Here is a 72,089-nt window from a genome sequence, read left to right as displayed (position 1 = left end):
CAGTCCCTCAAACTGACAGCTTGGCTGCTCCAACTCCCAACATAGCCAGGATTCACAACCTCTCTGCTACAGCTCAGCATATTTTAACATCCTCTCATAAATTGTCTACCAGGAAGTTATATCTGAGTAAATGGAAAAGGTTTTCTATATGGGCATTTCAGAACAATATTGACCTGTCCTTGGCTCCAATTTTATTCATTCTGAAGTTTTTGACTAAACTTTTCAATGAAGGGGCTGCAGCAGCAACCATTAGAGTTCAACTGGCAGCAATTTCTAACTTTCATCTTGGTGACCAGGGGTCTAATATCATGTCACATAGACTCTCCAAAGCCTTTCTCAAAGGTACTATTTATATTTTTAATAGCTATTACTTCTGCTCAGAGAGGGTTTCAGAGTTACAGGCCTTGTCCATTAAGCCTCCTTATTTGATTTTCCATAATGACAGAGTCTCACTCAGAATGAATCCATCATTTTTACCTAAAGTTTGCTCAGAAACAAATCTCAACCAATCTATTGAATTGTCCGTATTTTCCCTAAATACACTAATAAGATGGAACATATGCTGCACAAGCTTGATGTTCACAGACAACTTAGATTCTATTTAGACAGGACCAAACATTTCAGGAAAACAGATCAGCTCTTTGTCTCCTTCTTAGAGTCTAGAGAAGGCACTCCAGTGGCAAAAACCACTTTATCAAGATGGTTATCAGATTGTATTTCCTTCACTTATAGTTAAGTGAATACACCTTTACAACAGAAGATAAAGGCCACTCTACTATAGCTCTATCTACTTCATCAGCCTATATGGCTAATTTACCATTTGATACTATTTGTGCAGCAGCAGCTTGGTCAAGGCCTCATACCTTCATCACTCATTATAAAGTAGACAAGGCCTGCAGGGACAAGGCTTCCTTTGGTTCCACTGTCTTAAAAACATTCTCCCATGAGCCAGCCAAGAAAGATGGTGCTTAGGACGCTACCCATCAGTAAGAATGAACGGCGAGATAGAACAACTTCACATTAAGAAGTTATGTACTCACCATAACGTTCCATGTGAGTTGTTCATCCCGCCTTCATTCTTATGTCCCACCCTCCAACCCCCATCCATGCTTCTTGAGGACCGACAATTCATTTATGTCATGGCTTTTAATGTTGCTTATCCAGTTTCTGATCTTAGCATATTAGTAGTGGTATTTAGCCTGTTGGCAGCAAACAAGATCTGAGGGAAGCACAAGGTGCATCATGGGATAGGAAGTTGGCCTCGAGCTGGTTGAAGACCTCGAGTTTGACAGTTGGCTGAGTCGGAGCTGAGGATCGCTCTGAGCCCATCAATAAGAATGAAGGTGAGATGAACAACTCACATGGAACGTTATGGTGACTACATAACTTATTTTTTCTTTCCAACTCCCAAAATATTTTGAATTCTGAATATTCTCAGTATGAGATGATTATTGGAATATTGCAATACGTTCTGTTGGTAATGTGCAGTATATCAATATGAATACAATACATCATAGGATATACTATTCATTAATAAGTGCAGTAATGATTTAGGCTGTTGTATATTGGTATAATTGTTTTTAGAGTGTAATGTTTTTGGAGTATGTGATATATTTTGCATGATTTATATTTTATCTTTATTTAGTGTTTTATTTGTGTTTTTTATTGCACCTATAAGGTTGTCATAACATAATGACATTGAGTTATACAATGACAATAGTGTTTGAACTTAACAGGTACCAGTTTACTCTGCTCTTATAAAGGAGGAGTACAGTAAGATAATGACCTCTTTGGACATAGATGCCATACCCTTACTTGTAAGTTCTGTAACATAAAAGAATTGTCTTGCCACTGTGGCTATATGGTGGTTAAAGGTAAAGCCACTGTCTGTGTACATACCCAGATTCCTGACCACTGGGTTGACTCTTAGGGGGTATATTATCAAAACAGTAATTAGCAGGGATGGTTGACTTCCCAAAGGGTACAATTATGCATTTGTTAGCATTGAGTTTAAGACTATGGCTTTGGCACCATTTGTTAATCAGAGGTAGACCTTCTTGAAGAATGCTAGGGTCTACAAGGGAGTTGATAACCCCCCCAGCTTGCAATCATCTGTAAACTTAGGCATAAACCTTCAGCATTTGCTTCCATTTCATAGAAATAGATGACAAAAAGAAGCGGAACCAATACGGAGCCCTTGGGGCTCTGCTAGTGACTGGGCTCTTGGAGGTGGCCTCTCCTATTTTGACATCCTGGGTCCTATCAGTGATCCAGTTTGCTGTCCAGCAGGTGATAAAAGGGTTTATACCTAAATTAATGAGGTTGTCTATAATGTCTGAGTGGGGTATTGTGTCAAAAACCTTGGCCAGATCAAGGTAAGCTGTGTGCACAGTCTTATCTTCATCCAGTGCTTTAGTGACCCTCTCAAAAAGTCCACTAGATTTAATCTGCATGACCTTCCTTTAACAAAGTCAAACTGATTGGTACAGCATTTGCAGGTTTCCTATATCCTCATGTATCATGTCCATGATAATTCTTTCCATGGCCTTGTATATGAGGCTGGTAAGACTTGTGGCCTATACCAAGATCAGTGGTTGGACTTCCTTTGTGCAGGGGAATGACTGTAGCCATCTTCCATTCCTTGGGCACAAATCCTGACTGAAGGCTTCAGTTGAAAAGTGATTCAGTTGGCCAGAGAAGGTCATGTTTTACGCTTATTAAAAATCCTGAAATGGTATCAGGGCCCATCGATAGTGATGTTCTTCATCTCACATTGCTGCAGTCCTTACTTATGAGTAGTCCGCTGTCCTCGGTCGGCCCGAATACCAAAGTATTAGGCTGACGTCGGTCATGGGCGCCTAGATCTGACATCAGAGCGTCAGGGTATAAAGGCGCATGACCGGCGTCATATCCTCAGTCTTTTTTGCCGCATGGTCCGATGCAGAAGCAGCGTTGCAAGTGCCGTTCGGCGTTCTGAAATTTTTCGTTTTCGGAGTTTCAGACCGATACCAAGTTGGGCTAAGTACCCCGTTGGGGAATATTTTTGTTTTTTCTTGCCTCAGTTACTTACCGTATGTCAGAAAAAGTGAATAATTGTATTTCTTGTGGGAAACAGATACCGCATAGGGATTACCACTCGCTTTGTATTCCTTGTTTGGGACCGGAGCACGGCGTGAGTGGTGTCGGTTTTGTGCTAGGTTTAATAAGCGCACTATAAAGCGGAGGTTAAATTGCGCTAGGTTAGTCTTTGGCAAGAGGTGTAATTATAATATGCCGTCGGCTGTTCCGGCGCCTGCTTCTACTAAGAAGCGCAAAGACAAATCTTTAAAGCCTAGGCAGGATGATTCGTCCGTTTCGGACGCCGGACTTTTAGAAGCTACAGCTAAACAGGTGGATCCGGCTGAAGTTTCTGTTGAGTCCCAGGGGGAAACTTTGATTTTACAGGATGTGGCCTCTCAGGAGGCAGGTCAGGCTGAAGGGGCCTCTCAGGTTACTATTCTCCCTTCTATGCCTAAGGTGGTTAGGCCTTCTGCTACTGTTTCTAAGGCTCCTTCTAAGGGCAGGTCTGTCTTGCCTTCCTCTGGTGTCAGTTCTGGTTCTTCAGGGTCTGTGCCTAAAAAGCACATGCTTAAAATGGCAGAGGATTTGATTACTTTAATTAGAGGTTCTATGCCCCCTCCTGATAAAAGGCCCAGGATGGAGCCAGAGTTGGAAAGTTTGGAGCAGGCCTCAGATGATTCGGAGTCTCCTGCTGAAGACATTCAAGATTTCCCTCCTTATTCTGATTCTGATGCAGAGGATTCCACTCCTTCTGCTTCTCCTCCAGAGGATTTTTCATTTTCTGAAACTCTGCATTCCATGAGGGAGCATTTTCAGTGGGAGGGACAGGATTACTCTGATTCACGGAAGAGACTTAGGGAGTTCTTGTTTTTACCATAGCATAGACCCTTAGCTATACCTCCGGTTTTGGATGTTGTTTCAGATGTTTTTTCGGAAGCTTCCCTTAATCCAGATTCTGTGCCTCCTGCCCCAGTTAAACCGGACAGGTATTACAGGGTGCCTGAGGCTCATAAATATCTGTATAAGAGTCCTAGGGCGGACCCAGAAACTATTAGTCAGGGGCCTAAGGGTGTTAGAGCCTCTGTTGTTAATAATCCGGTTCCTCTGGATAAGGAAGCTAGAGCTTTGGATAGATGGGGTAAGAAGGTGTATACCTCTTCTACTTTAGCAATGAGAGCTTTGAACTGCCAGTTTCATATGTTGAAGTATCAGAATTTCCTCCTTTCTCAGCTAAGGTCTAAAGTGGATGCTTTGGCAGAGGGCATAGAGTGTAAAGAATTGCAGGATTTAGTGCATGTTTCTGAACAGGTGGGTAAGCACTCTTTGCAATGTGGTTTTGATGCTTTACAGGCTTCTTCTAGGGTGGCTGCCACTGGTTCAGTTATTCGTAGGCACGCCTGGCTTAAGGATCAGAATTTGTCTGAGCATGTTAAGTCTAGAATTCTGGATGCCCCTTTACAGTCTGAAGTTTTGTTTGGTCCTCCTGTGGAGTCAGTCTTAAAGAAAATGGAAGACAAGGCTAAGTCTATGCAGACTGTTAAAGATTTTTTGCAGGTACAACCTCCAAAGTTTAGTAGAAATTGGCCTACGTACCCTTCTTCTGATTCTCAGTCTAGGGGTAGATCTAGGCGTGGTAGGGGCAGAGCTCAGAGTACTTTCAGGCCGAGACAATGGAGTTCGCCTGCTCAATCTGCTGGTGAGGGCAGGGGCCAGTCCTTTCGTAAACAGGCCCAATGACCTACATTTTCAGCTGCCAGATTCTTCTTGCCTGGCAGCTCCTTTGGGAGGAAAGTTGGCTCTTTTCAAGCAAAATTGGCATTTAGTCACCCAGGACAAATGGGTATTGGACATTATAAACCAAGGTTACAAGTTCTATTTCCATACCATGCCTCCTTTCAAAGGCATGCCAGACGTCCCTCCTCGGCAAAGGATAGAGGCTCGCAGACAAATTTCTTTACTTCTTCAAATAGGAGCTATTCAGCCAGTTCCTCTGTCAGAAGTGGGCCTAGGATTTTATTCCCGCCTGTTTCTAGTTCCAAAGAAAGGGAACACGTGGAGACCAATTTTGGATTTATCTATCCTCAACACTTACCTGGACATTCCAAAGTTCAAGATGCTGACTTTACAACAACTTTTACCTCTGTTGGGAAAAGATCACTGGATGGTTACTCTGGATCTCAAAGAGGCTTACCTTCATGTTCCTATCAGGCCCAGTTGCAGGAGGTACCTGCGTTTTCGGGCTGGAAATTTACATTATCAGTTCTCTGCATTGCCCTTTGGCTTATCTACTGCGCCCAGAGTGTTCACAAAGGTTCTGGCTCCAGTGATAGCATTTTTCAGACTAAGAGGAATACAGATTTATCCTTATTTGGACGATTGCCTGATTATTGCACAAGAAAAGGACGAACTTCTTCATCATCTACAATATGTGATGGCAGTATGGGATGCATAGGGTATTCTGTGAACAAAACAAAGTCCAGTCTAGTACCCTCTCAGGACATGTGCTTTCTGGGTGTGAGACTGAATACAGCTTCCCAGATGGCCTTTTTGACCCCGGACAAACAAAGAAGCCTTTCTCTTTATTTCCATCAAATGTCTCTACGGTCCAGGCTGACTGCAAGGACAGTCCTTCAAGCCTTGGGGTTCATGGCATCTTGTATTCTGGTGCTTCCCAATGCCAAATTGCATATGAGGAAGCTTCAATGGTATCTCAAAAATGTATGGACACAGCACTGCCAAGATCTAGACACTGTCATTCAGATAATACCTTGCATTCGGAAGGAGTTTTTGTGGTGGGCTCAGGAATGTCACCTAAACAAGGGACTCTCTGTGACCCGGCCAGAGGCGAGTCAGATTCTAACGACAGATGCCTCGGACAAGGCTTGGGGAGCACACCTCAATGGAAAATGGGTGCAAAACACGTGGCCTGTCAAACTCCAACATTTGCATATCAACTTGAAGGTAATGTTAGCAGTCCAGATGTTATGTGATCCTATCTCGCCTACATTCTGACTGATGGGTTCGGAGCCGATCCCTCGGCTCCGACTCGGCACGCTTATGCCAAAGAGCGAAGTCTCTTATTGGCTGAGCTTACTATATCCCAGGATGCACCACTACCAGTCCCCCAGATCTCGTTTGCCGCTATCCTGCGAAGACGTGGTCTCGAGCTGGCTGAGCTGAGTAGTTATTTTAACTAACTTTTTCTGTCAGTTTTTTGCTGTTTTTGTATTAAAAAGCTGTTTTCACGGCTATTCTTCACATTGTGTGTGTTTGGATTTGTTGAAGACTTTTGTTGTGTGATTGGGTTGAGTTTGGTTTAGGCCCCCTTCATCTAGGGCCTTCCCGGTCAGTCAACCCTCCTGAAACCTTACAGGGTTTTCAAAGTTCCCTGTCATTTGCGCTTTAAGCGATAACTGTAAGCCTATATTTAAGTGGGCCTATATTTAAGTGGTGTCATCAGTAAGTCAGTAATTGTATTTTTCCTGTCAGAGATTACTGAAATTGTCTTACATAATGTCTCAGAATCCTAGGCCTTCGGGCTTTAAAAAATGTACAAAATGTAGTTTCAAAATGTCCATCACAGACGATCACTCGCTCTGTGTGTATTGTTTGGGTGCAAAACACTTACAGGAGTCATGCAGCGTATGTCACGCTTTTTCCTCAAGGGTCCTCCAGGAGAGGAAAAATAAATTGATTCTTAAGGGGTTAATTAAACCTTCTTTTGAAGAAGCCTTGGCATTCTCTCCTTCTCCGGCTAAAGAAAGGGCGCCGGTTCCGACCAGTCCGTCGGATCCGACCGCTAAGAGACATAGGCAGGCCTCTCCTTGGCTCCAAGGACTTGGAGCCGAGGTCGAACAGTCTGCCTCGATGCCACCAGTATCGACTCCTCTGGCTTCGGAGCCGATGGCTGGGGCATCGAGGCGGGTCACCTTCGGCTCCACTGGTCTCGAGCCGACAAGGGTCGCCGCTCAGACACTTCCTCCTCGGCGCCGAAGTCCACCTGGCACCGATGGAATCTGGTGTGTGTATTCCTTCGCCGATAGTTATCGAGTCACCTCGGGCGGTCCCCTAGCCCTTTGGGGCCGTTGGAGAGGCCGTCTCGAACCCGTTCTGTTTCCTCTCGGTCTTGAGGATGTCAGATTCTGATATAGACAGGGTGCTCCAAAGACTGTTCCAGTCCCCAGTCTTCCAAAAATTTGTTTGGTTCCGACCCAGTTGGCTTGAGCCGATGACCTGGCCCACCCATTGCCATTCCTCCTCCGACTGCTTGGCTCCGTCGAGCAGGTGCTGTTGGAGCCGGTGGAGATCTTAGGGTCGGCTCCGACCCTTACTCCAACCCGGCCTCGGGTCCGAGTTTGGTACGCTGGACTTCTTCGGCTGGACCGGGGTGATGTTTGGGACCTATGCTTTCGGTTCCGAGCCTCCCCTCGGTGCTTGACTGCGGGACTTCCGTCGGCTATCATGGCTCGAGGGACGGACACTCCCAGGATTCTGGGGTCCGGCTTTCAGGGCCATGAGGAGTGCCTTGGCCAAGTCCTCTTGCCATCTCTCTGGCTTTACCGGCACCTTCCTGGGCGTGGAGACTGGGTCTTTGGCAGTTCCCTGTCCGTAGTCAGCGGAGCCCTGGGCCTGAGGTTACCCCATTGGGGTTCCCCTCCTCCTGAGGGTTCTTGAGTTGTCTTCGGAGGAACCCCCAAGGAAGAGATCGTGCAAGAGGAAGCACGTGGACTCCCCGAGTCTATTACATCGGACACTGATCTTGATGATGCAGAGGGGTCCCAGTCGTCCTCGGATGATGTCTCATTTGCAGACATCTTAGAGATCCTCAAACAACGAGGCGGCTGGATATCCAAACCCCCCTCTGCTGATGAGTCAGTGCTCCTCAAGGCCTTTGGGGCTCAGCCCTCCGCCTCCTGGGTGTCTCCGCCCTTCGACGAGCTTCTGGATTTAGTTTGTCGAAGGGCATGGGAACATCCAGATACCGTGGAACCAGTCCCTTCTCGTCCAAATAAATTTTTGTCTGCTCCCCACGAGAAGGAGTACCTCACTAAAGGCGTGGCTGTAGATGCCATGGTGGTGGCATCTGCTACACAACAGGGCGTGGCAGAGGCTTCAACGTCCGTCCATCCTCCTAATAAGGAGTCTAGGAGTATGGACAGGTGCAGGAAGTGCACCCTGACTTCAGCGGCCTTTACTTTAAGGTCTCTGAATTATTTGGCACATTTTACCAGGCTTCAGAGGGATCTGGTCAAGGAGTTGTCAGATTCCCTCTCGGGTAACCTACCTGAGCAGCTAGCCCAGTCGGTTAGCTCTCAGTTGGCTATCCTTACGTCAATTTCTAACTTCGTCCATGAGGCTCATTTCCTATGCGGCGAAGGCGGGTAAGCGGCAGGCACAGGCGTGGCTCTCACGGAGACAAGCCTGGCTCGCTTGTGTCAGTTCTTGGAGGCCTTCAAGTCTTCCTTCGCCGACGCCTCCCTTTGATGGGTCCTCCTTGTTTGGACCGAAGGTTAAAGACACCCTTACCGCTGTGAGCAAGAGGGAAAAACTTTATCTGCCGTAGGTGCCCGTTATTCCACTCCCTTCGGCCTTACCCCAAGGCTAAAGGAGGGAAAATGTGGTTCCAAAATCTCGTAAGTTTTTCCCCAACAGCAGGAAGATTCCCTTCCAGAGGCAGAGGACGGGAAATTTTTCAGGAGATGCCGTCCCAGAGGCGGCAGAGGGCCCGCAATTCTGGAGACCGAGTCCTTTCATGGCTCTTCAGCCTCCCACACGTCATGAGGGATTGCCCGGCTGTGCTGCTCGGAGCCAGTCGGGTGTCGTTGCCAAGCACCTAAAAGCCTGGGAGTCAATCACTCAGGACAGATGGGTGCTTCGGATCATTGCCGGAGGTTACACCATCCCATTCACATACTCGCCCCACCGTCCAAAGAATCCCGGACCCACCACCCAGTCAAAGGGAAATGGCAGCCGCAGAAGCTTTAAAGCTGCTAGAAACAGGAGTCATCCAACCGGTCCCCACAGACCAGATCGGATCAGGAAATTACTCCAGGTTCTTTTTAGTGCCAAAAAAGACAGGGGACCTGAGACCAATATTGGATCTCAGCAGACTGAACCAATTCGTCACGAAATCCAAATTCCGAATGGTCACGTTACAATCCATTCTCCCATTGTTGGAGAAGGATGTTTGGATGTGCTCCATAGACCTCAAGGACGCCTATTATCACATACCGATACATCAGGCGTCCAGGAGGTATCTGCGCTTCAGCCTGGGAGTCAGTCATTACCAATTTCGCGCTCTGCCCTTTGGTCTCACCACAGCCCCCAGGGTGTTCACCAAGTGTTTGGCAGTAGTGACGGCTCACCTGAGAAGTCTTGGATTCCAAGTGTTTCCCTATCTGGACGACTGGCTCCTGACTGCCACCACCAGGCATCTACTAATGGACAACCTCAAAGCCACCAACATCCTGGGTGCTACCCTGGGGATTACATTCAATTGGTCAAAGTCTGTCTTGCTGCCCTCTCAGCATAAGGTTCATAGGAGCAGAGATAGACTCAAGATTGATGCGTCTTTCTTCCTGCCGAAAGGATCCAAACTTTACAGGGCCAAGTTCAAGCTCTGATCTCGAGATCCAAAGCCCCAGCCAGGATGGTTCTACAAGTTTTAGGCTCAATGTCTGCCACGGTTCTTTTAGTTCCTCTGGCAAGATTGCACATGAGGATTCTTCAGTGGCTATTGTCAACTCAATGGTCCTTTCAGGATCTTCCCCTCAATCATCACATCATGATTACGGAAATATGCAAACGGGACCTTCGCTGGTGGCTTCAGACATCCAATCTGAATCAAGGAAGCCCCTTTGTTATTCCCTCTCCAGTGGTTACCCTGACGACAGATGCCTCCCAGATAGGGTGGGGGGGGCATTGTCTGGGCAGGCTAGTTCAGGGCTCCTGGCTTCCAGACGAAGCTCTTCTCCACATCAATGTGTTGGAGATGAGGGCTGTACTTCTATCCCTACAGGCCTTACACAAGTTTCTTCCTCAGGGCATCATCGCCATCCACACAGACAACATGTCGGTGGTCTGGTATCTGAACAAACAAGGAGGGACCAGATCCTACCCCCTTTGCAGAGAGGCCATGAGAGTGTGGGAATGGGCTGTAGCTACCAACCGCTTCTTGGTAGCGACCCACATTCCGGAAGATCAAATATATTGGCAGACAAATTGAGCAGGACAATTCTCTCTCCTCACGAGTGGTCTCTAAACCAAACAGTAGCAGCTCAGGTTTTCAGGAGATGGGGGACGCCGTGCTGCGACCTATTTGCAACTCCACTAAACACCAAGTGCCAAAGGTTCTTCTCCTTGATCCCACATCAGGGAGTACCAGCTATGGATGCTCTAGCACAACCTTGGCCAACAGGGCTACTTTATGCCTTTCCTCCGATTCCACTTCTCTCCAAAGTCATTCAAAAGCTTCTCAATTGGGGTCCAATGATACTGATTGCCCCATACTGGCCTCGTCCGGTATGGTTTCCTTACCTGAAGAAGCATGCGTGGACGATCCGTGGACTTTAGACCTAATTCGGACCTGCTAATTCATCAGTCGGGACATCAGCATCAGTCCCTTCGATCTTTGAAATTGACAGCTTGGCTCCTCCACTTCCGACTTTAGTCAGAAGTCACACACTAGACCCGGAAGTTGTTCACATTTTATCTTCGGCCCACAAACCCACCACTAACAAATTGTACCTCAGTAAGTGGAAGAGGTTTGCTATCTGGGCTCAACTCAAGGGCTTAGACCCTATCACTGCTCCTATCCCAGAGGTTTTGAAATTCTTAACATCCCTGATTAATCAAGGATCTTCTGTCTCTACTATTAAAGTCCAACTAGCGGCTATCTCTAAATTCCACGAATCCATGGATCCTCCATTGATGAGCAGCAGACTATGCAAAACTTTCATTAAAGGTGCGGGCCTGTTAAGACCCCAGTTTTCATCCTGCCTCCGTGGGATCTTGATTTGGTGCTTGGCGCATTAACATCTTCCCCTTTCGAACCGGCTGCTACATGTGAGTTAAAATATCTGTCTTGGAAAACTGCCTTCTTAGTTGCAATTACTTCTGCAAGAAGAGTTTCAGAGCTTCAAGCCCTGTCTATTAAGCCACCGTGCTTGATTTTCCACAAGGATAGAGTATCACTTAGGCCTAATCCATCCTTTGTCCCAAAGGTCTGTTCTAGTTTCTGTCTCCAACAATCTCTAGAGCTACCAGTTTTCTTCCCAAAATTCTCCAATGAAGCAGAATACACTCTCCATAAATTGGATGTTCACAGGCAATTACGCTTCTATTTAGACAGGACTCAGCAACCGTAAGTCAGACCAGTTGTTTGTGTCCTTCTCAGATAATAAATTGGGTCAAACCATCACAAAAGCTACTATCTCCAAATGGATCAGAGATTGCATAACTCAGGCTTATTCTTCTTCGAATAAGCAACTTACAACATCTATCAAAGCTCATTCTACCAGAGCTATGGCTACTTCTATAGCTTTTCATTCCAAGCTCGCTATATCGGAGATTTGTGCTGCGGCTACTTGGTCCAATCCGCACACTTTCATTTCCCACTACAAATTGGATGTGGCATCTAAAGGACGAGCATCATTTGGTTCCACGGTACTCAGGAGTGTTTTCCAGTGAGCCACCCAGGATTCAGGTGCTAGGACGCTGTCCCATCAGTCAGAATGTAGGCGAGATAGGATCACATAACATCTTTTAGTTATGTACTCACCATAACTTCAGATGTTTGGGATCCATCTCGCCTACATTCCTAAACCCACCCTCCTTCCCCCTGCCTTGGAGATCAGAAGAGATTGAACGGTTTTGAGTTCTACTGTTTATCTTGTTTCATCTGACGATGTTATATAAGCAGGGCGTGCATGTGTGCATGTATGCGGACAAACTAGATCTGGGGGACTGGTAGTGGTGCATCCTGGGATATAGTAAGCTCAGCCAATAAGAGACTTCGCTCTTTGGCATAAGCGTGCCGAGTCGGAGCCGAGGGATCGGCTCCGAACCCATCAGTCAGAATGTAGGCGAGATGGATCCCAAACATCTGAAGTTATGGTGAGTACATAACTAAAAGTTTGCATTGATGGCTTTCAAAGATTTACTTCACCCAGGGCAGGTGTTGATTCAAACAGACAACACTACTGTCATGTGGTACATCAACAAGCAGGGGGGAACCCATTCTTACCCTCTTTGCAGGCAAGCGATGATTCTGTGGGAAACTGCTCTCAATCTACACCTCAATCTTCAGGCAAGGTTTCTACCAGGAGCACAGAACTCCTTAGCAGATGTATTGAGCAGACAAATAGTGGATCCTCACGAGTGGAAATTGGATCCTCATGTATTTCAACAGTTGACAGTGTTATGGGGAACTCCAGACATAGATCTGCTCGCTTCTCCACTAAATTACCAGTTGCCAAAGTTTTGCACAAAAATGTTTCATCACACAGCTTGGAAGGTGGACGCTCTATCATTCAGTTGGAACAATCTGCATGTATATGCCTTTCCACCTCTGCCTCTTCTTCCCAAGGTACTCTTGAAGGCCAGACAAGACAAGCCAACCATGATTTTGATAGCACCGGATTGGCCTCGACAACACTGGTACCCACTACTGAGGAGCTTAGTACGAGAACCTCCATGGCCTCTGCCTTTGATTCCGCACCTTTTGTCACAAGAGGACAGTCACTTCCTCAATGTCAAGATTCAGTCTCTACATCTAACAGCCTGGCATATTCTGTTTTAGACTCTAGAGGGTCTCAGCTTCCACAACAAGTTTTGAATGTTATTTTGGAGGCCAGGAGGCCTAGTACCAGGAAAGTTTACGCTGATAAATGGAGGAGATTTTTATTTGGCTTAAAGGAAAGGACTTTGATGTCTCCAAACCTGATTTAAGTGTTGCTCTTCAATATCTTACTGAGTTATTGGACAAGGGTTTGTCTTTCTCCTCAATAAAGGTCTATGCTGCAGCCATTTCTGCTCACTATGATTGTGACCCTCCTTTATTCTCTCATCCTTGGTTTAAGCAATTTCTTAGAGGGGCAAAGAATATAAGACCCCCACGTAGAGCTCCTACTCCTGCTTGGGATCTCAATTTTGTGTTGAAAAAACTTACTCTACAACCTTTTGAGCCTGCAGCTACTGCCGAGTTAAAGTATTTGTCATGGAAAACTGCTTTTTTGTTGGCCATTACCTCTGCAAGAAGGGTTTCTGAATTACAGGCCCTCATGGCAGTGGAGCCTTTCCTGATTTTTCATAAGGATAGGGTATCTTTGCGTACTAATCCTTCCTTTATGCCTAAGGTGGTTTCTAGTGTGGCTTTAAATCAAACTATTCATTTGCCTACTTTTTATGCAAACCCCCAAAATAAAGGGGAGAAAATTTTGCATACTTTGGATATTCACAGGCAGTTCGTTATTATTTGAGCAGAACCAAGGAGTTCAGACAGTCTCAGCAATTGTTTGTTTCTTTTGCTTTGGGTTCACAGGGTAAACCTGTTTCAAAACAAACTATTTCTAAATGGATTGGGTTTTGTATTTCTTTCTGTTATTCCCATCATGGTAAGGAGATTCCTGCTGGAATCAGGCCTCATTCCACTAGGGCTACTGCTACTTCTATGGCCTTTCTAAGGGGGGTAGCTACAAAAGACATTTTGGAGGCAGCTACTTGGAGTTCAGTGCATACCTTTTCTAAACATTACCACCTTCCTCTTTATTCTAAGTCTAGGGCTGGATTTGCCACTGCAATTTTACAGGGCATTTTAGCGGCCCCTAATGCTTTATGAGTTTTACCATCCTCCCTTTCCCGTTGCTTTGGGATTCTACCCATAAGTAAGGACTGCAGCAATGTGAGATGAAGAACATAGTACAGTTTTGTACCTACCATAAATGTAGATGTTCGAAGATCCACATTGCTGCAGTCCAATTTACCCTCCCTCCTTCCCCACTGTAGTTAGACTTGGTGCTCTGCTTTAGGTGATGGTTGTTATTGGGCATGTTTTTGGGAGGTATTCTGTTTTTGGCTGTGGCCTTTCTGGTTTGGCCTTCTGACATCTGGGGCAAGAAAAGACTGAGGATATGACGTCGGTCATGCGCCTTTATACCCTGACGCTCTGATGTCAGATCTAGGCGCCCATGACCGACGTCAGCCTAATACTTTGGTATTCGGGCCGACCGAGGACAGTGGACTACCCATAAGTAAGGACTGCAGCAATGTGGATCTTCGAACATCTACATTTATGGTAGGTACAAAACTGTACTTTTTTGTCCTTGGAAAGTGCATTGATGACCTCTTCCCTAATAATGGTTGGGGGGATTGTGGTATGCAGAATTTCCTGTGGACTATCGGGGGAATGGGGGGAGAAATCTGAGCTGAAGCTGTCAGCCAAAAGGTTGACAATGGCTTCTGGTTCAGTGTGGATGATAGCACTTACAAGTTCTGAGCATTTTTGTGTATTTCCCCTGAAGTTATAGCTGTAGAAAACTTTGTGGTTGCTCTTTGCCTGAGAAACTATTTTTCCTTCAAATTTATCCTTTGCAGTATTAATTACCCCCCTTAGCTACCTGTTTAGATTGGTCAGGAGGCTTTTAGTATGTGTGAATTTGTTCCTCCTATGCTTGGCCAAGATTTTTTTTCTTTTGTTGTATAACCAATTGATAGTGATTCCACCAGGGTGGCTTGTCATTTGAGTTTCTTATTCTTAATATGAGTGGGCACAGTTTGCTCTATACAGCCATCAGTATGGCTGTACAGAGATTTTGTAAATAGCTCAGAATATGCTATTGTGTTTACTGGGTTTGGGGGTGCTTGGAATTTAGCCAAGGTGTTGCCTAGAGAGAGGTTAGCCTTGGAGAAGTTCCTAAACGTTTTTGGTTTTGCTGGATACTTGGATTTAATTTTTATTTCAAGTAATACTGCCTTATAGTCAGATCTGAAGAGCAAAGACATTACATTGGGTGAGGAGCATCAGCCCCCATGTTCATGAGTGCGAGGTCAAGGATGTTTGTACCCCTGGTAGGAGAATGGACCAATTGTTTCAGGATGTTGGTATTTTGTGCATTGGAAGTGATGCAGGATTCCCAATCTATAGAGGATAGTTGAGATCCCAAAGGAATATCATATTGGGTTGAACAGTGAGGGGCTCTAGTACATTGAGATAGGTAGTATGGGTTTCTTGGGACTTAAGAGGGGAATCTATAGGTTGCAATGATATGATATGACACCCTGTTTATGATTAGCTGCACATGTATGAGTTCCAGTGGGTCATACACTTTAACGAGTCTGGATGTGAAGTTGTTTTTAATGTAGACTGAGACTCCTCCACCTTTAGTTCCCTCCTGTGCAGTAGCTGGTCTAAAGATGTGAAAGGCATTATAACCTTGCATTGCTGGGATACTTTCATGACTTTGTTACTACACAGATGTCTACACTCTCCAGGGAGAGAGAGTTGTAAGGAGTGAAATTTCTAGTTGAGACTTCTAGCATTGAGTAGTGCCACCTTCAGATATTCCTTCATAGGTTCAGTTAAGTCATTAGGTTTATCAGTTTGACATTATAGGATCATAGGAAGTTACTAGGCTATTGGCCTTGAGACACTTATAAGCCTAGCCAAGAGTTTAGCCCATACATAGACAAATCAGCACCCAATGCCCCTGTCCAGCAGGGACACGGGTAGAATCTTAGGGATGTATTTTCTGTTTCCCATCCAGTTATCCAGATTAGGCTTATAGAAAATGCCTAAAAAAAAAAAACTATGTTGGTGGAAATGTTTTTTGCTGATATCCAAAATCCTAGAGTAGATAAGGGCAGACCATCCCTGGCAAAGCAGCATGATCTGTCAACCATGTCCTCCCAGACCATCAGATATTGTACTCCCCTGGATTGTCATCAGAAGCTAAACCAGTTGTTAAAATCGGTCACATGGCATCATCCTTGGAGAAGGTAGTATGTGCAGTACTATGCTTATACCTGCCCAAGACACACAATTAGAGAGCTTGATTATATCTTGCTTCATCTAGCCAAGGGAGATAAGTCTCAAGTCATTAACATCCACATGGACTATGCCCAAGTCATACTGGTACCTGTGGTTCAATGACCTGAGTGCCTGTGTGACTTGATGGATCCTAGCCTCAGAAAGGCATAACTCTGTTTTTACTAAGTCTGGTAAGGAGGACATCAGAATGCCTCACTATAGAATCACTAATGATTGGGAAATTTGGTTGTGTGCTGGTTTGCCTTAAGGGCTTAGCAGCAGGGGCACTGGTTACACTGTTACTGTGTGTAGCTGTGCATGGTGTTTTAATGGAGTGTTTACATTATGGCTGAGGACCCTTTCTTTGATTGTACTGTGCAGGAGGTCTTATTGTTTTAGGAAGGTTATCTCTAAGTGCCTCAGCATAAGTAGTTTTATGTGTAGGGTGTTTACCCTGTGCAGTAGGCATGGTGCAAATGTCACTGACAACCTCTGTAGGATTAGTTTTAGTTGTATGAGAGAGCTTTGCCTCCAGTGTTGAAGTATGTGAGAGGTGTAAATGCACTTTATCTGTTTTATTAAGAATAAATGTATATGAGGCAATTGCTACAATACCTCAATACCCATCTCAACCAGATTGGCCACAGAGAGAGTTGGGAAGTGTGTATCCATGGCTACTGATCTACTATAGAGGAGAGAGGTAAATTATAATATTGAATAGGTCAGCAAGATAAGGAACATGATGACCAGTGCTCAGCTATGTGGAAACTAGATGCAGTAGTAGTTAAAAAAACCTGTCTCAACAGTAATGCCAAATAACTGGTTTGGAGCCCAAGTGCTTAAATCAGAACAGACACTTTTAGAATAACAGACACAGTAAGTCTTCAACCTACAATTCCCAACTCAGAAGGGTGTAGGCTACCTTTCCTGCCAGAAGAGTATTGACCACAAACTTTCCTTATGTAAGATAACTAGTTTGAAGCCCAAGTGCTTAAATCAAAACAGTTACAATGTAAGCAGGCTACGAACAAGCAGTAATAAATGTAACAGATTAAATGTAATTGAACACTTTAAGAAAGTGGAGCAAAACACTAAATAAAGTAGGAAGACATACAAACATACCTCTCAAGTGTACCTCATTATGAGGAACGTACCTCATTTGGGGTCTTAAAAAGTTCATGTTCCTCAAAGTTCAACAGTGAAAAGGTCTGTAACACATTCAGTGTTTGGAATTTTTTAAGTGAAATCCATGGTAAATAGAAATAAATCATATTAATTCACTTAGAGATCTTTATAAGTAAAACCAGCACATATTAACCATCCTATGACCTTCCTAGCTGAAGTTGTTAGTAAGCCATTAGTACGTTTTCCATATTTTGCCCATTTGTTCCACATTATGAGGGCTAGTGTTCCTCATTTTGGAGATGGAAAGTTGATAGCTATGAGTACAAATACAGTAAAAGCAGCTGAATAAAGTGTTTTTTTTTAAGTGGGAAGGGAGGAAGCAGAAGATAATTCAAGTTTGAGAGACTAAGGGGGAGGGCCTTCCCAACTGATCTCTCAGTGCTCATTATAATAATCTGATGAGATGGAACTGGGAGGAGTTTCCAAAATCAGATTTATACTAGGGATGGATACTCAAAAGCTACCAAATTTAAAAGTACAACAGTGAATGGATGGGTGGAAAAATCAAATACAGACATTTCAGCAATAGTTAGGCAAACAGCAAGTCAAGCAAGCACTACAGCTAAATAAAGATACCACTAAATATTTCTAGTTAAATGAGTAATGCTACTTCTCTACTCCTACCTCTAATTAACTGGCTATTATTCAGTGTCTGCAAAGAAAATTCTTTTCTAAATGACCCTAGCCAACCAAAAATGTAAAACAATGTGCGGTATAAGAAAAAGATAAAGAAGCAGCAGCCAAACATTTAAATGAATAACCAATCCAAAATCAAATGCAGGCAGAGATCAGTAACAGTCAGACAGAGAACAGCAAGTCAAGCAAGCACTACCTTGGAGTCTCGTAGTCTGGCCTTGAAAACTGAAGAGATAATTGGATCTGATCACTGACTCCTAATCTCTTGATGGACACTTTTATTTTGCTGGAGCACCAATCTTATTGACTAGCATTGATAGCTTCTTTCAGGTCCTGCTTTTTATAGAGAAGTCCCTCTAAAGAGGATGTAGATTGGATGATGAGGAAGTTCCTTTGGATGCAATTTCAGCTTGGGGTCATCCTAGTAGCTACCCATTCAGGGGCTCTGGGCTCAGCCCCTTGCTTCCCTTCTGCTGGTTTCTCCTTTTCTGGTCTGAATTTTGGATTCGAGGCCCACTGACTTTGGCATTCCCACAGGAGCACCAATGTCAGAGCTAAATGCCTATTTGACCTCAACTCCCAGCAATTTCCCTTACTTTCCTGACTCCAGCACAGTGTGATAAGGATGAGTCTCGGAACTCAGGTTTTGGGGTCAGGGTCAACTCCAAAGATTTTGGACCCACCATTTCCCCTTCAGCTCTTGAGAGGTCTCCACTATGGTCTGCTTTGGAGCTGGGATGAGTTGAGGCAGAGGGCATACCTCTAGTTCTCTTTTGGATATATGGAGCACTTCCTTAGCCCCGATTGCATCTTCAGCATATGAGGTTTTTGAGAGGGTTCTCTCCAAGTGAAGAGAAGAGGTGTCTTTGCCATGCTGTGTTCTGTCCTGACCCTTTGTAAATGCTGTTCCTAAATCTGCTCATTCAGATTGACAGCAGCAGCTTCCTCCAGCTTTGGAGATTCTTACATTGTGATCTCCCCATTTTTCCACAGAAGTCCCTATGATGGAGGTGCCAAGGAAATAGATATGCAAGAGGAGACATACTTGTCATCTGAGTCTGTCACTGAAGATGCAGATTTTGATGAGGGAAGGGGTTTCCCAAGATCCCCCTTAGAGGATGTTTACTTAGGAGACCTTTTAGAATTGATGTAGCAATGAGGGATTTGGTGGTAAACCTCATGTCATGAGGAGACTGTATTCCTTGAGATCTTTGGGCCTGACTGTTCTATCTCCTGGGCAGTGCCACAAGCTGATGATCTTATAGCCCTTGTTTCTCAGTGAGCATGGAAGGAGCCTGATGTGGTGGAGCCATTACCATGAAAACTGGATAAGATTTTGGTAGCGTCCAGAACCAAGAAACACTGAAGCAAGGGTCCCTTGGTGGGTGTCATGGATGTTTTGGCAGTCTCAAAAAGGAGCTCTCTGAGGAGAACATATCTATCTATCCCCTTAACAAAGAGTCAAGGGCATTGGACAGATTTGGGAAGCTGACACATGCTTCAGTGATCTTAGCACTTAGAGCTCTGAATTATCTCACTTATGACATGTTTTCAGAGAGAAGTGATGAATAGCTTGCAAAGTCCTTCTTGGGTAATTTACCTGTGTAAACCCAGAAGTCACTGGAGTCCAAGTGGTCTTGTGCTGCATTCTAGTGTTTCCACATGTCTGTTCTCAAATCAGCTGATTGTATGGCTAGGACAACAGGCACCAGCATGGCTATACCCTGACAAGCCTGGATGCACATGTGCAACTTTTCAGAAAGCTTTAAGATGCTCTTCATTAAAGCCCCTTTTGATTGTTCAAGACTCTTTGGACCTGTGATGGAGACACTCACCAGGAGCAAACAGAAAGACAAGACTATGTCCAGGGTCAGAATGTTTTTCCACCCCCAGAAGAGACCTTTTCTACAAACCAGACCTCTTTGGGGTGGGGGGTGGTAACTTTAAAAGATATCACCTCAGAGGCAGAGGTGCCCTGGCGAATCAGGGGATTCATGGTACTTTCACCAAGAAGCTCTACCAGCACTCCTGAAGTGTTGCAAGACTGCCACACTCTGGTGGCAGTTGGGGGACACTTATCCCTGTACCCTTTAGTCTATCAGGCCATCCCACAAGATACATGGGCACAGAGGATAACCAACAGAGACTGCATTATTCCCTTTGTTTCCCTTCCAGAAAAAGAGAAAAATTCCTGACATGCCAACCAGTCAGATGCAAATCTCAACAGCAGAAGTAGGAAAACTACATCTAGACCTGAAGATCTTAAAACTAACCCCATGGTTTCTCCACTTTTAACGATGACCAGAGATGCCCATCTTGAAGCTAAACACTAGAAAAGTTTATCTTTGTAAAAGAGGGAGGGTTGCTATTTGGGCTTCTTCCAGAGGCTTGGAACTTTCTCTGCTCCTGTTCCACCATTTCCGGATTTCTTGGAGGAACTTTTTCACAAAGGATTTAGTTTTTCAATCATCATGGTGCAGCTAGCTTCCATTTCCACTTTTCCTATAGGGCAAAAACCAAACATCTATCACTTCTCTGAAGATTTCAGACTCCTTTTTGAGTAGAAATCTTCCTATTACGGCCACTAATCAGGGACCCAGTTCCCCTTTGAGATGTTACCATCATGCTTCAAGGTTTAACAAAACCTGCATTCGGATCTGCTGCTACAGTAGATCTGAATATCTGTCCTAGAAAACTCTTTTTGGGAGCCATCATCTCTGCAAGGCGACTCTCTGAGCTGTAGGCTTCATCTTGTACACCTCCATGTTTGCTTTTTCTTCATCAAGACAGAGTGTCTTTAAGAACAGATTCTAATTTTCTCCCAAAGGTGGAATTTCAAGTAAATCTAAATCAAAGTATCAATTTGCAAGTATTCTTCCCAAAGTTTTCTAACAAAGGAGTGTATGTTGTACACATGCTAGATGTTCATTGGTAGCTCAGTTTATTTTTAACACACAAAAAAGGATATAAGAAAATCCAATTAGCTTTTCATTGCTTTCTCCATAGCTAAGTTTGGTCAAGCATTATCCAACGTTACTCCATAGCTAAGTTTGGTCAAGCATTATCCAACGTTACTCCATAGCTAAGTTTGGCCAAGCATTATCCAACGTTACTCCATAGCTAAGTTTGGCCAAGCATTATCCAACGTTACTCCATAGCTAAGTTTGGCCAAGCATTATCCAACATTACTCTTTCCAGGTGACTGACTGTATAACCTTTATGTATGGAAAGCTGGGTTTGACTTTACATAACAAACCAAAGGCTCACTCTACAAGGGTGGTACCTACTTTCATTGCTTTTATGGGTAGGGTCCCAATTGATGAGATTTGGGCTGCAACAGCTTGGGCAACTGTTCATACCCTTGTGTCACACTACAAGCTGGATGTACAGTCCAGGTTTTTGACCTCCCTTAGGTGCACCATTCACAGGTATTTTCTGCCTTAATTCCACTCAGGTGTTTCAGTAGCTTGAGAATCTACCCCGAAGGCTGAATTTGATGAAAACAGACATTAGATACAAAAATTATGTACTTACAATAACACTAGATCTATGTTGTCTTGTCTTCATCCTTTTCAACATCCCTCCCTCCATCCTCTATCCTTAATTGTCACCCCCCCCCCCAGTGAAACTGTTGCATGTGATCAAGAGTCTTGTCTTTTGGACAACTTTTCCTGCTGTTTTCCCTATATCACCTTTTTTTTTTTACCTGGGTGGTGTCAGATTAGGCCTGTGTATAGGTTTCTTGGGGAAGAAAATGTGTAACCGTAAGCAGGCAAACTCTGAGGTAATCTGGGGACCAGAGGGATTCATGGTTATGGGAGGAGTCAGACCCCTGGTTCCAAGCTTCTTTAAAAGTGCTGAGGTCAAATCCAATAGCATAAATGTTGAACCAGACAAAAACAATACAACATGGATCTAGCGGTATGGTCAGGATGTAACATTTGTTTACACTCATCACAACAAACGTATTCCAGGCAGGGTCAAGGACCACTCTGCCAGGGCCTTGGCTTTATCTATGGCCTTTTGGAAAGGGTTGAGTTCTAGAAGTAGCCTAGAAGCAGTGTCTTGGTCATCTGTATGTACTATTACAGTGTACCTTCTCTGGCTGTAGATCAGGATTTATTGGGACCATTCTCTTGGATTTCTGAACTCTCTGTTTCCACCTTCCTAATTTGGTAAATTAGCGTAGCCATACCCATATAGCTAAGGGCGTTGCAGCAGTGATCAGTATGATGAACACAGTGCAGTTGTGGTAAGTACACTTACTGTAAAAAAAATGTTCGAATGATCAGTGCTACAGTAGCTGCTCCCTCCACCCCCCATGTTTTTTTGGTGTGTTAATGCCAGGGTAGGAATACTTATTTTGTTCATAGCACTGCCAATTTAGAGCTCAGCCTCCCTTTCTCTGTTGGAATGAAAGCTGTTAAGGACTTGGCACCCAAACCTGTCTTTTTAGTCAGCTCAGCTTGCACTGACTAATGGTTTGGGCATGTGAAGGTGCCCTGAAGATTTGCAATCTGGCTGGCTGTTATATCCTTGGCAGAAGAATATATCCCGTATAGCTAAGGCAACTGCAGCAGTGATCATTTGAATATCTACTGTTAGTATAAGTTTACTTCCTGTAATTTCTTCTTGTGGAATTGACCAAGAGCAATTACCACACTGTTTCTCACAAATTGTCTCTACTTACACAAGACGAGGGGAGTTTGTTTTACCACAGTCTTAAAATACTTCAGCTTGCTGCAGGGATGATTCATAGGGTCATAGGTAGGTACTGGGCTATTGGCCCTGGGGCCTATACAAGCCCAACCAAAAAGATACCATGGCTTTTGCCACCCAAGAAAATTATTTTCCTGTGCCACTGTCGAGCAGAGCCACAGAGGTGATCCCCGGGGTGAATTTCCTATTTCCCATCCAATCATTAAGATTTTTCTTGAAGAGTGCTAATCAGGAGCTTTGTTTGATGTAGATAGGTAGTTTATTCCAGAGTATGGGAAGTCTCTGTGACAGGAATCTATCTATGTTCTGTTTATTGTGGTGACAAGGTTTAGGTCCCTAGAGCGTATAGCTTGGAGGGATTGGGATTTCTTTAAGTGGAGCATGTCCAACAGCTCTAGGTTTGACATAACTTTGTATGTTAGGCAGAGATCACCTCTGAGTAGGCAATATGTGACTGAGTAAAGCTGGAGTTTTTTGAGATGGTCTGCGTAAGGCATCTGTTTGAGGCCAGTAATCCCCTTTGTGAGGTATTTCTGCGGCCTTTCCAGTTGTTGTAGATTTCTTGGGAGGTACATACCAAAAGTGGCGTTGTACTCTATAATGGGTCTAATGAGTGATGAGTAAAGGGGAACAATGACCTCTTTTTTTCTGGATGAGAAACCTTTTGTGGTGAGGTGTGCCATGTAGAGGGATTTCCTGACTACTGTGGCAATGTTATTATCAAAGGAGAGACTACTGTCCACCTGTGTCCCAAGGTCGCTTATCACACGTTCGGTGTTAAGAATACTACCACCTATGTTGTAGTTCATGGGTACAGAGTTTTTACCAAAGGGGATGACAAAGCACTTTTTGGCATTGAGCTTGAGGCCATGGCTTTGACACCAGGCATCTGTCTCAGTGAGGCCCTTTTGTAGGCTGTCTACATCATTAGGAGTTTCGATTATGGCTCCTAGTTTGCAGTCATCTGCAAACTTCGTTAGCCAAAGACCGTCTGTGTTAGCCTGTACTTCAGAGAAGTAGATACCAAACAGGAGAGGACCCAGAACTGAACCCTGGGGTACTCCACTTGTCACTGGTCTGATGTCGGATTTGGAGTCTGCTACTTTCACAGTGTGGGTTCTGTCAGTGAGCCAGTTGGCAACCCATCTTGTGACATAGGGATTTATACCTAGTTTAGTGAGTTTATCTATAATTCCAGTGTGGGGAATGGTATTGAAAGCCTTGACAAGATCTAGATATGCTGTGTGAATCAACTTACCCTTGTCTACGGTTTTGGTGACTGCTTCAAAGAAGTTTATCAGGTTTAGGAGACATGATCTGCCTTTTACAAACCCGAACTGGGTGGGGTCCAGAGTTTGGAGATTACCAATGTCTTTGTTCATAAGTTCCATGATGATACATTCCATGGCCTTGTAGACCAGGCTCGTCAGGCTAATGGGGCAGTAGTTCCCGGGGTTTGTGGTGGCTCCCCACTTGTGGAGTGGGATAACCGTCACTGTGCACCATTCAGCAGGCACAAAGCCTGAGGTGAGGCTATGATTGAACATGGTACTTAGGTGGGGTGCCAGTTCGTTCTGTAGTTCATGTAGAACACAGCCTGGGATATTGTATGGTCCCATGTATCCTGTGTTCTTGGCTTTGGAGAGTGTGGTTTTTACCTGTGCAGCCGTGATTACAGGAACTTTGCATTCTTCCGATATAGAGATGGGCTCTTTAGGGGGTGAGAGGGGGGTAAAGTTAGCACTGAACCAATCTGTCAGGATGTTGGCAATATAAGTTGGGTCTGTATATTTAGTGCCATTGTGCTGTAACTCAGAGCAGATCTGAGTGTTGCCATTGAGATTCTTGACATAGCTATAGAATGCTTTGGGGTTGTCTTTAGAATCAGTGGCGATTTTGTTTTCGTAACTAGCTTTGGAGGATTTTATCAGGGATCGCAGCTTCTTACTGAGGCTGACCAGGGAGCTCCTCCACTCATGGGATTTTACACTCCTTTGCAACAGTTTCTTCCTTCTGTTGTACAGTTTGTTTATGGCAGGGGACCACCTAATTGGCTTCCTTTTTTTGGAGGATAGCGTCTTGGTTCTATTTGGGTTAGCACGATCCATGCACTCATGTACGTGCTTATAAAGTACAATTGTGTAAGATTCAGTAGTCGTAACTGTATTGTCCATCTGCACGGGTGTCATGAAGTTTACCACTTCTGTCTTAAGAAGCATGAAGTTGGCTTTGGAGAAATTTTTTACCGTGGTTTCCTTAATGGGGGTGGGGGTGGGGGCAGGATGTGGATATCTAGGCTAATTAGCTTATGGTCGGATCGGACCAATGAGGCGTTGACTTCAGTTGTGGAACACCGGTCACTCATGTTGGTAATGACTAGATCTAGGATATTGTTGCCCCTGGTGGGGGTGTGGATAAGTTGATCCAGGGCATTGGAGTTTATGAATTCCAGAAAGCGTTGAGCGAAGGAGTTGGTACATGAGTAGTTTTGCCAGTTAATGGTGGAGTAGTTGAAATTGCCCATTATTAGGGTGTTTGGTTTAACCCTAATATTTTCCAGTACATCAAGAAAAGAGGAGTGATTAACATTGTCTGCCTGATGACCTGGTTCAGTTTTGATAACCTTTATGCACCTGTTTCATGAGGATGTGCAGTAAGTGCTAAAGGAGGCAAAAAAGCTTTTATTAGCAAGTAGAAAAGATTTTCTACTTGGTGCCTGGTCAGTAACCAAGACACTTGGTAGAGATTATGTACCAGTGGTGCTTAAATATTACTGCAAGTTATTTTCCTATAGCTTTTTGTATTCCATCAAGGTTCATCTAGCAGCCATTTCAGTATGCTTGCCCATATATCCTTCCCTTTCATCACTGTTTCTGATGAAACAGTTTCTAAAGGGAGTTTTGCATCTTAGTATTACTAGAAAATAGCTAGCTCTTTCTTGGAATCTTAACTTTAAGCTGGAAAAGTTAACTGTCTCTCTGAACAGTTCATCAGGCAGGCTTAATGTTCATCACATGAAAGACTGTATTCACTACTGTGACATTTGCAAGAAGAGTATCTGAGTTGCAAGCTTTCTTGGTGGGTGAACCCTATCCACTCTTCCATAGAGAAAGACAATTATATTAATAAGAAATCTTTCTTTTATGCCCAGTTGTTTCAGAGTTTTCTTTGAGTAAAGCCATCGATCTCCCAGTGTTTTATTCAGACCCCTAGAACCATGGAGAAAGGATTCTACATAATCTGGATGTGTATAGGCAGCTCAGGTACTATCTTGACAGAACAAAGTTTATTAGAAAAGCAGATCAGCTGTTTATTTGTAATGATGAATCGAAAGCATAACTTGTATCAAAACATTTTTGAGAAGGTTGTGATCAACTATTACTTTTTTGTTCTCATCATGGCAGATCTATTCCTGGCAGAGAATGAGCACTTCAGCAGGATGTTAATATAGAGGTAATGTCTGCTGAAAAACATGTCCACCGCTTCATGGCAGCATATCAAGCCACAGTGGAGCTCGGACTGAGAAAACAGAATGCCCGCCTTTATTTTACACTCACTAAGCACTGCTTTTGGTGTTTAGCGAGTGTAAAATATATTTAAAAAAGAGAGAAACAAAAGTGTGCATGTTTTTATATCTCTGTATGTGTGTGTGTCTGTCTATGTGTGTCTCTGTGTGTATGTATGCATGTCAGTGAGTGCGAGAAGAAGCACACCATTATTTTACACCCGCATGAGAGTGGGAAGAGTGAGAGCGATCCAACACTGGCAACAGCAGCATTCTAGAGGTTTACATTTATGTACCCCTCTTCTCGTAGACAAATGAATAAAACGTAAAATAAAGAGGGAGCAAAGGCTCAAAACAGGAGCATATTCCTGTTTAAAAAAATCACAAAGTGGCTACAATAGGGCTTGTGTTAACATGCATTTTCTGAAGGGCAAGGGTGTGTGCGTGAGGGTTGGGTGTCTGTGTGACAGAGGGAGAGACAGTAAGATGATAGACCACTGGCAGCAGCAGATAAGAGGTTTGCATACCTCTCCACCTTATAGCTCAAGAAATTTGGATAAAGCCTGAAATAAAGGGGGAAGAAAGGCTCCAAAATACGAATACATTTTAAATAAAAATATATATAAAGTTAAATAACAGGATTTGTATTAACATGAATTTTCTGAGGAAAATAAAGTCTGAAAGTCAAATGTATGTCATTATTTAGTGACTTAAGTCCCCAAATAACTGGCAAGAAACCTTTTTAGCAGTAAGGGACCAAAAAATAAAGCATATATATATTATATATATATATATATATATATATATATATATATATATATATGTGTGTGTGTGTGTATTTTAAAAATTATATATTTTGGATGTAAAATGCTTCCTCTAACACCATTTACATATAATACAGAAACATTAGGTGGAGAAAGTATTTTACATCCAAAATATATAAAAAATTATATAGTAATAAAAGAAATATAAATAAGTAAAACACAAAAGTTTTACAGACAGCCCATTATTTAATGCAATAATGCCCTCCAGGGTATGTGTTAATGTGTAATTAATGCCATTCCAGAAGTGTAAAAGCCCGACGCCACAACACTCTCAGGCAGGCATTAATTACATATTAACACACGCCCTGTCATGGATTATTGCTTGCTTGTAAATCAGATTCCTTTTCCAGGACTGTCTTTGCTATGACCATTCCCCAGGGGCTTTGGAAATTAACCTATATAGCCAAAGGATACTGCAGCAGTGAGAATGATGAACATAGTTCAGCTGTGTAAGTTGCACTTATAACAGTAGATGTTCAAATCCCTCACTGCTACAGTAGCCGCACCTACCCTCCATCCCCCTACTTCAATATATAGTTAGAAATAAGGATATAAAGTTGTTTACTCATCCTGAATCTTTAAAAGATACAAGCCTTTTTCTCTATGGTCAAGAAAGTCCTGAAATTGTCTGTACTCTGCTGATTTCCCTCCATGCAGCTAGCGAGTCAGCATTCAGGTTGTATGTGTGGGATGCAGCCAGATCTTTGTGAAACTGGCTGGCTGTATCCTAGGTATGAAATGGTCCTTCTTGCTAAAGGCTACTACATCAGTGTGGAATTTGAGTGTTTGTTACAGTAAGTGCAAGTTACACAACTGTACATACTTCTATAATCGTGTCACTGAACCTTACTGTCAAAACTGGCCTTATGACAATGTAGTATCCAGGTTTCCTTTATTCACCATCATCATCATCATCATCATCAATGCCCTTTTTCCCATTTTTCTCCATGAGGTTGGAGTGTCATATCAACTCACCATCTCTCTCTCTATTCAATGCCACTCTCCTGCCAACTTTGACACTTATACCTGACTGTTGCAGGTCTTCTGTCACATAATCCATCGACCTCTTCGTTGGATGCCATCATTTCCTCTTGCCACCTTCTTGTCTTTCCCAAATCATCTTCACCAGATTTTCTTCTGCATTTCTGCACATGTGGCCAAACCACCATAATCTCTTATCTCTGACCTTTTCTGCAATTGGAACTACTCTGGCTTCTGATCTTAATGTCCTTGTTTCTTCATCTGTCCCACAGTGTGCATCCTACCACCCATCTCAGGGACTTCATCTCCATTACCTGTAGCTTCCTAAACTGCTCTACCGTTACTGACAAGGATTCTATACCGCACATCAGTACTGGTCGCAACACTGTTTTGTACACCTCTCTTTTCAGCTTCTACCTACTTACCTCTGCTCCAACCTGCAGTGGCTGATACTTTTTCAGCTGGACTCTTCTGCCCTGTTGCTCCATCCCGCTCCATTCGCCCTGCGGGCTCATTCCGCTCCCCTACCCTGCCCCCAATTTCCACCCGCCCCCAGTGGTCCTACATTTATTGCCATCCCATACTCCCACCCTCTCACATCACCCAATCACCTCACAACAGTACTCATCCCACTTTTTCTCAAAAACCACCTCCCCCTCCACCAATCATACCTCATTAAGCAATTCTCCTCCCCACCAACAAACCTTACCTAACTCTTTCCAACCTACAAATTATTTTTCACTTCTAATCAAACTACTTTCTAAGATACTCTCTTTTCCTACTACAATCCCTGCCCTTACAATACTCCTACTCCTCATTCTTCTCCCTCTGTACCATACCACCTCTTATACCAACCTTTACCTAAACCCTCCATATCAATCACCACCTCCCTTCCCTACACATCATTTCCACAATATCTCTCCTTCTTTAACACCCTTTCACCCCACCTTGCTCTCAGCATTAAAACTCTTCCAAATCCCAACCAAATACTACAAACCTAAACCCACCCCTCCCATCCATTACTAACCAAACACACTCCTAACAAACTTATTCACCTTCTCTCCTACCTTAGCTTAGCAGGCGACATTCATCCCAACCCTGGACCAAACATTTCACAAACAAATAACCTTAGCTCCAACAACAAACCAAATTGTAAATATCTCAAATGCCTCATCATCAACGCCCAAAGCTTAGCTAATAATATTACCCCCTTCCATGCCTGGCTTAACCTTAATTCACCTGACATATTAGCCATCTCAGAAACCTGGTTAAAACCACACATAATTGACACTGAATTCCTTTCCCCTGGTTTTCACTCTCTCCGATCTGACCACCTAAATAAAAGAGGTAGTGGTGTAGCACTAATATACTCCAATCACTTATCCATCACTCCCTTCCCAAACCCTGTCCCTACCTTTAATAATGTTGAGCTAGTATCTGGCATTCTAAATTTAAATGACCATAAAAGTATCTGCATCATCTCCCTTTACATTCCTCCTGAAAACAACACCAAAACCCTGGAAGACATCCTCTCTTGGACCTTCACAAACATTAACTATGAAACCTATATAATGGGAGATGTAAATATTAACTGGCAAAAAATCAGTAACCATAATCCCACCATATCTATCAATCTCTTCAACTTTACTCAACTTATTAATTCTACCACCAGGCCCAACAAAACTAACCTCACAGGCTCCATCCTAGACTGGATCCTGGTGTCTCACCCTAACAGAACCACTACATCTGGTGTCACTCCTGATCCACTAGGAGACCACCTCCCTGCCTTCACCCACAGAACCACTTCCTCTCACAAACTCTTACATACTCGTAATTTAACTAACTTTAACCCTTCCACCTTCTCTGATTCCCTTAAAAACACCAACTGGAACCCACTAAAAGCCCTACCCCTAGACGAAGCTGTTGATTTCTTCAACTCCAAATTCCTTACTGTCCTAAACTCACTAGCTCCAATACGAACAAAAAGAGTTAAAGCCAAGACTGCTCCTTGGCTAACTAAAGAAACCAAAAAAATCATGCAACAAAGACATAAATCTTGGAAAAGCTATCTACATCATAAACAACCTGTATTCCTACTTAAATACAAACAACTATGAAACCTAGCCAAAAAACAAGTCATAATAGATAAAATGTCCTACTACAACCATCTACAAATAACCCATGCAAAAAACCCTAAACAATTCTGGAATTCCATTAACTCTCTCCTTAAGTCTGGTACAACTAACAACCCCTGCCCTGACACTAGCAAATCTGACCAAGAAGTTGCCAAACTATTCAATACCTTCTTCGCCTCTTCTATTGCTGAGCTAACCAAAACCTTCCACAACAACACTCCCCCACCTCCCTCTGACCAAGTTTCCTCTGCCTCGTCTCCTTCAACTCCAATCTTTGAACTTAAACTGGTGTCTACCATCCTTATAAAAAAACTTCTCTCCAAACTCAAACCTTGCACCAATGCCCCTGACAACATCCCCTCCTCCTTCTTAAAAACTGCCTCTGACGGTATTGCACTCCCTATTAGTATCCTGATAAATAGATCACTACTTGAGTCCTATGTACCCAAACTATGGTGCTCTGCTTATATTCTTCCACTCCATAAAGGTGGCAAAAACTGTAACTTCTCCAACTTCCGCCCCATCCTCTCACCCAGCTCCAAAATTCTTGAAAAATGCATTCAACTGCAGCTCATGCCATTCCTAACCAAACACCAGCTGCTCTCTCCTACCCAACACGGCTTCCACCCTGGACATAATACCAACACAGCCCTACTCTCCTTCTTACACTCTGTCAATTCAGCTCGAGACTCTGGCAACTTAGTTTCATCCGTTCTATTAGACTTATCTAAAGCTTTCGATACCATCTTCCACTCTCATCTACTAAATCATCTATCAAACATCAACATCTTCCCAAATACCCTATCCTGGTTTTCCAGCTACCTTTCAGACAGGTCCCAAGCCGTGAAATGGGGCCAAGCCTCCTCCAGCTTCCTTCCCACCCCCACAGGTGTTCCCCAAGGGTCCATACTTGGCCCTCTGCTATTTAACATCTTCATTAACGATTTCCACAAAGCCATTCCCAATACCAAAATTGTCCAATACGCAGACGACTCAACTTTGATCTGCTATGCCTCCAACCTTACAGATCTCAAGTCTCTAACTCAAACTGCCTTCTCAACCACTGAAAAATGGATGCACCAAAACCACCTCTCACTTAACTCTAACAAAACTAAGATTCTTCTATTTACTCACTCTAAATCCACCCCCACCGAAAAAAATTCATTTAATATTACTAGCCTAAACAACTCCACCACTGACATCGTTCCCTCCGCCAAACTCTTAGGGGTCACCATTGATGAACACTTAAAATTCAATACCCACATCCAACCTAACATCACGAAAACCCACATAAAACTCGGCCTACTGCAGAGAAACAATCAATTCCTCTTCCCCTCTACTCGACAGACCTTGGCCACTACTTATCTCCTCCCATATCTTCTATATGGTGCTCCTCTACTTGCAAATCTATCTTCCACCCTAACCTCTAAAACTGGAAGTATGCTACAATAAAATCTCCAAATTCGCGACCAAGGCAAATTCCCTCTCTCATCACTGCACCTCCTTACAAACTTTAAATTGGCTTGAACTCCCTAATCAACTAGACTACCTCCAAATAGTCTCTGCCCACAAACTCATATTCCAACCTACCGGCTGCCCCACACTACCCAATATTCTTCAACCATATACCCCCCCCCCCCAGACCCCTTAGATCTTCTCACCAAAACCTTATTTCCATCCACAAACCCAAGCACCCAGCTGGCCAACTTCTACTCTCCTATTCCCTAGCTAAAAAATGAAACACCCTGCCCTCTACTCTGAGGACATGTGACAACCTACACTCCTTCAAAACACAACCCCATTGCTACCTGCAAACTCAAAGAAAATGCAACTGCACTCTTTATTCTTTACCACCCAAGCTCTCATCTTCCTACTCTCCTGGCTAAACTTCATACCTTGCTAACTTTCCCCTTAATCCTACATTGCTAATGTAACTAATATATTTGCATCCAACCTTATGCTTTATGCCTCTCTTCCTTCAGGACAATTCTCATTTAACATCCTAGTTGCTTAACTATGAATTACTTTAGTATTGAATGCTTTTACCAGCTGTCTGTGGAATTTCCACCTATTTTTTAATGTAAAACAAATAATTTTTTTCTTTGTATTTTAAGTTTATGTATTTTTTACTTTTTTCATTATGTGATGTAACATTGTACTGTGGAGCTTTTCTCCCCGGGCCTCCATTGAAAACGGGCTCTTGAGCCCAGTGGACCTCGTCAGTCACCAACTGGAATAAAATAAATAAATATTTGGCATTCTTCTGTCACACACTACACCTGTCACTGTGTGCCAGTTGGCTGCAGCCTGTCTGATTGTAGCTTTGACCTCCTTATTGAGACTTCCCTTCTCCTGTACCACCTCTCCTAGATACCTGAAGCTGTTAACCTGTTCTACTGTTTTCTTTCTTATCTCGATTCTCAGCTTCTCCTGATTTCCCTCATTTGCTGCCGTCACAACTGTCTTATCCTGTACTCAGTTTCATCCCATGTGAATTCAGTTTTGCATTGCATTCGCCTGTCCTTTGCTAAAGTTCTTGCTCACAGTCTGCCAGTAATGCCACATCATCTACATATTGCAACTTTGTTGATCTGTCCCCTTTGACCTGTTTGCTAATGTAGTCCATCACCAGTATAAACAGAAGTGGGCTCAGAGCTGAACCCTGGTGCACACGCACTTCCACTGGGAACCCCTCTGTGTGACCGAACACTGTCCATACTCGAGTCATCGGGATCTTATCAATAGGTTGCACTAATTCTACCAATGTTTCTGGGACTTCTAGGAATGCCCAGCTGGCCTCTTTCCTCACCTCTAACTTCTTATCAACTATCTCACTGCAAACATTGTGTCAGTTGTGCTGCATCCTGATCTGAATCCAAACTGCTCATCTCCCATCTTACATTCTGCTACTCTACATATTCATTTATCAGTCACCCTCCCCAGAACTTTCATTCAATGCGACAGGAGTTTGATACCTCTGTACTGCCCTCAGTTGTGTATATCCCCCTTTGTTCTTGAACGCTATCACTCGTATGCTTATTCTCCAGTCATCTGGGATATGTCTTTCTCCATACTGCTATGAGTAACCTCAGGAGCCATTTCTGCCCTATCTCACCTGCATCTTTATCATATCTGCTGTGACCTCATCTGAGCTTGCTGCTTTCCCTGGCTTCATTTTCCTTAGTGCTGTTCTTACTTCTTCTAGGGTGGGCTCCTCCTCTTCTCTCATAGTAGGCTGTGTCCAAGGCAGTACAACTTCTGTGGGATTTTCTTCATATAGAAGCTGCTGCGAAAGTACTCCTTACATCTGCCTTTGTTGTTCTGTGGACTGGTAAGCAGGTTGTTGCTTACATCCCTTATGAAGAGTTGCTGACTATCTTTCTGTCTGTCTTTGCTTTGCAATATGATAGTTTTCTTTGTGCCCTCTACTGACTCACTTTCCAGAAGCTGGTAGAGTGCCTCTTATGCCTTGTTTTTTGCTATTGCTTCTCCTTTCTTAGCTATCCAGTATTCTTTCATAGCCTGGTCCATCTTTTTTGCCTTCCACTTTTCCTTGCACTCCTGTTTTCTTTTGATATTCGATGTACCTTTGTTTCATCTTAGACTCATACTCCACTACCTTTTCAACCAGCAGCAAATCAGACATCAAATATCAATCTCGAGAAAGGCTTCTTGTGGTTATTACCTCAGCTCGGAGGCTCACCAAGTTCACACGCCTTATTTGTCAAGCTCCTATATTTAGCTTTCAACAGAAGATGGTGCTTTGGACAGTCTTAGACTTCAACACCCAAAGTAGCAGCCAACACCAGTTTTTAACCAATCAAGTTAATCTTTCAGAATTTTTCCTCCTTTGCACATAAGGAAGGATACCTGCTGCACTGCACTGCACAGATGTCCCCAGAATGCTGAGATTCTACCTATACAGAGTACAACTGTTTTCTTCTGCCCCACAAAAGAAAGACAATCAAGTGTTGAGGTAAGTTTATCTCCATGATTATCAGGCTGCATACAACTTTTTTTTTACCTCAAGGGAGGCAAAACATTACCATTGCCTCCTATAGCTTATTCAAACAGAGCTGTAGCCACTTTTACAGACACCTCAGTAGATGATATTTGCATGAGTACCACTTTTTCTAACAATGATAGTTTTGCTAAGCACTGTAAACTGGACATTTGCAGATTAAGATCATGTTCATGGCTGCCCTTATGAAACATGTTCTTGTGATGAGGCTACCCTGCTATGGCTGGACTGCTGCTTATCAGCTGTAAAAGATTTACTGGTGTGGTCATCTTCAAAAACACTTCTCCACCCAGTTGCACCCCTTCCTGGAACAGGGGTGAGCAAGCCAGCTTACTTGTGTTAGGAGTACAAGCACTAAACTAGTTAGGCTGATATCTTCCACCCTTTTCTCTGAGTTACTTGTATTCATGCCAGTGTTGGCATGACACGAAACAAGACACCTGCAAGAAGTTTGATAATATCAGGATAGGGAGCTGGCAGTCTGAAAGTTCAGTGCCAAGCTGACCATAATGCCGGTGTCATGTACCTCAACATGTTACCAAAGTCCAGGTGCCTTTCATAACCATCTTATGGTAAGTAACTAACTTTCACTTCTTCAAAACAGTAATGAATATTTCACAAAGTGGCCGTACGGGCAAATCAGAGGAAGTTGTTGATTTTATACAAAACTTTATGCAAAGGGCCCTACCCAAAGCATGATTGCTCTGGAATGCATTACATCCTGTTAGTACACAGTGATGCAATGCATCTTGCTTTATTGCAGGTCTGTTGGTATGCTGCAAAGAGAAACATTGATCTCTCAGTGCATATTGGCCATATAGTCGTCTGATCACATCCTCCCTATTTCCATTCCACAGTCAGTTCTCCCAGATTTAAATTGATGAGTTCACCTTCGTGACTTAACCAAGAGTTTTCTTATGACACCTGTACAAATCTAATCAGGTTGACATAGCAGATGGCTCTAGGCTGTTTTGGGAATACATTCATATCTGGCAGTCTGAGAGTTCAGAACAAGTGGGATTTGACATTAAAAGCCCAGCACATGCACAGAAAGGGATGTCTTAGTGCACACAAGCTTCAAAAAGGTTTTCTGCTACAGTTCTGTCCTGACCTGGTGCACATTTTAGTATATAACATTCCATTAGTGTGATATTAAGGATAAACAGGTGGGTATACATTGTTATCTCTGGAGTTTTCATTTTAAGTTATAGAACTAGCCACTCAAAATCAATTCACACTTCCAAGTACTACCGCCAACAGATTTTTACAGTAAAAGGCTGGCATTCTACATAGGCCTCTTTTACCTGTCTAGAGATCATTGTGGGTCTCAGATGTTCAGTTCCATCATCAACACATGGGATCTTCCACTAATATATACTCTTACCTTAGGGAATAGTGCATAACTGAGCAGATTCTAGAGCATGAGTCTAGAAAGGTTAGTTTTCCTTCCATCCATTAAATTCTAAAGGTGTTAACAGCCAGAAAAAGACTATTCTTGCTTGTTCTTTAATATCTCTAGTGATAGAAAAAGCCATAGATGTGCCATTGCTTCTTCCACCAATTGTTTTTTTAAGTGAAAAGCCATAGGCTTACTCCTTTTGTATCGGCATGTGCAAGTACTGCATCCAAACCTAGATTGTGTGAATTTGGCTACTGTGGATATCTCAATTCCATTGAGTAGCTTCCTTTATTTACAAAAGGTTTACACATTTTGAAAGAAGTTAGGGCACCAGTAAGTAGGAAATCATAAACATTTTCCCCTTGCATACACAGATTAGAAATTTGTAAAGATTTGTTAATCCAGTTGTCCTGCAGTATCTTCATCAGATTTGTCATGGTCTTCACTGAAGGAAAGTTCTACCCTCCAATTATAGCTAACCTGATTCCAGAGATTTTATTGATGCAGGTGTCGCATCACATGTTTTATGGTCCCTGTGAGTTTCTTCTTCTTCTTTTCTTCCACCACTAAAGATCATGATGGTCTTTCCCTCCCTGGGTATATTTTTCATTGGTTGAGAAAGAAACTTCTCAACCTATATAACATCAGGAAGACCACATTCTGTAGTGTTTGTGTTGGGCATTGCCCATAATTTTATATTTTTACATTGTATGAGTCTCATGCTGATTTCAGTAAAGTTTGTGACCTTCATTCTTGCACACTGCCATGGTGACCATCTTGCTCCCTTTCCTCTGTATACCCCATGCGGCCAATTTGTTCTCCCTAAAGGTGAGAGCCTAATGGCCTATTTGTTCTTTCTTGTGGTGAAAAGCAAGTAGCAGAAAGCGGAGCACTCACCAGTATGATGCTCACAGGTTTTGTAACTTAAATCCCTAGTCCCATACTGCTCCAGGGGTTCCTCATGTAATAAATGTGTCAGCAAGAGCATATCACTTAGTGTTGTGTGATGTAATCCACAGGACTACACTGGTATCACCAAATGCAGTGAGGCTGTGTAATGTCTGATATCCACTGGGGAGTCTTCCACAGGAACTATTGCCTGAGCATGCACCCTGCCCACTTCTCCAAATAGATGCAAGTCAATAAAGCTATATCATTCCCTCCTTTCTCCATGCAAACTATGGCAGGTGCCCAAACCACTACTCAAATTTCGGTTACCTGGATCATGCTCGGGCTTTATCCCTCTGTGGCATTGGAAGTAGTATTGCATGCTTTACGTCACTTCACTTTACTGAAGCTAGCAAGAGCTAAAATGGACTTTTCTAAATAATTACCAAAACAAGTCTCAATGTTACACAGAAAAGCCACATAAGCAAGCTCAGTAGAAAGTCACAGACAAACCAAAGTCTGCAATTTGTAATGCCTTAAACTTCTTTTAAATGAGCCCATTACTTAGTTGCAAATGCTCCCTGAAGGGCATTAGTGTCCCAGCTCCATTTCTTTGAATGCCCTCTGACTTTTAACTTTGTCTTTATTGATGCATTCAAGTCAATACAACCAAACCTCACTGTACACATGAAACATTTCACCTTTTTATGGGCTCATCAGTACAGCATAAGGTGATAGTTTGGCCATACTCTGTCATTCCGAAGCTTATAAACAAGACTGATGTCTATATCATTAGAATGGCTACAAAGCATCCCATGTAACTACCAGAACAAGTGAAAATACCCCAAGTAACCAAAAACAGCCTGATTCCACAGTCCTACATCCAAAATGTAGTCATCTTCCGAGTGCAGATCTGGATGCTTTGATTGTGAGAAATAATGTGACCACAGTAATGTATTTTAGCTTGTTACTCTCTGATACATGTACAGTGCCCCACGACCAAGCTATATCTGTGAATTTTAACCTGGATCATGTATTTGCTGTCTGATCTGATTACTTTTTCCACATGTGTATCAGATCCAAGGTTGGCAGATAAGAATTTTCAGCTCTGAAGCTCCCCCTCTTCTGCTATAATGCACTGTGTACCTTCTCCTTCTTCCAGGGTCAGATATGCTGTGACAAAGCTCTGTGTAGATAACTAATTTTCCCTTTTGGCATTGCCATTTTTCTGATCTCCTCTTCTTTAGGTAGCAATTAGTGTAGTTTTCAGGGCTTTTACTGCATGTAGTTTACCTTTATATTTTTTTCTTTAGTTAGTGAGTTTAGAGAGGGTGTGTGTGTGTGTTTAAGCTTGTTACCTTTTTGTAGTGATCAGGTTTGGTTATATTATCTGGTATTTTACATTTGTTTAAAAATATAGAAAAATAGTATAATTTGTAAACTTTTTCTTACTCAGCCACCTTGTCTTCCACTCCTACATTAATAGCTCATGCTATTGGAAGTTCTATCTAGATCCAGACATTTTGCAGAATGTTTGCTCTTAATGCTACCCAATTGGCTGACTGGGGATTCTGTCCCACAAGTTGAGGTGGACAGAAAAGACAGCATCTGATATGAGGTCTGTGTTGTCTTCCATCCCGCTGAACCATCCCTCCTTCTGCCACTCTTCCAAATTGTCACTGGTAGAATTTGTAGCTCTTGGAGGACCTTGTAGACTGACAAGAGGTCTGACTTGGACCCCTACAGTCTAAATTCCAGTTACTGTTGGGAGAGACTTTCTAGGTATAGGTCAGGTAGAACACGTCAAATTCTGAGGAGTATGCAGTTCATTATGGGAGAGGAAGTGGAGTTTCAGAGCTGAAAATTCTGATCTGCCAACATTGAATCAGGTTGGATCCGATTTCCCACAGGTTGAAATGCATGGAAGAAGACAAGCATGGATGTATATAACTTTTATTTTTCATATGTAGCTTGTTTGCTCCCTATTGAAAAAAAAATTCTGTGCATATTTTGGATGTGTAATTGTGGGAAAAGTGCAGGACGTTGTGGCCTTGGTAGTGAATTTCATCACCTTGCTTCCAAAGATAGATGCACAGCCCCTATGACAGCAATTATGTAAGTGCCTTGTGCTGTCTCACACAACATGCCTCCCTAATCCTTCAGAAAGATATCTACCTTTTAGTATACCCCTTTGTTAGACTGTGATGAATGAACAAATGGCCACATTGTTGCTGTCAGACCTATGCACTCTCACCACACCTACCAAGCCACATGAGGGATTTCATTGTGATTGCCTAATTACCCTTTGCTTTCATCTACAGATTACCTTCCCCCAAAAGTAACATGTCTGGTTAGCTTCTGCTGTGTTTGATTGCCAAAGGCAAAGAAATAATGGCCATGGTGTATTTCTGTTGCAGTTCTTTGAGTAATCTTGCTACTGACCACAAATATATTTCGTTCCAGTCAGTAAGTTAAAAAAATGAAGAAAACTATTCCTAAACATCACAGCTTTTGCTTTATTCTGCATTCTCCAAGTTAGACAAGTGCAGATTGACAAGAAGTAATGTCAGTTGCTACATTGCACAGTCTGTGCAGTAATAGGACATGGTTTGGCTGACCATGTCTGTGGTGAAGGTGAGAAGTCCTTATAGTATGACATCTCATTCTAGGATTCCATTTTATATCTTTTTTATTGTGAAGCTGTGGGGTAATTGTTTGACTAGTGCAATTACTGTACTAGCCACATATGCAGGTGTCCTGAGCAAGGGGCAAATATTCTTGAAATTAAAACGTCATCTTGTAGCTCTGATTGTCCTGTTTTGTATTGCGTCAAAAAAGTTGGGAAATGCTAATAAGTTAAGGGTGTTGCACACTTGCTGTTTTAATAAGAATGGTGCATGTCACTCTGTAACCATTTTTTTTGTATGGCAGGGTCTGGCCTAGGGACTTTTTGTGCTGTGGTGGAACTGGTTTTGAGGGTTTGCTTTATTTGTCGTATGATCCTCTACTTCCAGTCTGTCTTTCTTTCTGGGTTGATTTTTTTCTTTCAGGAATGCATTCATGGATACTATATTCCTCTGCCAGTTTTTAGTCATACCTCTTGCCTGTATCTTTCTCTTGTGATCACAGTGTTTATGAAGTCTGGTATGCTTCTGTGCCGCTACTTTCTGTAAAGTAGAATGCAGTTTTTTCTTGACACTGTTTATTAGTTATTGACATGTTCTTTTTTGCTGCATTGATTTCCAGCACTTGTAGGAGTATCTTCTTAGTATTACTGTATCAGCTGACCATTTTCTTGCTTCTGGTTTACCAGTGTGAGGACTTATATATGCCTGGTTATCAAAAGCTTGCTTACTTTTCCTTCAGACATGGTCACTCAGTGTTCTGAATATTGGCTGTACATGATGGCCATTATTGATGTGACACGAACCCTACTTAATCAGATGTGGACTCCACTTATCTTGTCATAGGCCTCAGGGTTGGTGACCATGTTTCCAGACTGCAGTAATCCCATCAGTCCCTTCCCATCTCTTCAATCAGTTTTTTTCACTCATTCATTTAATGAGTAGGAGCTATTTTAAGCTAACCAAATAAGACCCAGAGCTGATACTGATGCTTCGGTCTGATTGGCTAAGTCCTGCACTTTTCAAGTGGAAATGGACATATTCAAACCCATGTTTGGTCTATATAGTTTCTTATCGAATGTAACCTTAACTGTTTTTCATTTCCTATATATATATATATATATATATATATATATATATATATATGTGTGTGTGTGTGTGTGTGTATGTGTATGGTTGGAGTTTCTGAAGTTCAGTATTCTGTGGTTCTGCTGATGTCACTTTGAAAGATGCAGTAGCAATGGTTATCCATAATCATAATTTTTGAGTCGTGAGACATGCACAGAAGATAGTTAGGCATGACTCTTTGATATGCTTCTACTGAAAGTTGTTTTTTAAGTCTGCATGATTGATCTAGGTTAAAATCAGGACTGTAGTAAATGAGTTTTGTATATGTCTGATAGTTTTAATAGAGCTCTTATACATTCGACAGAGACTTTTAAATAAAATAGTATTTTGGAAGGGTTACTATAAGAGCAAAGATATACTCTTTTGTTTCAATGTTTAAGTAATTGTGACTTTAAACTCTGACACTGGTTGAGTCCAATGTCCTTGTTAGTTCTCAGAGATGATTATCCTACTCCCATCATGCAGTGTATATACTGCCTTCCCTTGGATATTAGTATACCTGGTATAAAATATGCATCTGACTGTTATCTTCAGTTAATGCTGTAGGCATTTATGCATGTTGTGCAAAGTAAAGAGCATCAGAGTAGGCCTCTTGACTCAAATCATTCCAAGTCCATTGGAGCAATTTTTTTTATTATGCTTTGTCTTGATAGTATTTGTAACTGGTCAGCTAAACAATATGTGGTATGCCTGTCTCAGAAAAAGTAAATGCTTAGCCTGTAACAGACATTCAGCTCAGAGTGCACTTTAATAATTACAAAAGGTAACATCCCCACCATAATAGAGGACATCCCAGTGTTCAGTAATCAGAGGCTAGAAATGTCCTCCCAAAGGCTAACAAACTGGTGATCACCACCCAAGAGAAAGACCCTTGCATCATCCAGTGCAAGGGTGACTGACACATTTCCCTTTGTCTACAAAATCCTTATTTTGTTCTCTAATATCCCCCTTGTGCCCATTCCAAACCAAAAAATAGGGGCGCAACTGGCCATCTTGTCTAAACTGGCTTCCACAAATTGTTTCCACAACAGACATTGTTGCTCTTGCCATAGCTAAATATGCAAGGCATACCTACTCTTATAAAGGACCACAAACAGCACAGGCTGTTGTAGCAGGAATGCAACCTTGGGGTACCATAGAGCTTGTTCCCATTGTTTAAAGGGCCAGGGGGTTCTATTCAACATTGTTTCTGGTTCCAAAGAAAGGGAGTCACTGGCAACCCATTTTAGACCTGTCAAATTTTAACAAGTTCCTTTGGGTTTCAGATTTTAAGATGTTGACATTGTAGTGCTTTCTTACCCTTCATAGTTCCCCTGACCTGAATGGTAACCCTTAAAGTCAAAAATGTGGACCTTTTCTTTTTCATTGTTATTCTGTAGCTTCCACATTTTGGAGGTATGTTTTTAAGCATCTTCCCAATTATAACTGAAACAATAAAGAATATAGTGCAGTTGGGGAAACTGACAGTTCATGGAAGACCATTTATGTGAACACAAACCAAATAAAATGTATAAATTGTCGAATATAGCACTGGACAGCTTCATAAAGGGCCTCTGAAACCAAATATGCAAATAAAAGAAAGGCTTCCACATTACCAACTTAGCAAAGCCGTAACAGTGCTGCTAAATGTGCAAATGGATGACTAGATGTTTCATACTAGAATCGCCACTGAGCTTGCTGGGTAACAGCAGCGGGGAGCCTGAAGGGTTGACAACAGCAGGTAGGAAGAAAAAGGTGGTGTGCAGGGAAAGTGGGTGAATAATAATAACAGTGGTCAACAGTTAAGAACTTACAACTAGAATCAAGGTCGAAATACACAGGCAGTGAGAAATACTGCATTATTATTGGGAACTACAGCATCTGCAGCACACTCTAATAGGGTTGTAGGTTAGCTGTGGTTGATGGTGCATAAGTTAAGGGCAGATCTTGATCTTAAACCTAGTTGAGTTCTTTGAAACAGTTACCAAAGGCATAGATGTGGGCAAGGTAGTCCACACAGCCTACCTGGACCTCGCAAAAGCCTTTGACACAATCCCCCACTCAGGCATCATAAATAAGCTTACCAGCTTAAATATTAACCCCTATATCACAAGATGGGTTGCAAACTGGCTCAGAGATAGAACCCACATGGTCAGAATCGCAGGTGCCATGTCCGAATCCAAACCAGTTACAAGTGGCATCCCACAGGGCTCAGTTCTAGGACCTCTCTTGTTCGGTATATACTTCTCTGAGGTTCAGGCTAACACGGGGGGATTATGGCTGACAAAGTTCACAGATGACTGCAAACTGAGGGCCATAATCGAATCTCCAGCTGACACAAGCATCCTCCAAAAGGGTCTCACAGAGACGGATGCTTGGTGCCAGAGCCACGGTCTCAAGCTAAATGCTAAAAAGTGCATAGTCATCCCCTTTGGGAAAAACAAGGTGCCCACAAATTACCACATAGGTGGTAATCCATTAAGTACAGAAGAAGTAATTAGAGACTTGGGGACCAACGTAGATAGTAATCTCTCCTTTGATAATCACGTTGCCAAAGTGGTTAGAAAGACCTTCTATATAGCCCACCTTATCACGAAAGGGTTCGCATCTAGATCAAGAGAGGTCATTGTGCCCCTCTACTCATCACTCATCAGGCCCATAATTGAATATAATGCCCCTTTTTGGATGTACCTTACTCGACACCTGCAGCAATTGGAGAAACCCCAAAAGTACCTCACCAAGAGGATCATGGGCTACAAACAGATGTCCTATGCAGCTCGACTAAAGAAACTCCAGCTCTACTCAGTTGCTTACCGCCTACTCAGAGGCGATCTATGCCTGACGTACAAAGCCATGTCAAACCCAGAATTAATGGACATGCTCCACCTCAAAAAATCCAAGTCCCTTAGAGCTACAAGCTCCAGGGACCTAAACCTCAGCACAAAAATAAATAGGACATGCTGGAGGGACAGATTCATTTCCCAGAGGCTCCCCTCACTCTGGAATAGAATCCCAGTTCATGTTAGACATAGCCCCTCGCTGACCCTCTTCAAGCGAAATCTTGACGTGTGGATGGGAAATCACAAATTCACCCCTGGGATCTCTTCTGCTAGACAGAGGCATAGTAAACTAACCTTAAAAGGGTACCTTCTGTGACCTTCTTTACAGAGGCACAGTAGGCTAATCTAATAGGGAGGCGGAAGCCAAATTCACTCTGGCTAGGCTTATAAATGCCCTAGGGCAGATAGCCTAGTATCTACCTATGAACCTATAAACAGAGGTATAGACCAGGTTAAAGGGCATGCCAGTACCCATTGAGATGGGAGGACAGCAGCATATATACCCAGCATGCTGAAAACATTTCTAGGGATATGGAGGTGAACAGAAGCCGCCGGCAGTACTAGATGATGCCTACAGTTGTGTGGAGAGACAAAAGAAAAGTATAGGTGCTCCACATCAATGGCTAATGTTAGGTCCTGCTGGGCATGCCATCTCAAGGGAACTGAGGTGTGCCATAGAAAGACTATTTTGTAATCAGAAGATGAAGAGGGGATATGCTCAACAAACATTATTACCACCTGCTGAGTGCATGGGAGGCAAGTATATATAACTTGCTAGATGATTTATGGACCCAAGCCTCTGGCAGTAGGGCCTCACCACATCAAGTCATTAAGGATTTGTGTGGCTCCTGTGATCTTGCCATTTTATACTGTTTACTTCACATTGTGCATTGGTGAGATGTTGTATAGGTTCTGAGGAGGTGGAGACACTGCAACAGATTGTGGTGGAGCAGTGGTTAATAAAATCTGGGTTTTTTACTTGCCTGTTTTTACTTACCTGAATGAGAAATTTACCACCGTAACGGAAATCTGGGAAAGTGAGAGGATGCCTGAGGAATGGAGAAAAAGTGTTTTGGTACCGATTTTTAAGAATAAGGGTGATGTGCAGAGCTGTAGTAACCACAGAGGGATTAAACTGATCAGTCTCAGTATGAAGCTATGGGAAAGAGCAGTGGAAGCTAGGTTAAGAAGAAAGGTAATGATTAGTGATCAGCAGTATGGTTTCATGACAGGAAAGAGCACTACAGATGCGATGTTTGCTCTGACAGTGTTGATGGAGAAGTACAGAGAAGGTCAGAAGGAGTTGCATTGTGTCTTTGTGGACTTAGAGAAAGCATATGACAGGGTGCCTAGAGAGGAGTTGTATTGTATGAGGAAGTCGGGAGTATCAGAGAAGTATGTAAGAGTGGTACAGGATATGTACGAGGGTAGTGTGACAGAGGTGAGGGCTGCAGTGGGAGTGATGGATGCATTTAAGGTGGAGGTGGGATTACATCAAGGATCATCTCTGAGCCCTTTCTTATTTGCAATGGTGATGGACAGGTTGACAGATGAAATCAGTCCCTGTGGACTATGATGTTTGCAGATGACATTGTGATCTGTAGTGAGAGTAGGGAATAGGTGGAGGAGACCCTGGAGAGATGGAGATATGCTCTAGAAAGAAGAGGAATGAAGGTCAGCAGGACTAAGACAGAATATATTTGTGTGAATGAGAGGGAGGATAGAGGAATGGTGAGGATGCAGGGAGTAGAGATGGTGAAGGTGGATGAGTTTAAATACTTCGGATCAACAGTTCAGAGTAATGGTGAGTGTGGAAGAGAGGTGAAGAAGAGATACAGGCAGGATGGAGTGGGTGGAGAAGAGTGTCAGGAGTGTTTTGTGATAGACGAGTACCAGTAAGAGTGAAAAGGAAGGCCTACAAGAAGGTAATGAGACCAGCTATGTAATATGGGTTGGAGACAGTGGCATTGACAAAAAAATAAAAAAAAAAAAAAAACAAAACCAATAAACTGATGAAAGCACACACAAGGCCAGTGGTAATTTCCAAAAAGTTTATGTAAGCACTTTCATTGAACAAGTAATCCAACTTCTTCAGACAGAGGACAACATTTAAGCATTCAATTTAAAATATTCCAAAAGGAAATGACATCAGCAATAATGTCAGCAGGAAATGACATCAGCAATAATGACATCATAAACAATCCCGTACTTATAAAAAATATAAATAAAAATATGTTGTTTGTACAATACTACTATGAATAATGCTATAATATTAAACAAGAATAGTTTAATGCACCAATTGAAAAATAATGCCTCCCAAACAAAACTTATTCATCTTTGAAGTGCTTTTAACTTTAAAATACACTTCAAAGAGCAATACTCATTGAGACCTGGATAGGCAGAAGCATTAAGTTTCAACTGCCAATACAATTCTCTACTTTCTAAAATTAATTGCCATGAGTCACCTCTCTTGTTTTTTGTTACCTGCTCAGTAACCATGTATTCAAAGGAGTGACCCTCATGTTCCATGATATATATAGCCAAAGCATTGTTGCCATTACGCCTGCCAAAACTGTATTGGTATTCATAAATTCTCTCCTTAAGATGTGTCTCAGTCTTACCAATATAAAATGCAGCACAGTATTGGCATAAGGCAATGTAGACAACCCCAACACTTTCACAATTAAATCTGCCTTTCAGATAATGAATGGAGTCAGAAATGCAGAACGTTTTTCACACCTTTGTAAGATGGCAACTTCTACAGCACCCACATTTGAAAATACCACATCTGACACTGTGATAAACATTAGTGTTTTCTAATAAATTCTTCAGATTAAGGCCACATCTGAATATCATACTGGGGCCATCAGACAACCTCTTTCTGACTGAAACATCCTCAGTTAGTAAACACCAGTTCTTAGTGAGTATATTCCTTAATCATCCATCGTCTAACAAATGTGTGCTAAATTGCAGTGTATAATTCACACCATTGTCAACAGGTGTAGCCATTTCATCAGGGGCATGTATATGAGTGTTGTCAGGGGTAATTGATTCTCCATCCCACAAAGGTTTAACCTAACCAGACCGCCTCTTAACAGCTACCTTATCAATAATAGTGCTTAAAAGATCATCAGGGTAGGACCTAGCTGAAAACATCTTTCTCAAATGTTCACATTCCAACAAAAAATCATAATTGAGGGTGACCATTCTGGCCACCCTCACTAACTGCCCCTTAACCATTGCCTTTTTCTGATAAAAGGGGTGGTTACTCTCAAAATGTAAAAAAATTATTCGAGTGTAGCCTTCCTAAAAATTCTAGCTACATATCTCGAATTCACATAGTCCTCAACAAGAAAAATGTCCATATAAGAGATGGAATTAACACCAAATTCAAAGGTGAAGTTAAAGAAATCAGTTAAACTGGAAATTTCTTCCACAAACATCATAGCTTGGTTATCACCCTTAAAGATAATAAAAATGCCGTCCAAAAATCTTGTGTACTAGACAACATGTTGTTTAAAGCTATCACATTTGAACAAATATTCCTCCTCCCAAAAGGCCATCACACTATTCACAAAACTCCCTCCACAAGGGGAACCCATCCCTACCCCTGATTTTTGCAAATAGAAACAATCATTAAAAAAGATGAAGTTATTTGAGAGGACAATGTCAAGTAAATACTCAATTAAATCTATCTCATCTCCCGGGGAGCCCTTTTTCAATAAAAACTCCCTGACCCAAGCGATGCCTGAAATTTGTGGTATCACAGTATACAAATCTCTAACATCTATAGTTAGGAAACTGTAGTCAGCCACAAAGTTCAGTGAGTTCAATCATTTCAGGAAATCCCAGGAGTTGTGACATATTTGAGGTACAGTTTTCAAATATTTCTGCAAAAGACTGTCAACATATTTTGCGCAGCCAAATGTTTAACAATTTCCCCCATTAACAATAGGGCGCAATGGCGGATTGACTTCACTTTTGTAGAGCTTAGGAAGTCCAAATACAGTTGGAATGATGGGAGCAGGAATGTTCATATAGTTAAAAATGCTACCAAATGCGTGATAAGAGATCTTGGGACCCAGGTGGACAGTAGTCTCTCCTTTGATAGTCACATCGCCACAGTAGTCAAGAAGTCCTTCTACGTGGCACACCTCATCATAAAAGGGTTCTCGTCCAGGAAAAAAGAGGTCATCGTTACCCTCTACTCATCACTCATTAGACCCATTATAGAGTACAACGCCCCTTTTGGAATGTACCTCACAAGACATCTGCAGCAGCTGGAAAGGCCACAGAAGCACCTCAAAAAGAGGATTACTGGACTCAAACAAATGCCCTACACTGACGGCCTCAAAAAACTCCAGCTTTACTCCGTAGCATATCGCCTACTCAGAGGTGGTCTCTGCCTAACATATAAAGCTATGTCAAACCCAGAGCTGTTGGACATGCTACACCTAAAGAAATCCCAATCCCTCCAAGATACACGCTCTAGGGACCTAAACCTTGTCACCACAATAAACAGGACATGCTGGGGGGATAGATTCCTATCCCAGAGACTTCCCAAACTCTGGAACAGGCTACCCATCTATGTCAAGCAAAGTTCTTCATTAGCACTCTTCAAGAAAAATCTTGATGAGTGGATGGGAAATAGGAAATACACCCTGGGGATCACTTATGTGTCTCTGCACGTCAGTGGCACAGGAAAATAACTTTCTTCGGTGGCGTAAGCCAGGGAACCTTGTTGGCTAGGCTTGCATAGGCCCTTGGGCCGATAGCCTAGTACCTACCTATGAACCTATATCTACTCTAGAATCAATGAATAAATCATTAATATGAGATCTAACACGTTGACATTCCCCATTATATTCATTCAGTGAACATTCAACATAAGCGTCAGAATTCAATATATCCAAGATCTTATTAACATAGTCATCTTGATTCATAAAAACAAGACCACCCTCCTTATCAGGCTTTAAAATACTGACATCAGCATTCTTAAGTTCATTTAAAGCATAAATCTGATCAGGGGTAGTATTGACATCTGCAGGCATTCGATTATTGCAACATAAAGCATGCCTGAAGTCCAACTCACAAACTTTTTCAAATATAGCAATAGTGTTGTGGAAGACAGGATTAAATGCACTAGGCACATGGAAATTCTGTAGTACCGACTCATTATTGCCTAATAACAACATTAAATTCAATTTACGAGTGAAGGTTTTTAAATAAACTAAGGTACCTGCCAAATCAGCTCTTCTAGATGGTACGAATGTAAGTCCCTTAGCTAAAAAGTCAATAAACTGAGGAGAGGGAACATAGGAAGAAAAATTATATATTTTAAAGTCACCTGGAGAATTTGTTGCAATCTGTGGTCCAGGTAATGCATTGTTCAAAACTGCATTGGAATTAATAGTGGAAGTATCTACACAATGCACTACCTCCTCGTCCTGTTGTTCCTCTTCTGTCGTCTGTTGGTTACAGGGCGAGTGTTCGTAAACTGTGTATCCTGTCTCACAGGATTCTGAAAACCCTGATTTCCACTGTTGTCAGAAGAGCCTTCATTTCCAGCATTAACAAAATGCTCACTACACCGTACATCAGGGATGGCGTTCTCATGAATATTCATGTTGTTTCCAGTCCCGGAAGCAACCAAAAGGCTGTAAGGGCTATTCAAAGAATTATTAGTGCTTGTGGAGTCTCTAGAACTAGAAGGAAGTTGATATACCCTTCTATTAAGATAATCTAAGTGATCTCTTTCTAATTTCTTGATTTTAGTGCCTTTCAGTTTTATTAAGGCACTGTCAATGCTGGACTATATGCATTGGTAGTCAAATCTATATCTACCAAATTCTGTAGCCCCTGTTATAACAGATTCCAACTCAATTAATTCTGCTTTTAAAACATCAGTCTCAGATTTATAATTCCTGACTAATAGTTACAAAAATTCACATCCTTATGAATCAAAAAGGTTTAAAAGTTCTTGATGGAAAGTGGAATAATGGACCACCCCCATAGGAAATCTCCATTGGCGTAGTCCTTCGGGGATCTGACGTCTTGAAATACATTCCTCAAGGTATAGTATTTCAAGCTGTAATTTTTTTAAATTTATATAGCTTGACATCGAAAGTTTTTAAGTTGTCAACAATATTAAGCTGTGCAGATAAACCATTGTCAGTAGAAACATGTATTCCAGTACCATTGAGCAAACTCATTAGTTCATTCAAACATTTAATAAGGGAAGGTAATACTATATTACCAAATGTTTGTCCATTACTAACTTGAGATACAATTGAAGCATGATTATTAAGTGCAGAGACTTGTCCAGGAGGCAAAGATGGTAAATCAGAAATAGTTGCCATAGCAGAAGGATTTAAAACCACAGGACGATTCCCTGTAGCAGCAACATCATTGCTGACTGCTGCAGCACAACAGCGGTCCATTCTGGCAGCTAAATCATCCACTCTTGTAGAAAGTTGTTGGATTAAAGCTGTCAGGTTCCCCATGGCATTCACCTCAATGGGACCATTAGAATCCAGAGAAGACATGTTAGAAGAAGCAGGAGACAAACCACTAGCCATAAAACAAACTAAATAGGAAAAAACAAAACCAATGAACTGATGAAAGAACACACAAGGCCGGTGGTAACCTCCAAAATGTTTATGTAAGCTTTTTCGTTGAACAAGTAATCCAACTTCTTCAGACAGAGGACAACAGTTAAACATTCAATTTAAAATATTCCAAAATGAAATGACATCAGCAATTATGTCCGCAGGAAATGACATCAGAAATAATGACATCATAAACAATCCCATACTTATAAAAAAATATAAATAAAAATATGTTATTTGTACAATACTACTATGAATAAAGCTATAATATTAAACAAGAATATATACACCAATTGTAAAATAATGCCTCCCATACAAAACTTATTCATCTTTGAAGTGGTTTTAACTTTAAAATACACTTCAAAGAGCAATACTCATTAAGACCTGGATAGGCAGAAGGATTAAGTTTCAACTGCCAATACAATTATCTAATTTCTAAAATTAATTGCCATGAGCCACCTCTTGTTTTTTGTTACCTATCAATAACCATGTATTCAAAGGAGTGACCCTCATGTTCCATGATATGTCTAGCCAAAACATTGTTGCTATTATGCCTGCCAATACTGTATTTGTGTTCATAAATTCTCTCCTTAAGATGTCTCTCAGTCTTACCAATATAAAATGCAGCACAGTATTGGCATAAGGCGATATAGACAACCCCAACACTTTCATAATTAAATCTGCCTTTCAGATAATAAATGGTGCCAGAAATGCAGAACCTATTTGACACCTTTATAAGATGGCAACTTCTACAGCACCCACATTTGAACATACCACATCTGGCACTGTGATAAACATTAGTGTTTTCTAATAAATTCTTCAGATTAAGGCCACGTCTGAACATCATACTGGGGCCATCAGACAACCTCTTTCTGACTGAAACATCCTCAGTTAGTGTGGCATTGACAAAAAGGCAGGAGTCAGAGCTGGATGTGGCAGAGTTAAAGATGTTAAGATTTGCACTGGGTGTGACAAGGGTGGACAGGATTAGGAATAAGTATATTAGAGGGTCAGACCAGGTTGGAAGGTTTGGAGACAAATACAGAGAGGCAAGATTATGTTGGTTTGGACATGTGCTGAGGAGGGATGCAGAGTATATTGGTTAAAAGATGCTAAGGATGAAGCTGCCAGGTAACAGGAAAAGAGGAAGGCCTAAGATAAGGTTTATGGATGTGGTGAGAGAGGACATGCAGGTGGTTGGTGTGACAGAGCAAGATGCAGAGGACAGGAAGAAATGGAAACAGATGATCCGCTGTGGCGACCCCTAATGGGAGCAGCCGAAAGAAGAAGAACAGGTACAAGTAAGCAAAATCTGAGGGTAATGCTACTCAATGCTAGAAGTCTAAACCTTAAAATGCATTCACTCGAGGCACTCCTTAAAATAGAGAACATCGATATCTATGCAGTGACAGAGGCTCCAGAGAGCACCCCTGCATTACCAGGCTATAATTCATACCACACATTTTGGTCACCTAACCTGGACCGAAACACTAAAGGTGGAAGCGTGTCCATATTCATTAAGGATATCCACACCTCCAGGCTAGTTGCTCAGCATAATGCATCAGAGATTATTCAAGTGCAACTAACTTTGGGCAAGACCGCAATCCAAATTGTAACTTGCTACAGATCCCCCACCATGCCCAGGATTCCCACTCCTGATTTTTTGATACACTGGAAAATATTAGGGTACAACCCAACACCATAATAATGGGCAATTTCAACTACCCAACCATTAACTGGGAAAACTACTCATGTACAAACTCTTTTGCTCACGTAAATTTCCAACGCCTTGGATCAACTTATCCTCACCCCCACCAGGGGCAGCAATATCCTAGACCTGGTCATTACCAACATGGGTGACTGGTGTTCCACACGAGAGGTCAATTCCTTGTTGGTCAGATCCGACCACAAGCTAATCACCCTAGACATCCACATCCCGCCCCTCCCCCCATTAGGGAAATCACTGTAAAAAATTTCTCCAAAACCAACTTCACGCTTCTTAAGACAGAAGTGGCAAACTTCTTGACATCCATGCAGATGGACAATAGAGGTTCAACTGCTGAATCCTGCAGAAATGCACGTTATAAGCACTTACAAGAGTGCATGGATCGTGCTATCCCTAACAGAACCAAGATGCTATCCTCCAAAAAAAGAAAGCCAATCTGGTGGTCCCCTGCTATAAACAAACTCTACAACAGAAGAAATAAACTGGTTGCAAAAAAGAGTAAAATCCCATGATTGGAGGAACTCCCTGGTCAGCCTCAGTAAGAAGCTGAGATCCCTTATAAAATCCTCCAAAGTTAGTTACGAAAACAAAATCACCACTGATTCTAAAGACAGCCACAAAGCATTCTATAGCTATGTCAAGAATCTCAATGGCAACACTCAGATCTGCTCTGAGTTACAGCACAATGGCACTAAATATACAGACCCAACTGATATTGCCAGCATCCTGGCAGATAGGTTCATTGCTAACTTTACCCCCCTCTCACCCCCTACAGGGCCCATCTCTATACCGGAAGAATGCAAAGTTCCTGTAATCAATGCTGCGCAGGTATAAACCACACTCTCCAAAGCCAAGAACACAGCGTCCATGGGACCTGACAACATCCCAGGCTGCGTTCTACATGAACTACAGAATGAACTGGCACCCCACCTAAGCACCATGTTCAATCATAGCCTCACCTCAGGCTTTGTGCCCACTGAATGGCTCACAGCAACAGTTATCCCACTCCACAAAGGGGGAGCCACCACGGAGCCTGGAACTACCTCCCCATTAGCCTAATGTGCCTGTTCTGCAAGGCCGTGGAACGAATCATCATGGAACTTATAAACAAAGACATTGGTAATCTTCAAAATCTGGACCCCACCCATTTTGGGTTTGTAAAAGGCAGATCATGTCTCCTAAAGCTGATAGACTTCTTTAAAGCAGTCACCAAAGCCGTAGACGAGGGTAAGGTGGCTCACACAGCCTATCTAGATCTCGCCAAGGCTTTTGACACCATCCCCCACTCTAGAATTATAGATACTCACTAAACTAGGAATAAATCCCTATGTCACAAGATGAGTTGCCAACTGGCTCACTGACAGAACCCACACTGTGAAAGTAGCAGACTCCAAATCCGACTTCAGACCAGTGATAAGTGGAGTACCCCAGGGTTCAGTCCTGGGTCCTCTGCTGTTTGGTATCTACTTTTCTGAAATACAGGCTAACACAGAAGGTCTTTGGCTAATGAAGTTTGCAGATGACTGCAAACTAGGAGCCATAATCAAAACTCCTAATGATGTAGACATCCTACAAAAGGGCCTCACTGAGACAGATGCCTTGTGTCAAAGCCATGGCCTCAAGCTCAATGCCAAAAAGTACATTGTCATCCCCTTTGATAAAAACTCTGTACCCATGAGCTACCATATAGGTGGTAGTCTACTTAACACCGAAAGTGTGGTAAGAAACCTTGGGACATAGGTGGACAGTTATCTCTCCTTTGATAATCACATCACCGCAATAGTCAGGAGATCCTTCTAAGTGGCACACCTCATCACAAAAGTTTTATCATCCAGGAAAAAAGAGGCCATTATTCCTCTCTACTCATCACTCATTAGACCCATTATAGAGTTCAATGCCCCTTTTGGTATGTACCTCACAAGACAGCTACAAGAACTGGAAAGGCTGCAGAAATACCTCACAAAGAGGATTACCGGCCTCAAACAGATGCCCTACGCAGACCATCTCAAAAAACTCCAGTTTTACTCTGTCACATATTGCCTTCTCAGAGGCAATCTCTGCCTAATATACAAAGCTATGTCAAACCCAGAGCTGTTGGACATTCTCCACTTAAAGAAATCCCAGTCCCTCTGAGCTGCATGCTGTAGGGACCTAAACCTTGTCACCACAATAAACAGAACTTGCTGGAGGGATAGATTCCTGCCCCAGAAACTTCCCATGCTCTGGAACAAACTACCTAGCTATATCAAGCAAAGCTCCTCATTAGCACTCTTCAAGAAAAATCTTGATTGGATGGAAAATAGGAAATTCACCCCGGGGATCACGTGTGGCTCTGCTCAACAGGGGCACAGGAAAACAATTTTCTTGGGTGGTAAAAGCCAGGGTACCTTTTTGGCTAGGCTTATATAGGCCCTAGGGCCAATAGCCTAGTACCTACCTATGAACCTGTTGTCTTGCAGGCAAACTAGGGGCATGGAGATGCCACTGTCGGCAACTAAGAAAAACCTAACTGCTGCTGTGCAGTGGCTGATGGAACATTCCTCTTCAATGGGTGTATAAATGGGACAGTTGTGTAGTATACATGTAATGAGTAGCTAGCAGTTCAGCACATGCATCCTGTTTGTCTATGGGATGATGAGAAAATAAGAGAGTGAAGATATACAATATGATGTAAAGCTAGTCTTTGATAGATTGGAGGCGCATACCCTAACAGTGGAACCTTAATATATATATATATATATATATATAGTCTAATTTTGACTTATCAGGAATAAACAGCACTCATGCCAAATTCCCAGGTGCATACCCCAAAGGATGCATGTTCCATCTTTCCCAGTACACCAGTAGTGTGTGCAGAGACATGGGCTAGGCCCAATTGTACAGTGTAGTTTGGAGATTCTAGCAACATGTAAAATGCCTGGTGGTCCTTTTGCTCCAGTAGACCTTTGTGGTTGCATTGGTATATGTTGAATGTTGACACTCTCTTCCCAAGGCTATCACCACTGTATTGGACTATATGAAGAACACACTAATACTTTAAAGACATTACTTTGGCACCCAGTCATTGAAGTGTGTATGTGTTTCACTACAGTACCCCTCCTAAATTTTGGAATGTAGCTGATTTATGTAGCAAAGGCCTTCATAAAAGCTATAATTGCATAAAATCCTGACATCAGGCTGTGGTCCCGCCTCAGGAAGTGCAAGACAGGGCCTGTATGCTTTGATGTACTTTTGGAGGAGAACAATAGAGATATTTTTAGGGAAGCTAAAAGACCAAGTAATAGCAAATCACATACCAAAGGAAGGACCAGTACCTAAAACAGGTGTACAATACCACCAGTGGGTCCTATTCATTCAGTCCATACAGCCTGACCTGTGTGCCCTCACTCCTCTCATCGCATCTGACCAAGCAATCCCAGTGCTGCAGTCCCAAGCCCTTTTAAAACGTTTGCCTCCCATGACGTACTCGTGTCCCGTTACCTCAGATCTTATTTGCTGCCATAGTGTCAAAATGTTGATCTCCTTCTCCAGCAGCTAAGTACGCCACCTCACTGTTTATAACATTTTTTCTTGCTCTTCTGAATTTAGCTTTTAACAGTAGTTACTCAAATTAGTGCTTAGATAATTTTGCTGTAGTAGCAATTCCTTCCTTTTTGAATTATAACCCCTTTTCCTTCTCCCTGTTTCCTGACTGCATTTTCCCATTGTTGGGCATATTTGTATGTTCATAGGAGGTTACTAGGCTAATGACCCTAGGGCCCTTAAAGTCTAGCCATGTTAATCCCAAGTTGCCCCAGTTGTATTTGGTTGGATGAGCGTAATTTGCAGAGTGAGTCTATGAGCAACACCGACTACCCCTGTCGATGTGCCACTGTTGGAGCAAATTTGTAGCCTCCCATTCATTTGCCAAGGTTGCTCTTGAATAGGGTGTGGGTATAAAAGAATCACAGGCCTAAAGCAGATGCCCTATGCTGACCATCTAAAAAAACTCCAGCTATACTCTGTGGCATATCGTCTACTCAGAGGCGATCTCTGCTTAACATACAAGGCCATGTCAAACCCTGAGCTGTTGGACATGCTCCACTTAAAGAAATCCCAATCCCTCAGAGCCACACACTCCCAAGGATCTAAACCTTGTCATCACAATGAACAAAACATGCTGGAGGGATAGGTTCCTGACCCAGCGACTCCCCATACTCTGGAATAGACTGCCCATACATATCAAGCAGAGCGCCTCCTTGGCCCTCTTCAAAAGGAACCTTGACAATTGGATGGGAGATAGGAAATTCACCCCGGGGATCACATCAGTCGCCCTGCTAGACAGGGGTCCAAGGAAGTAAATACTGTGGGAAGAAATATCCAGGGAATTGTTATGGCTAGTCTTGTATAGGCCCTAGGGCTGATAGTCTAGTACTAACCTATGAACCTAAGAGTTGCTGTATTTCTTTTGCATACTTAGTTTTTTATGCTGATTATATTCTGTGTTTTTAGATATTCTTTTTTTTTTATGCTGTCATTATCAAGAGGACTGTGCTTTTGCAGTAATTGTTGTGCTGATAAAGAAAAATACAGGAGTTTCAAGAAATGTTCCATGTATAAGCATAAGATTCCTCCACTAGATACACCCAAACTTTGTGTAGTGTGTTTGGGAGTTCCTCATCTCAGTAGAATGTATAATATGTGCAGGCTTTGGTCTTGGGCTGAAAGAAAAAAAAATTATTCTCAAAAAGCCCCTGGCCCCAGACATTTCTAAGGCTAAGAAAGCAGCTTTCAATTCCCTTAATGACTCTGATTCCAGAAAGAGGCTTTCAGACTCCAGGATACTTCTCAGCTCCAAAAACATCAATGGTAGATGTTTCTGTTGTGCGGACCCAAGCATATACTCCACTGCCACATCTGGAGCTTACAGAACAGATTTTAGTGCTGGACAGGTGTCTAAAATGGCCAGCTGCTCAGGGTTCATCCAATAAGGAGCTACACTGGATCCAATATATAGACCTCCATGTGCATCCTTCAGGTGATATAAGAGCACATCCAAAGCAGATCTGGATCATCTGAGGAGCTTTTTTAAGATGCAGATTGAGATGGGGGTTATAATTTCTCCTTTGTTATAAAGCCCATATACCCATGTTACTATATCCTTCTCTGATCTCTGAGGCAATCCTTCACCCAGGGCCCTGTTACCTTGGTGCTGACACTCAATGCACTCAACACCTGTGCCCTCAGGTCTGAGGCAGCTTAGGAGTCAAGGTTGAGGCATCTATGCAGTCTTTGGGGCTGTCCTACACATTTCGTCTGCTGTTCTTGTCTGAGACCTCTGCTTCCGAGTTGTCAGTTCTGATCCTCTCCTCTGGGCCTTCCACATTCTCCATCTCTGAAGTTCTGTCCTCGTCTCTCCCCATTTCCCCATACTGTGGATCAGATCTGGATACCAGTGCAGCTCCTTCACATCTGGCAAAATCTGCACACCTTTTCAGAGTTGGAGAGGATCATTCCACCTCTGCAGAAAGCTGACAGACAGGCCACCTTGGGGTTGGCTCCACTCTATGACTCTCACTCCTCCTTGCCTTCCTCCTTTTATGCATCCTTGGTCAGAATTTACAAATGAGCCTGACGATTTCTGCTTCACAGCATGCATGATCTTCTGAGGACTCTGGCAGTACCGTTCCTTATGTACCAAAAAAGAGGACAAGCAAAGAAAAGCACATGGATTTTCATTTGGAGCCCCTTATGTTTGATACTGATTCTGATGATAGAGAGGGATCTGCCAGTAGTTTCCTGAAGAAATCCCCTTTGGTGAGATCCTAGAACTTATGTTGTAGAAGGGATCATGCCCACTGTCCCCCCTGGATGATGTGGTACTTTTTGAGACTTATTGTTCAATCCTGTCTACATCCTTGGGTGGGTTCCTCCAGTTAATAAGGTAATTGACCTAACATTGAGGAAATCAGGGCAGGACATGGGAGGCATTGCCTTGCAAACCAGATGAAATCCTTAGGACAAGCAACATTAACAAAATCCATCTTGGTAGATGGAATCATTCTAATGGCAGCAACTAAGAAAGAGCTGACAGATAATTCAGCTTCTGTCTATCCACCTGACAAAGAATCCCAGACAATGGGTAGATTAGGGAAGCAGGCATATGCTTTTGCCACTTATACCTTAAGGGCCTTGAAGTACACCACCATTATAGATAGATTCCAGAGTGATCTAATTTAGCAAGTTTTAACCACTCTAAAAGGTCCTCAACACTAGATTCTTGGAAGCAACTTTGGCAACCATGTCTAGTATTGCCAATCTCTCCATGTACATTATGGTGGAGGAAGCAGCCAGGGGTAGATGGAGCAGGTGCAGTGAAGAGACATCAAGCATGGTTTCTCCTCTGTGACTTTGTAGATCACAAACCTTAGAACCAAAAGTCCAGGTGACTGCCAAGCTTCTCTTTGTTTTTAAAAAACTGGTTCTGGTTGACCGTCTGACAAGTTTCTGAGGTATTTACTGTTCTGTGACTTTGTGGACCCCTTTGGTGGATCTTTGGTCTGTCAGTGAAGTAAAGGATGCCAGTGTACAAACAGGGCATCAAGACTGTCACTGCAGAGACTTCCGTCAAAAGGGTATACATGAACAAAAGTGACCACATTCGCTCTTGTTCAGGAAGTCTAGATGTCAACAATATGAAGCATCTTCTCACAGGGGCTGTAGTGCCTGAGGTGGCTTCCTCATTGGGCACAGGTTCAGAGGCATAGGAAGTCTGCAGAATCAGAGATATTGTGGACCCTTTTCAGATGAGCAACTGCATGATTGCTAAACGGCTGTCTGTCTGCTCACTTCTGGAGGAAGTAGGAGGTAGTCTGGCCCTTTACCCAACAGAGTGGCAGGACATTGCACAGTATTGATGAGTTACAGGGATAATATCCAGAGGCTGCTCAAAACCATTTCTCATGGCACCCCCAAGCCTGAGATAACTGCTGCCAGGTGTCCCACTGAATCAGGCTAAGGCAGCAATAAAAAATGTGTTACTCTTCAAAAGAGCAGTCCTGAAGATCCCACCAAACTAGACATGGTCAGGGTTTTATTTGAGATTTTTTGTTTTCAAAGAAAACCCAGAACCTCAGACCTATACTAGACCTCAGCCTTCTACTCAAATACATGCAAAAAACTCAATTCAGGATGGTCACGATGCAGTTGATTATACCCCATCTTAAGGCAAATGACTGGAGGTACTTGCCAGATTTCCAAGATGGTTAACTTCACATTATGATTATGTAAGAGTCAAGGAGATTCCTTTAACTTCAGATAGGAGCCAGCCATTACCAATTCTGAGCCTTGCCTTTAGTCTCATCACAGGCTGCAGGGTGTTTACCAAATGCATGGCTGTCATAGTAGCCCATCTATGTCTCCAGGGATACAGTCTTCACATCTCTAGATAAATGGCTCCTATCTGCCCCTTCGATGGAGTCAGTCATGGAGGCCAGGGATTGTATGCTCAAGTTATGTCAGTCCTTGGGAACATCCATAAATTTCCAATACTCGAACCTTCATATAGCTCAGAGGATTATTTTCATAATGTGCCAACTGAACACTACTGTCCATAGTTTCTCTACCCATGGACAGAAGTTAGGCCTTGAAATGGGCAGTGCAGACTCTGTTTCAGACTTTCTTACCCACAGTGACTTTAGGTCTCAGAGTGTTTGGGCTGAAGATATCTTCAATTCTAATGGTGCAGTTCACATGCTACCACATGAGGATTCTTTAGTGGTTTCCTCACGCACATTGGTCTCATTGTGTACATCTTCTGTGAAACAGATTATCATAACCAACTCCTGTAGAAAACACTTTCATTGGTAGCTGGATTCTCAAGTGGTCCACTTCAGCAGACCATTTCTTCCACCTACCCCAGTAGCAGTTGTGACCATGGGTGCCTACTCCCTTAGGGTAGAGATAGCATTGCAATGGGATGATACTCCAAGGTCTGTGAACCAAGAGAGGCCAACATTTACATCAGTGCCCTAAAGTTCAAGGATGCCCTCCTTGTGTTGCAGGAACTTCAGGTTTGCACTCTTCTGGGTATGATTTCTATCCAGATAGTTAACATGACTGTAGTTAGGTACATCAACAAACAAGTAGGAACTGGCTCCTACCCTTTATATCAGGAAGCAATGAAGATTTGACAATTGATGATGACCTTGCACCATTTTCTTATAGCAACACACATCTTGGGAGTTCTCCATTGCCTTGTAGATAGACTCCAAAGTTCCATTCTGATGTCTCAAAAGTGGTTCATCAAGCCAGCAGTAACCAAAGTGATTTTCAGTTACTGGAGCATTTCCTACTATGACCTGTTTGCCTATACTTACTAAACCAAGTGCAGCAGTTACTTTTCCATGATCTCTCCTCAGGGACAGTCACTGAGGAATGCTGTGTCCTGTCAGTGGTCTCCCGGGCTCCTTTATGCTTTTCCACCCTTCCTGCTAATCCCTAGATTTATACAAAATGTGATTACATGCAAGGCCATTGTCATTCTTGCAGCTCCCATTGCCTCAGACAGATTTGGTTTCCCCTTCTTAGGCCTCATCTTAGAGACCTCTCCCCATTACAGAACCTTCTCTCACACCCCTCCAAGAAGCCTCACCCAGACCTCCATAACCTGAAATTAACCACTTGGTTTCTCCAATTCCAGTAATGGCCAATGATAAGTCTTTCTCTTCTGAGGTGGTCAGGATCTTAACAGCCTCCCAGAAGGAATCTACTTGAAAGACTTACTGTAGTAAATGGAAGAGATGCTTGCTGTGGGTCTGTTCTAAAAATATTGATTTTTTTTTATCAGTTCTGATTCCAGACATTTTCTGCTTTCTTGCTGAATTGTTCAACCACAGATCTAGTTTCTCTACAGTGAGGGTACAACAAAGAGCAGTGTGTATTTTTCATGTGGGCCATCAGGAACCCTTGCTCACACTGCATAAACTTTGTGAAACCTTTCTAAGAGTAACTTTTTTACTCAGATCTCCCATCAGAGAGCTGATTCCCCTTGGGATCAAAATCTGGTTATAGAGGCTTTAACGAAACATCAGTTGGATCCAGCTTTTTTTCCCCTCTTTGAAGTTCCTTTCCTGGAAAACTGTCTTTCTGGTAGCTATTATTTCTGCTAACATGTTTTATGTACTTATATCATTAGACATGTTCCACAAAGGTAGAGTGTCTCGCTGAACTAAATCATCTTTCCTGCTCAAGGTAGCTTCTGAATCAGATATGTCAAAATACATTTATTTTCCAGTCTTTTCCTAACCATTCTGACAAAGGATAGTACATTATCCATACTTTGGCTGTGTATAGACAATTACAGGTTTTATCTACACAAAAGCTAAACAATTAAAAACGACTCACAACTGTTTATTTCTGTTGCATCTAATAAGTTAGGACAACATGTTTCTATAGTTATATTTTCTAGGTGGCTCTCAGAATGCATTTCCTTCATATATGCCTTGCACAACAGTCCTTTGCCAAGCCAGCCTGGAGCTTATTCCACCAGGGAAGTAGCAACTTCTACCACTTTCTTCAGGTATTCCTGGATAGTTATTTGTGAGGCTGCACTGCAAGTTGGATCACATTTCCATGGCCTAGGGCATTTTTCTGTGCCTCTGTTCTGGAAGGCCTCCTGTCTTGATGCCACCAAGGATATCAAGTAGGACGGGTCAGATGGACTGAATGAATAGGATATGAAAATGATGTACTTACCATAATGCTAAATCCTTTCATTTGTGTATGTCTGATATGGCAACCCACCCTATTTTACCTTCCTTACACTTGTAAGACCTGAAAGATTTCTACATTTCCTCAAGTGAAGATAACTGGGGGACATTAGTGCATCATGGGAGGTCAAAATTCATAAAGGGGCCAAAGCCTGGTACTTTTGTGCTGCAGGGTCATGTCTGATGAGAGCAGGGTTGCCAGATTTCCAGCCCCCCAGGTAGGGACAAAAAAAAAAAAAAAAGAAGGTCTCTCACGGCAAGTGAAGACCAAAAAAAAAAAAAAAAAAAAAAATCTTCGGCAACTGAAGACCAAAAAGAAAAATGCGGAACACAGTTCCACATTAAAGAACTGAGCTCACTCAGTAGCTCTGCACTAAACACGGAGCTTCTCGTGTTTAATGCATTGCAATTCCGCATTCAACACAAGTAGCTCCGTATTTAGCGATTTTTGATTGGCCCGTATACCGGCATATGGGCCAATCAAAAATCGCTAAACACGGAGCTTCTCATGTTTAATGCAGAACACAAGAAGCTCCGTGTTTAGCAATTTTTGATTGGCCCATATGCCAGGTATACGGGACAATAAAAAAAAAACAAAAAAAAAAGCAAACAAAGCGGAGGCTGGCCGGGATTTAAACCGGCAGGGCGGGACTCGGGATCAGGCTGCTGATCTCGGGACAGTCCCGCCCAAATAGGGACGTCTGGCAACCCTGGATGAGAGGCTCAGACACCCACATGTCACATTTGATGGGTATGAATGAAAGCATCTAGCATTATAGTAAGTACATAACATTTGATCTGATGTCAGTTTTTATTCTATAGTAGACTGTTGGGTTTGGATCTGAACTCTGATCTGACTTGGCCTTTACCAAAGCTCATGCTAACCAAAAAGCTGTCAAGCTTCTTCCTTACCCATAATATACCAACCCTTAAAATACTTCAGATCTTGTTTACTGCTTTTCAAGAAAGGATGTGGTCAGCCTTAGATGTTGAGCTTCATCACTATTTTCAGATAAGCTGGCGTTTGTTTTTCAAATTTTATATTTTGCCTTTTCTTCTTAATCTGTCTAGTTACTATTAATCCCTTACCCTTGTGCTTGTTGTGGTTCTGTAAATACCATCATTAGTATCTATTCCCTTCCTTTCTTTTACACACTAGTGTATTCCTTTTTACCATTCTTTTTCCTTCTAACCTATCAAAAAACAACTTTCTGTCTCTTTTATTCCTTTTTTTGTTGTAGAATGGCTGAGAAGGACTCTTCCTCCTTCAAAAAGTGTTTGAAGTGTGAACACAAGTTGCCTCTTTTGGATGTCCACAATCTTTGTGTTTATTGTTTAGACTGGCAGCACCTGCAAGAAAACTGTTCGATCTGCCACAGGTTTAATCCCCATGGTTTAGTGGACAGAACAAGCTAGTACTGAAAAGGTTGTTGCCTTCCTGTTTTGGAGAAGCTATATCAGAGGTTCAATCCCACAAACTTAAGTCCAAGGAGTTGAAATCTCCTGTTTCTTCTGCTTCATCTGCTCCATCATCATAGTTGTCCAGGAGCAGGACTAAGTCGGATTCGAGAAGGTCTCAAACCTTTTCCTCTTTGATCTGAAGAAAACGAGGTTTACAGATGCAACGTCCTTGGAGCCAACCAAAAAATATTTGGAGCCACCTGTGTCAGATCCTATTGTATTGCCTAAGAACTGTTATTCACCATCTGAGGAGCCAGTTCCTTCCAGGGTCCCATCTGCCTTTATGGAAAAGCCCCATAATGAATCCCCTTCCTTGGCCTCATCTCATTCCTCCACAAGTTTGACTGAAGAAGATGTGGATAGGATGATGACGTTTCTCTCAGCAGAGATCCAAATGGGTGTGTTACCGACTCCTACCTCTTCAGGTCAGTAGGCCCGTCTTTCTACCACAGCACCACTTCAGACTTCTACTGTGATCCCTTTGGTTGCTTCAGAGTCCCTGAGTCTCTCTGGCTTGGATCTGAAGATAACCCTATCTCTGAGTGCCATTGCTCTGGCACCTTCATATCTAGAGGACTGTTGGAGCCAAAGCTTCCCTGTCAGATCCAAGGTGCTGGGATCGACTCTAAAGGTATTGGAGCTGTCTCTGCACCTTAGTGCTTTGACATTGGACTGCTCAGCTCTGACTTCCTCCTCGGGGAGATTGCTTTTGGGGTGGGAGGAGACATTGGTTCAGAAGCTTGGTTATCAGTGCTGAGTTCTTCTCTTTCCCTGGGTGGTCTGCCTTCGAGGTTGTAAAGAGGGTGTTTTCTCCTCTGACAGGGTTGATGGACCCAACCCCCTTGGATCTCCAGTCCAGCATGCAGATGTCTCTGCACTTGGACCCTCATTATTTGACTCTACACGGGCAGCCAGCTCAAGACCACAAGTCTACCCAGCAGGGTTTCATAGTTTCTTCTGACATTTCCCTGGAACATCCCACAGAGGAAGTCCCTAGGAAGAGAAAGTGCAAGAGGAGACATTTGGATTGCCCACAAGAGTCAGTCACTGAGGATACAGACTTCAATGAGGGTGAAAAGTCCCCATGATCACCTCCAGAAGATGTCTCATTTGGAGACATCCTTGAAGTCCTGAAAAGAGATAGTTGGACCCCCAGCAACCCTTCATCTGAAAAGTCAGTATTTCTGGAGACCTTTGGAGCTGGCCTATCTACTTCCTGGGTCACTCCACCCACCAATGGGCTTATTGTTCTGGTCTCTTGGCAAGTGTGGAAGAAGCCTGATGCAGTTGAACCGATACCAAAAAGGCCAGATAGGATTTTAGCTTCACCTGTGGGGAAGGAATTTTGGGCTAAAGGGGTGCCTGTGGATGCCATGGTCATGGCAGCAGCCACCAAGAAGGAACTTGCTGAACAGAGTTCCTCTATTCATCCCCCTAACAGGGAGTTTAGGGTGATGGACATGTTTGTGAAGCATATCTAAGCTGAATGACTTTTGCTCTTAGGTTGCTGAACTATTTGGCACATGTTACTAGGCTGCAGAGGGATTTGATCAAAGAACTTTCAACATGTGAGAGTGTTCAATCTCGCCTTTGTTCTTACACATGGGTTCGGAGCCGATCCTCGGCTCCGTGCCGGCCGACTGCAAGCTCTGCATCGAGAAGAAGCTCGAGGACATCTAATACCCACAATCCCCCTCTGCCTTTACCTCAGATCTAGTTTGCCGCTGCTGCATACGCATCGCTGGAGGCTAGCTCGAGGCTTTTTACAGATAAGATTTTATCTATTCTGGTTAAAGTTTTCAAAAAACTTCTTTAAAATCTAGTCATTTAAAGTTAGAGTACGGTGTGTGAGTGGAGTAGAATTCTCGATACCTTAGATTAGTTTAACTTAGTTAACTAACTGGTGTAGAGTTTTTCGGGCCTACCACCCTACTTGGATCACTTTTGACTGAAGATTTGTTGTAGTCTTGCCTTCCTTAGCAAGTGACAAACGGACTTTCAAATATCGGATTTGACATTGTTTCTGGGTTGACTTTCTGGACTGGAGTGTCTTTTTCTCTTCATTATGTCTGAGAAAATAAAATCTGGCTTCAAAGCGTTGTCAGTGTGGCCAAAAGATGTCGGTCACAGACAACCACAGTTCCTGTGTCTACTGTCTTGGCCCTCTCCACTTACAAGAGGACTGTTCTATTTGTCACTCTTTTAGTGGGAGGGTCATGACAGATAGGCAGGAAACTGATGGATAGAGGATTGTTGAAACCCTCTTTCCAGGAGGCTCTGGATGCTTCAGACCAGGCATCCAAGTCTTGAAGGGTCGGCGTCGGAGCCAAAGTCATCGGCTCCGAGCTCTTGGGTCTAGTTAGATCACCGGTTCCACAGACTTGGGGCCGAGTGTTCAACTGTTGGCAGTTTCGAGCCTCGAGTCTTGGAACCGGTGACGGAGCTCCCTCCACCGACTCTGCTGAGGTCGGCTCCGTCTTCGATCCCTTGACTCGTTCTTCTAGGCCCCTTTCCGACACCGATGTGGACCGTGTGGTGCAGAAACTGATGGAGCATACGGCCCTATCCAAGCTTATCTCGGTCTCTTCTCAGTTGATGTCGAGACTTGAAGGCCTGCCACTATCTCCATCTGTTCCTCCTCCGAGACCTGTCCAGTCTTCGGAGCCGGAAGAAGCTGACCTGATGATTGTGGAGCCCTCGGTGCCAGAACCGTCTTTTTCTCGGTCGGCACCGTTCACCTCGACTCCATCCGATCCGGTACTGGAGTCTCGGGGCCGAAGATCCAACCTTGGTTCCGGGACCGAGAGTTGGACCGATGTTTCGGTTCCGACGCTCCCTCTCGGGGCCTCAGCACGGATCGACTCGGTTCCGTCCTCGGGGTCGGTGCCTTCGGCTCCTGTTTCGGGGATTCTTCCCATTTCTTCGGAACCGGGAGATACCTTGACTCGGGATCTGGGGGCCTTCGACCTCATGAGGAAGGTGTTGTCTACCCAGACAACCACATCAGCAGGTACAGCTTCTCCTCCCCACAAAGGACCGTTATCCTCCTCTGCACCCACGGCCACGTCCAAGCGTCGGGCACCAGTGTCTCAGCCACCCCTGGAGGGTGCCCCCTCTTCCTCGGAGGCTTCTTCGGATGCTCCCCACGAAGAAGTCCCTTGGAAAAGACTGTGTAAGAGGAGACACTTGGATTCCCCACAAGAATCCTTGACATCTGATACTGACTTAGATGAGTCAGAAGGGTCCCCTAAGTCACCTTCAGAGGATGTCTCTTTTTCTGACATCTTGGAGATCTTAAAACAGAGAGGTGACTGGCAAGCCCTCCCCCCTTCTGAGGATGAGTCAGTTTTGCTGAAGGCATTTGGTGCCCGTCCTTCCTCCTCCTGGGTCACTCCGCCCTTTGATGAGTTAATGGAATTAATTGCTCGAAGGGCGTGGGAGACTCCTGACACGGTGGAACCAGTCCCTAGGAAGCCAAATAAGTACATTACGGCACCACAGGACAAAGCTTACCTTACCAAAGGAGTTCCAGTAGACGCCATGGTGGTGGCAGCGGCCACGAAAAAGGAGATGTCGGAGTCTTCCTCATCTGTCCATCCGCCTAACAAAGACTGTAGGACCATGGACAGATACGGGAAGCGCATTTTCAGTTCAGCGGCTTTCTCTATGCGTTCCCTGAACTATTTGACTCATTTTACACGTTTACAGAGGGATCTAGTCAAAGAGTTGGGAGATACCCTCCAGGGTACTACAGATGCCGCTGTCTCAGAGAAAGTTACAGTGCATCTCATCACCCTTACGTCCATTGTAAACTCGTCCATGAGGCTGATATCCTATGCAGCCGAAGGATCGAGTAGGGCAGCGGCTTCAGCGATTGCTCTTCGTAGGCAATCCTGGATGCGCTTATGTTCGTTTGTGGAAGCCTTCAAGTCTTCCTTTACTAACGCCCCATTTGACGGAGCCACACTTTTTGGCCCTAAAGTAAAGGAGACCCTTACCTGGTGTGAACAGGAGGGAAAGACTCTGTCTGCTGTCGGAGTCCATTTTTCCACCTTCCAGACCGTACCCCAAAGGGCAACGTGGTGGGAAAATGTGGTTTCGAAAACCCCAAGGATCTTTCCCAAACACACAGGGTGATGCCCCCTCTAGAGGCAGAGGGGGGGGCAGAGGTGGAAGACGCCGCCCTGGCGGCAGAGGGGTCCAAAACCAAGGTGACAGGGATAATCTCCCTGGCAAACCTTTTCAGCACTCCTGAGAGGAGGCCCGACTGTCCTGCTCTGGAGGCAGTCGATGGTCGCTTAGCTTTATACCCTCAGGCCTGGCAAAATCTTTCTTCAGACAATTGGGTAAAAAGCATTGTTACCAGAGGTTACAAAATCCCATTTCTATTCACACCCATTCCAAAGAGAAAACTCCCAGATGTACCACCCCATCTGCGAGACCCAGCAGCTACAGAAATTTCAAAGCTGCTAGAAAAAAGAGTCATCCAACCAGTCCCAGCGGACGAAATAGGATTCGAACTTACCCAAGGTTCTTTTTAGTTCCAAAGAAAACAGGGGACTGGAGGCCGATTCTGGACCTAAGCCATCTCAACACCTTTGTCAAGAAGGAAAAGTTCCGAATGGTCACGCTTCAATCGATCCTTCCATTCTTACGGAAGGGCGACTGGATGTGCTCGATAGATCTGAAGGGCATACTACCACATCAAAATGGCCAGGGCGTCCAGGGATCATTTGCGCTTCGGCTGGGAGCCAGTCACTATCAGTTTCGAGCCCTGCCCTTTGGTCTGACTACAGCCCCAGGGTCTTCACCAAATGCATGGCAGTGGTAGCGTCTCATCTGAGGCGCCTAGGATTCAGGTGTTTCCGTATCTGGACGACTGGCTCCTCTCTGCCACCACCAGGCGTCAACTGATACAAGCCAGGGATTACACCCTACAACTTTGTACACACCTTGGCATCTCAGTAAATTTGAAAAATCGTTGCTACAGCCATCACAGCATATCTTATTCATAGGAGCGGAATTAGATACGCGTCAGTTAGTTCTAAAACTTCCTACAGAAAGAATAGTAGCACTTCAATTCAACATTTCCCTTCTACTGTCGTCCAAAAGTCCCCAGCAAAAATTGTTCTGAAAGTTTTGGGTCTCATGGCAGCTTCCCTCATTGCGATACCATTGGGAAGACTGCACATGAGAGTGCTACAATAGCTTCTGTTTGCACAATGGTCATTCCAACAACTTCCACTGACTCACGGAATATTGATAGCGAAAACATGCAAATCACACCTAATGTGGTGGTTACAGACTTGCAACCTATCCAGCGGAAGTCCATTTGTGCTACCCGCACCGTCAGCGGCGATAACCACACGCTTCCCTGATAGGGTGGGCAACTTTCAGGGAGAGAGAGTACAAGGCGAATGGAGCAATCTGGAGTACAATCTGCACATCAATGTTCTGGAGTTGAGGGCAGTGTTTTTGGCGTTGCAACACTTTGCTCCCCTTCTTCCTCCAGGGACCATTGCAGTTCAGACAGACAACATGTCCGTAGTCTGGTACATAAACAAGCAAGGGGAACCAGGTCTTACCAACTATGCAGAGAGGCCATGAGAATTTGGCAATGGGCAGAGTCCACGGTCGCTTTCTGATGCATAGCACATCCGGGGTCATCCAGCGTCATAGCCGACAGGCTGAGCAGAACAATACTATTGCCTCACGAGTGGTCCCTCAAACAGTCAGTTGCGAGAAGGATTTTTCGCAAATGGGGCCAGCCTACCTGCGATCTGTTTGCGTCTCCAATGAACGCCAAATGCAGCAGCTACTTTGCCCTATTACCCCTCAGGGAAGTCCCCAGGGGCGCTGGTGCACGATTGGCCCCCGGGTCTCCTATGTGCTTTTCCTCCATTTCCGCTGATTGCAAAGTTTCTACAGAAAGCCAACAACCTTCAGAGGACTATTATTCTCATTGCCCGTTCTGGCCTCGTCAAATTTGGTTCCCCTTTCTATTGCATCACCGCATTCGGGGACCTTGGATGCTGGACCCAGAGCCAGATCTACTGACTCACTCGTCAGGAGTTCCTCACCAATCTCTAGAATCTCTCCATCTAGCAGCTTGGCTGCTCCGCTTCCCTTTTTAGCCAGGTCGGTTCCCCTTACATCGGCGGTTCAAGATATTTTAGTAGCTTCTCATAAAGTTTCCACTACAAAGACTTACACCAGTAAGTGGAAACGTTTTGTCTTCTGGGTGGAGTCACATCATTTGGACCCTGTTACAGCTCCGTTAAACAAGGTTTTAGAGTTCTTGACTGAATTATTTCATGAAGGAGTTTCCCCGGCTACTTTAAGTGTACAGTTAGCTGCCATTTCTAACTATCATGTAGAAGAATGTGGTGCACCTATTATGGCTCACAGACTTTGTAAAGCCTTTTTAAAAGGTTCTTTTCATATCAGGCCACCAGTCAGAAGTCCGACATCACCGTGGAATTTAAACCTGTTACTCTCTAAATTGATGTTGCCACCCTTTGAACCAGCTTCAAGTTGCACATTGAAGTTTTTGTCATGGAAAACATTATTTCTAGTGGCCATTACATCTGCTAGACGAGTGTCTGAGCTTCAGGCCCTTTCGGTCAAACATCCTTATTTAATATTTCATTCTGACAGAGTATCCCTACGCACTAATCCATCCTTTCTTCCCAAAGTTTGTTCTTCTAGTAATATTAATCAGTCCATTGAATTACCCACCTTCTTTAAGAACCACTCTAATAAATTGGAGTATATGTTGCACAAACTGGGCGTCCATAGACAACTCAGATTTTATTTGGATAGAACAAAAGATCACAGGAAATCTGAACAACTATTTGTAGCTTTTGCTGACAGCAGAAAGGGTCTTGCAGTTCTGAAACGAACTCTTTCTAAATGGCTAACTGACTGTATCACATATGTTTATGAAGCCTCTGACCAAACATTATCAGCAAAACCCAGAGGACATTCTACCAGATCAGTGTCTACATCTTTGGCTCACGCAGCTCGCACCTTTAGACACTATTTGTGCGGCTGCTACTTGGGCTAAACCACATACATTTATCTCTCATTACAAAGTGGACAGGGTTTCTAGGGATAGGGCAACCTTTGGTTCCACTGTGCTCAAGAACGTTCTCCCTTGAGTTCCTCAGGATCATGGAGCTAGGGCGCTACCCATGTGTAAGAACAAAGCGAGATTGAACACTCTCACATAAAGAAGTTATGTCCTTACCATAACGTTCCATGTGGAGTGTTCATCTCGCTTGTTACACTCCCACCCTCCACCCTTAGGAAGAGCGTTCGATTTGGTGCCTGGTCTGGAGTATTCTCCTTCTGCTGTTGCAGTATTAGTGTTACTATCATACCCTTGGTATGTTTGTATATATGTACTTATGTATATAGTTTGGCATGTGTGCGTGCTTTTTGTCTGGTTTGCTTGCAAACTAGATCTGAGGTAAAGGCAGAGGGGGATTGTGGGTATTAGATGTCCTCGAGCTTCTTCTCGATGCAGAGCTTGCAGTCGGCCGGCACGGAGCCGAGGATCGGCTCCGAACCCATGTGTAATAACCAAGGCGAGATGAACACTCCACATGGAACGTTATGGTAAGGACATAACTTCTTTTTCTCCTTCAGAGATTGTTTCTACTGAGGTCCAGTCATCCATGGCTTTTCAGCTGACTACACTCCAGTCTGTCTCAAATTCATCAATGAGGCTTGTTTTGCATGCAGCTGAAGGCACTTCAAGAGCAGAGGGTTTCAGGTACATCTATTAGGAGGCATGGCTGGATCCATTTATTTGATTTTGTGGAGCCTTTTAAGTCCTTGTTCATCAATGCTCCCTTTATGGCAGTTCATTGTTTGGCCCAAAAGTGAAGGACACATTTTTCAGGTATGAGAAGTATGGAAAAAACCCTCTTTGCAGTGAGCATACATTTTTCAACTCCTCAATGGTCCTTTTCTGGGAATTAATGAGGTGGTCAGAAAATGTGATTCAGGAATTCCTAGGGTTCTCTCCAGGACGCACATGGAGAAAGTTCCCCAAGGAGCAGAGGGGGGACTGAAATGGACAATGCCACCCCCGCAACAGAAAAGGCCCGTAAAACCAGGGGTCCAGAGATTTTTGTCTCCTGAAAGGAGACCCGATTGTTCACCTCTGGTGGCAATCAGGGGTTGACTATCCCTGCACCATAGAGCCTGGCTAGACATAACAAAAGATACTTGGGTGCAGAGGATTATTTCCAGAGGTTATATAATTCCCTTTTCCCTTCCACACACAACTCTACAAAAAAAGTCTGATGTTCCACCCAGTCAGAGGAAAGAAGCAGCAATACAAATACAAAAGCTGATAGGAATGAGTCATCCAAGAGGTCACACCAGACCAGATAGAATATGGAACTTACTCAAGATTCCTTTGAGTGACAAAGAAACCAGGGACTGGAGACCAGTTTTGGATCTCAGCAACTTCAACAAGTCAGTTATACACGCAAAGTTTCAAATGGTGATGATTCAGTCCATTTTTCCTTTTCTAGGCAAGGATGACTGGATGTGCTCAATAGACTTTCAGGATATGAACTATCACATAAAGATGAAGAGACAGTCTGGAAGGTATTTACTCTTCCATCTGGGAGCCAGTCATTACCAGTTCACAGCTCTACCCTTTGGCCTCACCACAGCCCCCATGGTGTTTACAAAATGCATGGCAGTAGTAGCAGCTCACTTGAGACTGCAGGGGTTCCAGGTGTTTCCATATCTAGACAACTGACTCATTACCGCCCCAACCAAGCACCTGTTAATAAGGTCAAGAAATTAGGTACTCCAGGTATGCTCTCCTCTAGGGATAACCATAAATTACGACAAGTCTCACTTACAACCAACTCAAAATTTAGAATTCATAGGAGCAGTTTTCAACATAAAGTCAGTGGTAGATTTTTTTCCTATCTCAAGAATACAGATGGTCAGATGTCAGTGGCAATAACCTTAGTACCTCTAGCCAGATTTCACATAAGGATTCTTTAATAGGTGTTAGCAATGCATTGGTTTATTCTTTGCCAACGCATGTCAGCAGAAATAAAAATCACTCAGCCATGCAAGAGAGATCTCAGATGGTGGATTAAATCAGACCAGGTTCTGCAAGGTCGTCTAGTCATTCTCTCTCAGCTCAAGGCCATAGTGACCATGGCTGCTTCCCAGTTGGGGTGGGAGGGCACTTTCTGGGGAATAAGTTCAAAGCACTTGGTCCACCAAAGAGGCCAACTTGCATATAAATGTTCTAGAGATGAGAGCAGTGTGTCAGCGTTGCAAGTCCTCCAAAATGCTTTCCCTTTTGGGACAATTGCTATTCAAACAGACATTATGTCAGTAGTTTAGTACATCAACAAACAAGGAGGGACCAAATCTTATGTTGAGAAGCACACCCAGTGTGGCAATGGGTGATCTCATCCAACCACTTTCTCACAGCAATGCACATTCCTAGAAAGTCCAATGTGATAGACAGATTGAGCAGGTCCATTCTTCTACCTCATGAGTCTTTCAACAAGAGAGTGACAGAAATAATTTTCCGTCAATGGGGCAAGCCTTGCT

This window comes from Protopterus annectens, chromosome 4.part0 (genome assembly GCF_019279795.1).
Source record: "Protopterus annectens isolate FY-2018-M chromosome 4.part0, PAN1.0, whole genome shotgun sequence".
NCBI lineage: Eukaryota > Metazoa > Chordata > Ceratodontiformes > Protopteridae > Protopterus > Protopterus annectens.
The sequence above is the reverse complement of the archived record's forward strand: the minus strand, read 5'-3'. Positions refer to the sequence as shown.